Source organism: Arvicanthis niloticus, unplaced genomic scaffold (assembly GCF_011762505.2).
Source record: "Arvicanthis niloticus isolate mArvNil1 unplaced genomic scaffold, mArvNil1.pat.X pat_scaffold_505_arrow_ctg1, whole genome shotgun sequence".
NCBI lineage: Eukaryota > Metazoa > Chordata > Mammalia > Rodentia > Muridae > Arvicanthis > Arvicanthis niloticus.
This window is the reverse complement of record NW_023046137.1, coordinates 2993-72575: the sequence shown is the minus strand read 5'-3', so window position 1 is coordinate 72575 and position 69583 is coordinate 2993. Positions and strand designations below refer to the sequence as shown.

The following is a 69583-nucleotide window of genomic DNA, read 5'->3' as shown; positions in this document are numbered from 1 at the left end:
GAGCACATTCCAAAGACTCAAACAAACTTCCAGGAAAAAAAGACCCAAGATAGGAGTTATGGGCCATACACAGTAACCTGGATAAACAGAAGCTACTTAAACTGACCTTTTTTGTTGTAAAAAGATAGGGTTGATGAAAATTTGGAGTTACTTAGAAACACAGGCCTGGGGAACAGAAACCATGCCGGGATGCTGTTCGGAGTTGGGCCTTTATGGTTATTGTTTCGGAATAAATTGAAAACTACCCTCATAAATTTTGCAAAATAGTATGTAAGCTGCCCTTAGCTTTAATTGGGGTCTTCTTGCATGCCTGCAAGAGAACCCTAGTATACTGGTTGTCATTTCTGGTCATCTGACATTAATAAATAAACCTCATATTATTGCAGAAATTCCTGTCCTGGAGTGCTCTGGGGGAGCGTGTTCCTGGTTTTGCATCTTAGAGTCCAAACAGATGGATCGTTGAGCAGAAGCTCAAAAGGTCTATGATTTGTTGAAATGTTTTCTGTGCCATTGAAACTTGTACTCTTCAACCCTTCTATTCTGTTTTTCTAAATTTTGATCTTTTTCATTGTGTCCTGAATTTTCTGAACTTTGGGTTCAGGTATTTTACACTTCCGTATTTCTTTGACTGACTTGTCAATATCATCTGTGGTATCTCCTATTACCTGAGATTCTCTTGGCTCTCTCTTGTATTTCTGTGGTGTTGGCTTGCATCTTTAGCTTCTGGATCTCTTTTGTACTTGTCCATCTCAGGTTGCCCCATTTGTGATTTGTCTAAGGTTCTTTTGCCTTGTGTTTCTGTTTTTATTATTACATTTCAAATGTAAATAAACCCCTTCGTAGTTTCCCCTCCATAACACCTTTTTTCCTCCAACTCCCTCTGCTTTATGCAGGTTGCTGCCTCCACCACACCACCCATTCCTGCCTCAGCCCTAGGCCAATTCCCTACTGCACCATGGAGCTTCCACCTGGTACCAACCTCAGCATGCTCTTTTTAGAGAAGAGTACCTCTGAGATCTGGAGATACTCGTGGTTACAACCAAGAGTACCAATCACAACACCCAAAGTATGAATCCCATTACATAATGCCATGAAAGGCCAGCACATTTAATGAATAATACACAATTGTCCACATGTGTGAAAATACACTTAAGGAAATCATGCTAATTCCCCACCACTACAAGCCAGTCTATCCTTCCCAGATAAGAGACCAAATTCTTCCACTTCCTCTTCATCCCAAGGTCAAACCTATATAAGTACCCTTAGAAAAACACTATGTCCCTCTCTTATAGATGACGTGATTGATTTGGAATTGAGCCTCAACTCCTAAATCTGTAACCTTTTTATTAATGGATATATGGTCGTTTTGAATAAGAGTGGACACCATAGGCTCATATGCTTGAATGATTAGTCAATAGAGAGTGGCAGTTTTGAAAAGGATTATGGAGGTGTGGCCTTTTAGAAGATGGCTTTCCTTTTGAGGTTCAAAAGCTCGTGCTAGGTCCAGTTCTATAACTGCCTCTATGCATACAGTCACAAGTAGCTCTCTACTAAGTACAGTGTTTTTTTTTCTTCTGACAGCATACTGCATACTATCCACCAAGAGGATATGTCCTAACCCCTGAAACTGTAATCGAGGCCCTCAGTGAAATGCTTTCTTTCACAAGAGTTGCCTTGGCTAGCACTAGCACTCGAATATTATCTAGGACAGGACAAATTAGAAACATAAACAATGTAAGATGGGGTCTTTACAAGGGTCAGATGGATCTGTGCTTAGTCACTATTTTCGTTTTTGAAACCAAATTCCTGACAAAAAGCAAGTTAGGACAAGTATTATTTGGTTCACTATTGGGTCATCATGGTGTGGAAGATGTGATGACAGGCATGTAAAGTCTGCTTGCTCATTTCTTAGCCAATTAGGAGAAGGGGTAAATGGAATTCCAGCACCAAAGCTAACTTTCTAGCTTTCTCCCTGTCTCCTCTTGAATGTGTTTTAATTAAAATATATCTATAACATTCCCTCCTCTTCACTTCAACTACACCTGTGTGTCCTACTCACTATCAAATACACGCCTTTTTTAAAAATACGCTGTTATACACACTAGAATAAATATATAAATGTTAGCCTGATAAGTCCATGTATTGTTGTCTACTTGTTGATTTTGTTATTCTATTAAAGATGTCTTTGTGTAATAGATAACCAGTAAGAGGGCTCGTCCTGGGGAACACTAATTCTACCTCTCTCAGCTGCTGTTAATGCGCCACAGCTCTTTATTTAGACCTGGAGCCATGTGAGACTACTCCATCCATGTTGGCATGTCAGCAGATGTTATCATTGTTCAGGTCTCATTTGAGCAGACATATTGTGAGATATCATGGATGTGGCTTCCCTGTGATATCAAGAAGACAAAGTCTCACAGCAGACTTGCTAGTCCTCAGACTCTTACAACCTTTCTGCCCCCACTTCTGAGATGGTCCCCACAGCCTAATGTATAGGGATTGTGTTGTAATGTATCAAATGGTGCTGGGCAGGCCTACAGTCAGTGGTTACCTGCATTTTGATGAGTATGGTCTTTGTCTGCTGCAATAAGAAAGCTTCCTTAATAAAGGGTGAGAGCCTTACTTATCCGTGGATAGAAGGATAAGTACTCAGAATACAGTTGGGATTTGTGCTGGTTTAGGAAAGCGGCAGTAGCATGTTCCCCAAGACCCATGTCCTGACTACTCACAAACAGTTGCTAGGTTGACAGTTGTCATTTCCCTCCTGTTGAGCACTCCTTGAGTCCAATTAGACAGTTGTTGGTTACCCCAAGATATAAGTACCACTTTACATCTTTGGAGAGAACTTGCCATGTTGTGGTTCCACTGGCTTTGTAGGTAGAAGTATTGACTGCTTTCCTGTCTTTACAGCTTGCATTTCACCTCTGGTAGTGTGAAAACTACTCAGAGTGGAAGCTCTGGGTCAGAACTTGCTTGAATTCTTTAAGTCTTATGTTAAAATCTGTAGTATGTTCAGCAATGGGGACTTACCTTCAGATCCTGGGAGGCAACCAACGACAACATCTGCTATTCAGTTTTGACTACCTACCCATAGTGTCCTGATCAGCCTACAACTGATCGTAATTAGTGGATCTAGAGATGAGAAGCAAGGTGGATGGAAAGAACAAAAGAGATGTCAGGCTGCATTGAGAGTGTTTAAAACAGACTCTAGGGGGGCAGCTTCAGTGAGACAGTGCATTAAGGGGAGATCAAAGCTTATTTAAACCTTTGGAGGGTGAGTAAAAGCTTTCAGGTGTTGAGTGTATATCATTGGCTGGGGCCAGTGTGCTGAAGATGCCTCACTAGCACAAGGAGGAATTCCAGGTGGTGTGGACATGACCTTATAATGTAAAGGAAGTTTACCCTGTCTATTAGCTATATGATCTCCTATGGTGGGCAAATGTGAGGGCATGGATCTACATGCACTGGACAATTAGGCTTGGTCATTTTCACAATATTAATCTTACCAGTCTGTGGTTCTGTGAGATCTTTACCCTCTAGTGTCATCTTCAATTTCTTCAGTGTTTTAGACTTTAGATGTCTTTTATGTACTTGGTTAGGTTTACTCCAAAATATCATTTGCTTTTGTAGGCTGTGTGAATCCAATTGTTTCCTTGATTCTTTCTCAGGGTATATTTATCATTGTTAATTATGCTGGCTAGTTTATGATCAACTTGACATTAGCTAGAATCAATCGGAAAAAGAGAGACCTCAACTGAGAAAATGCCTCCATAAAGGTGGCCTATATGCAACTTTTGGACAATTCCTGATTAATTATTGTTAGGAGTGGGTCCAGCCACTGGGTGTTGCCACCTGAAGGCCTGGTTCTGAATATTATAAGAAAGTAGGTTCCATAAGGAGTAAGCCAGTGAGCAATGTTTCTCCACGGGTCTATTAGTTTCTGCTCCATGTTTCTGCCTATGTTTAGACCATAGTCTTCCTAGTGACTCCAGGCAAATGAGTGTTGTTATAGAAGCAGAACTAAACATAACAAGTGGATCATGAAACCACCTGAGACAAAACATGGTTGCAAGGTGAGGCATCATGACAAAGTGGTCATCAACACAGAGGTGTTGGTGATTTTCTTAGAATAAACAAAGGCATTTTTGCCATTCTGAAACAGCTAGTACAGAACCATTTGAGTTAAGGTTATTGGTTGAGCATAGCCCAATCCTTGAGATATATTTAATCCTAACCAGCAATGAAAAAAATTTTCCTTCACTATAAAATGGTTTTCAAGACTAAGATGGAGGCAGGCTGGGTGATCAATATTATCTAAACGGCTATTTGTGTCTAGGAGAGATTGAAAATGTGTGAATTCCAATAGGAGTGGGAGAGAGGATCTTAAAAGAGTTGCAGGAGAGAAAACCATATCTGAATGTATTGTATTAAAAACATTTTCAATAAAAAACATTTAGAAAAAGAAAGAAAAATATGTCTGCATTCTACTTTCAATTTTAAGTTTATAAATAAAGCTAAATTCAAAACTAAAAGATGGCAGATGAAATTTCCAGACCACATGAAAAATATCCTGGCAACATCTACCATCCCTCTCCATTGCTAGTCTTGAACTGAAATACTCACCACCACAGTCCTGTGTCCTCTGCTGCAGGCTCCATCCCCGGGTTGTATGGAGCTTACTCTAAAACACTGTTTTGATGGTACTTCAACATTATTTATTTACCACCTTTAGGAGAGTTCTCAATTCTGCAGTTCATCTGATAAACCCAATCTGCATTGTCAAGCAGGAAGTGAGACATGAGAGATCAACTCCAACCCTAACAATAAGATATCCAGAGGCATGATCAGGAAGCCACTCTAATGCCCTACATGGAGGCCTCAAAGTTTAAACACTGAGCATGCCTACCCCAGGAATGTGACTCTACAGGTCTCAAGAATCTTCTCTCTTTGGTTGGGTGTGATCCAGTGCAGATAATACACCACTCAAGGAAGGACAAAAGTCCAGGCAGTGGTTTGACAGATGGCTTATCCACTTGAGAATTTGTTTCTCAGAGAACCTAAAAGAGCAATGATTAACAATCCTCTGTCACTTCAGTTCCAGGTGGAATCCACTGACCTCTTCTGGCCTGGCCTCTGGGACTTGCAAGCATGTAGTGCACAAACCTACAGCAGGAAAAACACCCATACATATAAAAGAAATAACTCAAAAACAGAAACAATGCCTCCAAATTTTTTTATAAAAAACCAATTTTTATAAAAGCATCAAATACATTGTCCAGACCAAGAGCAAAAAGAAAAAGAAACCATCATTATCATTAGAACAACAATTAAAAAAAAAAAAAAACAAAGGTTAAAAAAAATCAAACCTGAAAAAAAAAAACCAACATCTCCAAAAGGGTCTTGAAATTCATTATCTCTGTTGGGAATTCATAAGTGATGCTATATTTCAAGAAAACAAGAGGCATACAGCTCCATGATTACTGATTTCTTTTATACTCCTTTATTGAATATTTTTATTCTTGGGATGTATTAGAGAAATACACTTGTGTTTCTAATTTATTCAACTTAATCATCCACATAGTAGTACATTTTAAATAGCTAAATTTATAACAACAAAGATACAGCATGGATACATTTTCATCATGAAGTGGGATCCACAGATTTTGACACACTACCATATCAAAAAGCACAATTTTCTGTGTAGCTGTGACTGGCTGGGAACTAATAATGAAGCCTAAGCCCACATGCTATTGAAGATGTCCATTCCTACCTGATACTTCCAGTGTTAGAAGACAGTGAACCACATGTGAATACAGAAGGTCTCATGAGGAAAAAATTAGTGATTACGTTTTATCCAAAAATACATTAAATTTATTCAATACAACTTAAAGTGGGGGAGTCAATATATATAGTATATAAAATTAGTAAAACAACAAATTAATAACATAACAAAAAATAAATAAAACCAAAACTTCAAATGAAACAAAGAAACCATATACTCAAAGCAATCAAAATTCTAAACCAAATCCAAAACATTATAATTAAACTAAGAAGCATTCTTTAGCTGCAGATTTTACAGCACAGACCTACAGCCTGTTACTGGCCTTGGACATATTGTCCAAAGTCTGCCAACGATGGTAATAATCTCTTAACATGTTGCACTCCGTGTGAAGAGTGTGTCTGAGGGGAAATCTTGACCGGGTCTGCCTGTTTGAGCTTCAGGAGGAGTATTTCAGACCTAGGGGAGGAAAAGACAAAGGCCTGTTGGGGACCTGCCATGTCAGCTATCCAGCAAACACCAGCTTTATTGAACAGGACAATCCAGTATGACCTTTCAGCTAAGGATGAATTCCCTGTGACAGCTTGAAGTGAACAGTAAAACTACACACTGTGCTGGAGTTAAAATAAAACACACATTTCTCCAATGGTCCATATATATTATACTGAAAAATAAAACTGTGTAGCAATGTCTGAATCAAACACAATACAGAGGCCTTCTGGGAACCTAGCCACCATTGAAGTGAAGGCTCTTATTATATCTGGAGTGCAGGAACTGCCTGGTTCTACTTGTGAACCCCTCCATCTGTGAATCCCAGAGAAACAATCTCACAGGAAAATCCATGCTCACTGAAGAGATACTATAATCAGCAAGAGTGTGCTGCATGCAAATCTTCCCAAGGAAAGCCTTGAACTTTAAAAACAAATATCATGAAGGAAAAAGGATACCCCTGCTATATTTATAGGTACTGTAGTATTATTTGTGGGGTGACTTAAGGACAACAGCTCAGGTCATACCAGAGAGCTCAGAAGGGAAGAAAGAGTACACAATCGACACAAACTCTGTGGATCACAAGAATGATCATGGACATGATTTCTTTTAAACTAGATCAGAACAATATTCTGAGCTGCTCCTAGGTGACTGAGGCAGAGAATCATGTGGAAGGCCCTGAGACCCAAAAAATACAGTATACAGGTATAGGAAATCTTCTTGGCTCCTGCTATCCCATCCTAGTACCTCATATCTCAGAGACAGCAAAATGATCCTGCATTGTTTGAGCCCAGCAATGGACACACACACATACACACACACACACACACACACACACACACACACACTAACACATAACATACACACACACAATCACACCCAAAGACAGACACACACATTCCTGAACACACAACAAGCACATGTTCATACATACAGTTGCAGGAACATTTTGACTTTCCTGTTCATGTTAATATAAGAGATCATCAAGGACACTATAAAGCCATAAGAAATTAAACCTTGAATTGAAAAATCCTGGAGAGAGATCTCAGCAATTAGGAGCACTGATTTGTCTTTTGGAAGTCCTCAGTTCAATTTCCCCAAAACCGCAAGGTAGGCTACAAACCATCTTAGTAAAATCAGATGCCCTCTTTGGTGTGTCTGATGAGAGAGACAGTGTACTCACAAACATAATCTGAGTAATTTAAAAAAAAGAAAAAAAAAAAAAAAAACCTTGAATGGGACAGAAACAGTAGGCATAGCCTATAGACAGCTCAATAAAAATAAATGCTTTTCCCTAATAAACAAAGGATGGAAATATGGAGTTTTGGCCTGGGTATGCAAGCCGCTTAGGAAGTTCCCAAGGCTGTGCACAGTCAGCTTGGTTCCCAGCAAAGGCACATGGGATCAGGGTGGACAAGCCAGTTCCTGCATCTTGATCACTGTTTCTCCAGGGACTCTAAAGTTAGCAGCATCTTCCCATAGGCCCTCCATTTTCCACAGCCTGTGTGGCTTTGTAACCAAAGCTATGAGCCCAGACAACTAGGAAATCTCTGTAACCAGGATGCAAAGTGAGACGTTTTTTCACATAAGGAGATTCTGTCGGGATATTTTGTGGAAAATAAGTCTGACTAGTTCAAGACCAAAATGGTGGTATGTATGATCACCCTAGGCAATAGTCCATGGAAGGGCTGGACTACAGTATACTTGTTCACTCCTTGACTGAAGAACATCGGATAGTTTCTACTTCAGGGCAGCTCTGTGGAGTACCACTACAACCATGATTTGCCCTAATTTCTCTGTGGACACCTACTTCTTGTTCTGGAGTCAGTGGGTCAATGGGGGACTACAGAAAACTATACAGTTTCTGAAGAGTTGGACATGGCTTCTCACAGGGCTTGCCCCATTTATATATCAGCCATGTCTGAAGTTCCTCTTTTCTTCCAGCCCTCCTTGAGGATGATTTTAACTCAAAGCAAATCACTTTTGAATGACAGCCTTTACAGAGTGCTACAGACAGAACACAGGGTGAGTGCTTTAGACTACCAGGAGCCAGGGGCTGTCTGAGGCAGCCCTGTTCTAGCACCTCATCATAAGTATGGGCCTTCTGCTTGATGCAGATGCAACACCAAGCAACTCAGTGTTTCACAGAGTTATACCCAGGACAAACTCCAAGGCCAAAGATAACTGAGTCAAGCTTAGGCAAAGTTGGAAAAAATGGTAGGATGTAATGAGGAAAACAAAACTAGGATGCTGAGAAGATGCAATGAGCCACCTGACCTTCCAGCAGGCAGTCACTATCCACCAAGAGCAGAGAGGTGGACACAGACCTTAGCCAGCCTTGTTGACTCTCAGGCCAGGATTTGACACAGCAGCCTCCTACTCACCTCATGTACTAAAGTGTTTGTTTTTTCTTACAATGATTTCAATATGGGTAAATAGATTTCCCTTATATAACCAGTTTCAATAGTGATAAATAGATTTCCCACTACCAATGGTGACAATCTGACTTTACACCATATTTGTATCCTTTGTTCTATTGAGCTAGGTGTAGCAGCATGATGACCTGCTGCTCTGTTTCAGTTTCCTTGATGCAAAGTGAACTGACACTGACACTGTGGTGAGCCCCACACTCCCTCTTAGAACAAGAGGCTGGTGTTAGGTCCATAAGTTTCCTTGAATAGGACCACCTTGGGGCCACCTTTTGTCTCATGTGTGCAGCCAGCTGTTGCTGAGCACCCCTTTGTGCCCATATCCTGCTGTGGGTTACAGGAGTACATGTCTGCTTTGTGTTGTTCCTCACATGGGTAGGCCTCCAAACCACGGGCTAGGAAATTGTAATGAATGAAGGAAGGACTGGGAAGTAGAAACTGAAGTCACATGGTAAGATTTCAGAAGGGGGGCTAGGCTAAATGTGAAATTATTGACTTTAAGTGTTGGCAACATGGGTTCTGTTGTTTGATAAAGGGTTGATTACTCAACTGTGGGTTATGTGGAGCCTTTGTGTCTTGGGTAAGACCCATCCTGGCAAAAAAAACGCCCTCCTCCTTTCCCTGCTGATTTCAACTGAATGACAAGATAGCTCATAAGAAAGCACAGTGGGCCAAGTTGTGCGTCTGACACGTGGAGCAGACAGCATTAGCTTCTTCCATGTTAAGAAATTGTTTTCTTACAACAGCAACAAGAAAACTCAAAACAATGAAACATATAAACATGTTCTTCCTCTCTGTGAGAGTATGAAACTTGTAGCAGTTACTTGAGACAAAGCAATTCGAGGAGCTCTGCCTGGGAGGTGACAGAAGATTCAAAGATGATGGTCAGACAGCTTAACCAAAACAGATAGAGTGATCAAAACCACATGTAATTAACTGGCCTCTCAACAGGCACATCTATATACATATTGTCACAGACATGCATATGACTCCCCCACACACACACACATACCAGAAATCATAAGTGAGCAGGAAACAGTAAGGAGACCAAAATGCTGGAGGAACCACTGAATGTAGACTGTGAATATCTGATGTTTCATGTGAGACCCAGGACTCTGTAATCCATCCCGTGGGGATAAAAAAACTTAGTAACTTCTGCAGACTAGGTTGAGAGAGTTTGAGAAATCTTTTTCTTGAAGCCTCACATCTCTCACCCAACCCTCAGCCTGAGAGAAGTCTTTCAAACATCTGTTCATCCAGTCAGCCTGAATACAAGCTACAGGAAAGAACTCTAGCAACAATGACAGAAACAAGGACTGATGATGAGCTCTGTCAGGCTCTGTCAGTATGAACCAAGGTCTAGGCTCAGTTAGGAGACCATGTTGCAATGCAGGGTTGAGGAAGAGAAAAGACACAAGACCTCTACCCCCCACCTTTTTTCTTAAATAATTTTGTTAGATATTTTATTACATTTCAGACGTTATCCCATTCTCTTATCTTCCCCACCCAGAAAAACCCCCCTCATCCTATCCCACATGCCCTCCTCCCTTCACCAGAGGAATGTACCACCACTGAACACCCGAGATCACCTGTTCCTACAGCAGCCACATAGAACCCTCTAGTACAAGCAATGTAGGTGTGTAATGTGTGTTCACCCCATCTATCTTAATGAAATTCAGCTTGTAGTGATCAGGAGGGTGTGCTTGCCAATCATCCAGTTTTTGAGAGAGCCTAACTCCACAGAAAGTCTTGTAAATGATCACAGAACAACTGGATAAGAATTAGGAGAGTGCCTGGACAAGGTGGAGGATGGTTATCTGGGCTTGACATTGTTTATGGTTAGACATGAGGGCAACCTGCTCCTAAGCATCCTCCATGCATCTACCTGTTGGATATGCTTGGAAAATTTGTCATAGATCTTCATGCTGGCCTCCACACATAGCCTCCTTGTTTCCTAGAACACACTTCCAGTGTAATCTGCTCCTTAAGCAGCTGCCTGTTTTCATTCCAGAGCATTTTTACTTCACTCTTCATATGAAGAGATTCTGTCAGGAGGTGACAGTTCCTGATGCTGAACCACAAAGAAGAAATGGTGATTATTCCCAGGCACCATCCATCTTCCTCCCACTTCCAAGTACCATCCCTTCTCATCATGGGCCTGATCCCCAGACAGCCCAGACTACAGACCAGAGTAGCCATGGGACCTCACATATAGGAAAGTTCAAATCCAGAAGAAAGCAACATTCCAAAGACTCAAGGTACTTCTGAAATCCCTGACACCAACAGGGACTCATGTATCTCCCAGAAGAGGACATGGGACCCATGATTGCATATATGTCTTTGGTATTAGAGAACCACCTCTAGGTAGAGACAAGGCAAAGCTTCTCTAGGAGAAGAGAGGAGACCAACAGGTACACATCATTCTATGTGTCTCATGCAAACCAGATCTGTAAATGTGTTTTCAGGCCCAGAGATCAAGGTTGATTGATGTCTCCATCAAGGTGCACACCTTTTCTATTTAGAGGATACTGACTTGGGAAGGACAATGATTGGAGGGGCTCACAGACTCATCACACTTGATCAAAATGATTTCAAAAGATCACAATCCTAGAGCCTTTCTTTGAGGGAGGAAGCTTCTGTTGAGAGGCAAACAGTATAGAACCAGAGTCCTCACTTTGTTTTAAAGAAATGATGGGCAGACACATTCTGTGCCTAGTGCTGGGGAAAAAACAGTGTTAGTCACTCACCTGTAAAGTGATTATTTTTAGTCAACTCCTGGCACTTATACAAGGCCTCACTGATCTGCTGCGGAATGTTTTTGAGATCGCGAGTCACCTGGTCATGTTGCATCTCCAGCATGATCGTCTCAAAGTTGAACCTGTGGAAGGGTGTGGCCCAAGGAGCAAATAATCCCTGAACTAAGGATTCAAGGATTACATCAATTCAAGTTGAATCGTGAACTACCCCAGCCCATATATGCCACAACCTAATGCCTTTGTACTGGGTCCTCTTGTTGCTTATTAAACTTGTTACACTTGATCTGGGCACAGTAGAGCTAGGGAACTAAAAAATGGGAGCTGACCTGCTTTGGCTCCATGAGTGGTCTTGAAGGAATAGATTAGGTCTCCAAGAACTTTCCAGGAGCCTGTGCCACAGTCCTGGTCCAAATTAAACCTGTGATGACACTTTTTCACCTTGTAGACAAGGTTTTCTCAATCCTTGGTTCTATCACTACATAATTCCCACACTTCAGTATTTACAGGGAAAAGGGTTTACTGCCTATATCCGGATTTTCTAATGCCCATCAGAGTGCGCACAGAGATCATGTGCTGTGATGCTACAAGTGACCCTCCATGGCCTCATCACTATCATTACCTAAAAAGTCAGTCAGGTAAAGTCTCCAGCCCCATCACACTACACAGACTCCCTGGATCTTAAGTGGAATACACACACACAGACTACATACACACATACATACAACACACACACACACACACACACACACACAACACACATACACTATCACAATGCCAAATACATACAGTGATGTGACATTATCTCAGTGTAAACTGAACAGAATTTGAAAAAAGCAGTGATGACTTGCGAGAAATCCACTCACTCACACTGAGGGGCAGCATATAGAACCAGGTCCTCCAAGTTGTTGACAGGACTAAATGGACCCAAAGCAGCTCCAGAAAATTACAAAAATGATTCACAATAAACACACAGCAGCTAGCATCTCCCACAAAGCAATACCAGTCCAGGCATCTTAAAAATGCATGATAAGAGCTCACACACTAATACTGCTATTTCCTGAATGATTCATGCCACAGGCTATAGTTTTCTTTTGGAGGAATCAAAAGAGCTTGTGACCCCATCTCACTCCTGTCTGAACTTCAATTTCTGTGTCGAATATCCAATCAGCAAAATGCATTTGGACATGAGGACAGCCTGGAGTTGTAGCCTCCTGTGATATGTGGAAATCTAGGGTCAACAGAGAGGGCCCAAGATAGTCAACTGAGAACTGGGCATAATGATTACCTGTTGTTCAAATCCTTGACATTATAATGTGCCAGGATTCCCCAGAGTTCATCTCTCTCATTAATGATTCTTTCGAGGTCCCTTTTGAGCTTCTCCAACCTCTTCATTCTCTGCTCCTGCTCACTGATGGTGTAGGCTTGGGAGGACTCTTTCCCAACAGACCCTTCAGGTAGAGAAACACAAGGAAACTTGTAGGGAAAATATGACAGGAAAAGGAGAAACCATACTTACTCCCACAGAGAAGCCTGAGGAAAAGGGAATTCTAGAGACACAGTGAATTCCTGAAAGAGCAGGAAAGCTATCTTCAAGCTGGACTCCTCACCTATGTCCCTGCTCCCAACCACCATCACTAACATATGGCTCAGTCCCTACTGCAGTCCCACTAACCCTGAAGTGCTTAAGCTTACCCAGTCAAGAAGAAATTGAGGGCATTGTCAGTTTATATCTGAAGATGCAGTCTGTACTGCTTAGCACAAAAAAACTGACCATAAACACCAACACGAAACAGCTCCCACAAGCCAAAACATAACCTTGCTTCTTAAATGCATGATGAGAAACCACACACTACTACACTTACTCCCAGACTGTAATTCAGCCCACATCATGTGTGTTCAGACCAAAGTCTTTGAGACCTTGATACTTGACAAGGGGATTATCCCTCTCTTCTCTTGGCATCACATATTCATGTAACCTTCAGGAATCTATTGAGGATGAAATGCTTCAGCACTCTATCCTGAGAGCAAGGCTTTGTTATTCTCACAGAACTCTCTCCTGGCATCCTTTGCCACTCAGCAGGAAATTCAGATCTCTCAGCAAAGCAACTGAAGGCTTGTCAGTTCCTGGATCTCTGCCAAAATAATCATCAGAAATTCTGGACTCTGGGTCTGCCATTGAGAAATGTTGAGGCTCCAGATGCTAAGCCCTTCTCCTGTAAGGACCTTCTCAAGTGCCCCTCCTCCAGGAAGCTTCCCCATGCACTGCCCAGGACTCACTGTGTCTTCCCCAGGGCCATCTCCTTCTTCCTGCTTTACAGAATGCCTTCTGCCTAGGTCTGGTCTCTGGTTGTATTGTATTGTCCCTACGAAACAGCCTGAGCAGCATGGACAACATGACTGCTTGTGAACCCAGACGATCTGAAGGAATACCCCACAGGCAGTTGATGTCACCACAACACTGGTGACATCACACAAGCTTCTAGGGTTCTCCTGGATACAAGAGATTGTCCAGGGAAGTGACTACTGATGATGTCACTGGAAACTGCCATGGCCTACCTGCTGACCAGCTTGCCCCACATTGACCAGTTTCTGAGGTGCCCTTTCCTGGCGTCTCTATTGACTCAGGGGATATACCTTGGCAACATTTCCTTCAAAGCTAGAGATTTCTCTCTGCTTCATTACAAGGCAAGCACTTTGGACGGGAGAGTTGGTTAGGGCCTTGGCATGGGCAGCTCATCTTTGTTAGTACCTAAAGGTCTAGGGTCCTTGCTTGAGGGAGATTCTTCTCCATGATAAATCTACCCTTAGGCACCATTCATGTACCACAGTCCAGTTCCCCAGGGTATCCTGTTTCCCAGAGGCAACAATGGTTCTCCTGCACCTTTAATCTTATGCAAATTGGATTATATCTTCTTATTGTGCACATGCCTTGAGGGGAGACATTGCTTTAATATATTCAGACATGTGTTTCCACAATCCCATTTTTGCAATGTAAACTCCCTTGTTCATGGCAATATAGGAAGGAGTTCAGGTCCAAGGAAATATCCAATTGTAAAGTTTATGTCTCTTCTTCAGAAGATAAAACCCCACTTTCTGCTTTTCTCCATTACAACCAGACATAGTAGGCATCTTGAGCAAAGGTCAACAGGGACATTGGATTGCTGCTCTGTAGTTCCATTAGACATCACTTCTCCAATATCTACCTTTCTGAGTTCCAGTGAGAACTCAAGAGTTCACTGAGATCCAGTGAAACCTCCATTTAAATGTGTCCAGTAGTTCAGGAAGGACTGTGTTTGGCACTGTCATCTGTGGCTTCTGCCTTCTGAATCTATGGTACAATGTGACCTAACCTCTCAGGTGTAAGAGTGAAAAAATCATGTAAGTCCTTTCCAAATTGTTTGTGTTGTCCTGGGCTACTTCCTTCAGCAGGTAGTATCACTATGACAATGATGAAGGTGGCAATTCTGCAGAGAAACAGCAGGAGATTTATTAGGTAAAATGAAAAGGATTTGGAATATTAGTCAATCCTAGTATAGAAATGAATTTCATTATGTGCTTGTGGTTTTATGAGAACAGCAGGAATAGCAGGGTGATTTAAATCAATGAAAGTATGAATTTCATTATATAGTCTTAATCTTTGCATATATATAAATATATATATAATTTAATTTTGCAAAGACAAGTTTATTAAGACCAAAAATAAAACAATAAAACAGGGAAAAACATCCAGGACAGAAATAAACATGAAGTCTTCTGCTGGGTGTGGCTGCTCCTCTCTAATCTCAGCCTTGGCTCCATACTGAATTCCAGACCAGCACTTGCTAAACTCAAGCCAATTAAACAAAAGCCATCAGTTACACACAAAATGACAACCATTTTCTGGAGTTAATTATCATTACAAGGTTAATTACCATTACTTAGTGTGATTCCAATATATCACTTAAAGCAATTCACTGGGCAAACGCACAACCTGAACCAACATCAAAAAGCACTATACTTTTAGTATGAATAGTGAGTGGCAAAGTTTTTCTAATACAAGGGTTTTTTTTTTATTTTTTATTATTTATTTATTTATTTATTTATTTATTTATTTATTTTTGTTTTTTTTTTTCTGAGAAAGGGTTTCTCTGTGTAGCCCTGGCTGTCCTGGAACTCACTCTGTAGACCAGGCTGACCTGGAACTCAGAAATCAGCCTGCCTCTGCCTCCCAGTGCTGGGATTAAAGGCATGGGCTACCACCGCCCAGGGAGGGGTCTTTTTATAACCATTGTAACTACTTTGTTTTTCTCAAGCACACTCCGTACTGGTACCCAGGTTACTGACTTCACATACAACCCCTACCAACAGTAAAAGTTAAAAGCAACATCAGGTTAAAGCATACCTTTACAATACTTGTAAATCACAGGTGGACATAATTTTCCCCCATCCTCCTTTGCTTTGATAAATATATAAGGTTTGTTACAAAAATAATACAAAAATGTTGAAACCAATCTACTATAACTCAGAAATCTGATCAACTCTTACTCAGTATCCAAAGTCAAGATAAAAAAGGCAGGCCTTAACTTACTCCTGGTTCTGACCATATCATTTCTATAATTCTCACATTCCAAAATACACTAACTTCCAGTCAGCGTCTCCATTAGTTCGTAGTCCAGCACTGACTCTCTTGGGGAGGCAAACCTGTCACTTCAATGTCAATCTCACTGAGGACAGCAGCCACCTCCTGAGCCAGCCTGCAGCATGCACAACTTAACCTTTAGTACAGTCCTAGCTTTTCAGAACAGGTCCAGAGGGAAGAACACTACTTCCTCCTCTTCCCATCTTGGGGGGGCACTCCTGTCTTCTTGCCCCCTGACTCAGGTGGCCTGGAATGCTTCTTGCCTCCCAGGCCTCCTTTCCTTTTCTCTCCCTGACCCAGTAGGCAGGCTGCCCTTTCTCTTGCAGGAAGGTCCCGGCCGGCCCCCTTTTCTCTTGACTTTCTGGCTCATCTTCCTCCTCTTGGCAGGCTCCTCTTGGACCTCTTCCCTCATCTGCTTGTTGGTGGCCCTTGTCACTTCCAGCTGAGGTTTATTACTGTTCATGATTTGAAGTAGCTCCCACTGGTTCTTTTTCTTGGCTGGGGGCTGAAACTTCCTCTTCTTGCCAGAAGGTTGGGGTGCTTTCTCCTTGGAGAGGCGCTCCTGGAAGCTTCCCAACGAAGCTCCTCCTTACTCTGGTGTCCCTTAGGGTGCAGCCCAGCTGAGCTGGGCATCTGCATCTTGTGCTCGCGGGCCAGGTTCCACAGAAGGTTCATCTCTTTCTTGGCCATGCGTTCTTTCTTGGCCTGAATCCTCTTGGTGAACTGGTCTTCCATGAGGTTGGCGCTCCCAGGCACCTTGATGAGCCATTCCTTAGTGTCATCCTGTGCGCGCTTGTAGCCCCAAGGCACTGCCACTGGCCACTCACCTTGTCCCACAGGATGTTAGTCTTCTTTTGGGGATGGATGGGATGCCCTTAAGGCCAGCGGACAGGGGCCAGGGCAGCAGGTTCTCGCAGGGCAGGCGTGTGGCATGCTCCAGCAAGCGCACTACCACCGCCTCCTCCATGTACTCCATGGTCTGCAGCTGCCAGTAGCTGGTTGATGAGAAGCTGCATGTTGTCAGTAGACAGGGCCCGCAGCTCAGCATCCAGTGAGGGTCCGGCCTGGTGCAGCACTGTCTGGGGATTGTGGTCCTAAGCCAGCAAGTTGCCCAGGTCGAATTACAGCTCTAGCTCCTTGTGCACCTTGATGAGCTGCAGCTTCTCCATCTTCTCTTGCTCTGCCTTGGCCAGCAGCTCCTCCACTCTCTTGCCATCCATGGCTCTTGATGCACACCTGTGTTCCCTCACTTTGGGGCAACAGCAGAATGTGTCCCTACTACATCAACACTCTTGTTTTATATTTCTAAAAGAGATGAATTAATGATCAGAAAGTTTAGAAAAAGCTATTTAACTATCTAGTGAACTCCTGCAGACACAATCTGCTTTCCAACAAATTATACTTCTCTGTCCACTGTGTTTTGTGCCAGTCAGCAATTCAAAAATAAAAGTGTGTTTACCAATTTGTTGTTTCCACAGGGAATAACGAGAAATAAAAATTTTAAAGACTCAAATGAAGACCACAGATTTTTTCCTATCATGTTGTTTTTGAACCGCTTGCTTATTTAAGTCTTTTCTCATAGCTCCAAGTGTGCTGGAGGAGAAGCTTCCACTGCTGTCAGATGTTCAGGCTCTCCTCCTCATTTCACACAGAATCATCCCCACAGTACCCACAGTTGCCAGTGTCTAAGGATGAGTTCTCTTGTCACCTGACATAAATCATTCTTCTATCCAATATCTTTCTAATCACGCCACCCAGAAAAAAAATGGCTCTGTAATTCCTGCATTTTAAAATAGCCTGAGTGAACCAGCAAGAAGAGTTTTCTGGCTAAACATTACATTACGGCAAGTAAGAGAGCTAAATGGAAAAATGAAAATAATTTTGTTTTATGGCGTATATGCTTGTGACTTTTAGAATTGCACATTGACTATTTTCAAATGGCAACTGTTTGGCACCAAAAATTCCTGCCACCTTTTAAATGATGTAGCAAGAAACATTGCTACTGATCTAAAGTGAGAGAACTGATTCTTTACACAAAACAGTTTATTTGGTTTAAGCAGTCAGTCACTGATTACATGGTGAACTCTCTAGTAATCTACCTATAAAATGCTTACAAAACTACTATTATACAGGCCATCATGACTTTTGTTTTGAAACTCAGAAGCACAGGTGTTAGAAAGGACCCAAAGGCTCTGGGGATGATCTGGTCCACTTGATTCATAGAAATGCAGGACCCAGGGTTTTCAGGACCCATGGAGGTTATACAGCTAAGCACTGATAATTGGTCAAGTCACTTCAATTGTACTATACAGCTTCAGCTACAGGCACCTGAGCACAGAGATCAGCAGATTAGAAAGGAGTGCCCTTCCCAACACTAGGAGATTCAGAATACACTTGAAGTATATAGATTTTATTTATTACCTTTTAAAGGCATTATTTTACAAAGTAACTGTCATCTTCCATGTTCTGCTGAGGCATCATTTTTCACAATTGTTCTGGGTTTGTAATATCTTTACTGACCCCCATGAATGCTATAAAATAGTGTGGCCTCAGCCACCTAAAGAAAGAAAATGGAAGTCTGTTCCCATTATGATACTATTGTTTTGTTGTTGGTTTGTATTTGAGACAGGGCTTCTCTTCTCTGTGTATCCCTGGCTGTCCTGGATCTTGCTCTGTAGACCAGGCTGGCTTCAGCTTCAGAGATATGTCTGTGTCTCTCTCTCAAGTGCTGGGACTAAAGGCATACACCACCATTGTCCAAAAACAATACTTTTGTTTGATGGAACAATGTAAAATACTTACTCAGTTGAGAACTAGAATAGAACAACACAATTAAAATTCAAATAGTAAATAAGCTACACATTTAACTAGCCTTCAACCAGTTCACTAATGTCAATTATTCATTCAATGAGTGACCTGTTACTTATAGGAAACATATAGGATTGCCTGTTTCTCTTTTCTACAGGAAGATTTTACTCCAAGTTCTCAATTAGACAAAAGCCTGTTCCCCTTAAAGATAAATGGAATTAGGAATGCATTTTTCAGTTTTGGCATTGATTCTATTATCAAGGCTTGAGGAAGTTGATAGAGAACTTCAGGAAGATAATGTTTCCTAGGCTTCCACGTTAATGATGGAATCTGTAACAAAAACGATCTGCTTTGTATGCTGAAACATTCCTGAAGGTAGGAAAGAGAAAAGATACAGTCATGAAGCTGAATCCCAATAGTTACTTCAAGGCAAAAAAGGCTGCACTGCCAGAGTGTCCTTTGGACAAGCCCTGTTGGTAAAAGTGGCTGCTCATCTATTTCTGATGGGTAATAAGTTGTGTTCAGTCACTGACAAGCCCACTTTCTCAGTCAACCCTGTGGAGAGAAGCTTGTTAAAATTTTCCCAAACCAAGAAAATTATTCCTTAAGAGCTTCATGAAGCCTGATCCAGTCTTGGCTTTGCACATCTTATGCATGACAAACAGGACATAATAGTCTCCATCATTTTTAATGAGCTGTAATTCACTTCTAGAAGGTTATACCTCCAATCTGTACCTTGGCCAATGAAAGAAAAACAAGTTAAGCACACAATAGGTAGGTTGTTGGAAAATATTCCAAATACTTTGGGATTTTGGACCACCTGTGAGGCCTTATTGAGTGGAAAGTTATTTTCAGGAGTAGATTATAATACTTATAATGCTTCCAAGTTCTAAAGGTCAGCTTTTTCCCTGAGAGCAGTTTCGTGTCTTTTCTTACTAAGGTGCTCTGGGAATTCCAGAGTTCCCTATCTTGGAACATTCTGGAGGAGACTATAGGTTGAGCATCCATCATATGAAAACTCACAGTGTTGAAATGCTCCAAAGTGCAAAACGGGAGTCTCTTCATGGAAACACAAGTGGACCTCACATGAGGGTTTGCACAGAAATTTCAGGCATAATAAATATATTCTAATTGTACATTTCTATAGTAGCTTCCCAGTATATAGTCCTTGCTGACTTGGAACTTTCTAGGGATAGCAGACCTCCAACTCAGAGATCCACTTGTCTCTGCCTTCCAAGTGCTAGGATTAAAAGAGTGTACCACCACATCTGACAGTAAGTCATAATATGTATATTAAATTATCTTCAGGCTAAGCATATTTATATAAAGTGTAAGCAAAGCTTGTATGAGCTTCCTGTTTAACCTTTTATCTTATCTGCAAGGTCTCTTATTTTGATTATATAAATTATTACATTTGTATGTTACATATTAAAATCCACAGATTTTAAAAAGCCCTACCACACAAAATATTTGTGGTTCTAAGTGCTGATTTGGAATGTTAGATACACAAATCTGTTTTGATTGTCCCATGTAACAGCCATCCTCTGGTTATAGAAACAAGCAAATGACACAGGCCTGGCCATCAAGAGTTAACTCCTGTGATCACACTGAGTTGCTTAGGGATGGCAGCCAAATCTAGTTGGTAAGTTACAGTCCTCTTCTGATATCATCCCCAGTGGAAGAGAATAAAGTGATACCCTTAACATGTTTGCTAAGTTAGAATGCTACCCATGTAAGACAAAAGATGTCTTCACGTGAACACAAGAAAGCAAACACAGAAAAGCCAAACAAGAAATAAAGAAGGGCAGTGAGAAATCTTGCTGGCAATAGTTTAAGCACTGGAAGCCAGGTTACTTCTCACTCAGTTACATAGTTAATACCTTCCTCTTTTTTATTTGACTGCTTGTGTTGAGTTGTGTATTGACCATTTCCACTGAAAGACTTCTGGGTAAAATCTATGCCATTCAACAAGTTCTTAGAAGGCTGATTATTACATAGGCATTAAAGAGGAGAAAGAGAATGAGAGTTCAAGCCTGCCTGTGAGATGCTTACAGTCTGTCTTCAGGATATATTACTCCATGCCATTTGCTGACTTTAACCAATATTATAAAGTGAGTGGTTTGGCATGAGGTACCTAGGAATAGAGTAGCATGCATTGTACTAAAGTATAAGAAACAGTTTACACTAAGTTTAGAGTGTATTTTAAGTCTGGTGGTTCAAGCTGGCAGACAGTGATGCATAAATATATAGGTGTTCACTGTTAATTCCTTAACCAAACTGAACAATGATGGGAGACACAGCAAATACAAAGTCAAATGATATGTCTGTTCTCAAAAACCTTTTGGTGCAGGACAGGCAAACAGTCCAGCAAGAACTGTGTGGTAATGCCATGCATCTTAAAGGATGACACTTTATAGACAGTTGGTGACCTGCAGCGACTTGTTGGTGCTTGCTGACAGACAGCCACTGCCTAGAGATTGTGGGTGGAAGGCCAGAGTGGCCCAGAAGAGATGCCCAGCCATATGTTTGCATGGTACCATGCTGAGGGACATCACTAGGGAAAAGAACCCATGTCAGTAAGGGTGATTGTTGACTGTGCGCCCCCAACTGAGAAACCAAAGTACCAGTTAAATAAAACATGCCTTCTTTCACCAGACATTAGCTAAACCTATCATTGAACTTCTACAGGAGAGAAGGTTTCATCAGTCTACACAGCATACCCAGCAGGAAACATGATAGTGTAGAGATGTCAAGAATTCCCAGAGTTGAACCAACACGCACCAGCCTCCTTCCAAGTTAAACAGTGAATTCTGATTTGCTGGAATAGGATGACTGGCTTGCTGTTGCTACTAAATGTTGACACAGCCCCACAGACTCATGTGTATGGCCAGGAGTTTAGATTCTAAGAAACCCAATGACTGGAATACATAGTGGTTTGCAGCACATGTCTCATGAGTATTTCAAATGTATTTTTGCTTTGTCACAATTAAGTATTGGAAGATGGGAAGCTGTTCACAGAAGTGCTGTTTCTTAAAGCGTTAATTCCCCATGTGTTTAATGTTAATATTAAATATATTGCCTTGATTTAATATCGAGATGTGGATGCATGCCCCACCCCAAGGGAACAGCATAACCACATTTGAAGTGGACTTAAATTCCACCACTACAAATGCCTGTTAGTTGCTTTCACCAGAGTGCCTTCTGTAAAAGTATTAACTATTTTGGAGAAACCCTGAATCCTTCCCAGATCCCGAAAGAGTAGGACTGGTGTTCCAAGGACTTAAAATGAAAGCAAATCCACAATTTAGGAAACCAACCCAAATGGCACAATGAGGTACCAGTCATTCATCCATCTAGGCAAACGTTTGGAAACTGCCAAGTTGGCAAACTTTAGTGGTGGAAACCAGTTTGACTGCAATGTTGACCAGCACCCTATGCTCTAGCACCAGGAGCAAGAGACCTGCTCCCTGAGGGGCTTGTCTAGTGCCGGGAGGAGTTGAAGGGGCGATCAGACCTGGGCTGCCTGGAGTACCACTGCCTGGTTGACTACTCCTGAGACCTGCCTCACCCCTCCTGGGCCCGGAGCAGATTCCCAAGGCCTGCGGATGAGAGGAGCAAGGTGCCTGCAAAGGAGACCCGGGACTCACCCTCTTGACCATGGGATCTGATGGCAAGGTGCTCGCTGATTGTACTACCAGTGATGTCAGCTTCCACTGACAGAGGATCTGTTTTTTTCCTCTAAAATACACCAGACTTGTGTCTTTGCTCTTTGTATAAGGGCTTTTAAATTTTTTTTAAAAGATGAACACCCCTGAAGAGGGCCAGATACAAAATTTCTAATCCTGCCCTTTCCTCCCTAGACTAACTATCTCAAAGTACTGATGACCTCTTATTAGCTTGCACCAAAACTGTATTTCTTGGTATTAGAGAATACTGCTCTAATGAGGGAGAAGGTAATATTGTGGCTTACAGCAATGCCTGAGCATTAGAATGACCATTAAAGTTTTGTTGAAGACACCTATGCCTCAGTCACATTCTTGGAGTTTTGAGTCAATGAATGTAGAATATAGGGGTGAGCCTTTAGTATAAAGACACCTGCAGAGGTCAGCATGCATAACCAGGGTTGGCAATAAGTGGAGATCAAGGGCAAGATACTTTGTCTTTTGCTAGCTGGCATAAAAGAGATCGAACTGGAGATGACCCCATTGCAGGTTTTATTCTAGACTACCTTCCTTTGATTATTGACACAAAATAAGAGGAAACCTTCAATAAATCTCAGTAGGACTTCCAACTTTAAGGAGATGACAGGACAATTGCTGTGCAGCATTGGAGAAAATCATGATGACACTGAGCAGCAGATGTGGCTGCTGGGAAAGAAAATAGCATGGCAAGCAGATCAGGAATGCTTTGTACAGCCTTGGGGTTCAGCCAGGACCAAAGCCTGTCACTAATAACTGAATGCCTTATACATTTCTAACTTCTGGTTGTAGTTACAGATCAATATACTCTCAAGAATAGAAGGTCATGGTGGGTATGTGATACCCTAATCTTTTTGAGATAAAGTATTTTTTTTTAAATTGTGTGGGTGTGTGTTTGTGTTAGCCTCAGATTTAAGGGAATCTAAGTGTGTGTTTGTGTTAGCCTCAGATTTAAGGGAATCTAAGAGGGGCCTGATAGCACAGTCACTACCCAGAGTAAAGGCAGTAGGTAGAGCAAAGATACAGGCAACATCTACCATCCCTCTCCCTGCTAGCCTTGAACTGAAATATTTACCATCACAGACTTGTATCCTCTGCTGCAGGTTCCATCCCCCTGGGCTTGTCTGAAGCTTAATCTAAACACTGTTTTGATTGTACTTCAACATGATTTATTTACCACCTCCACCTTTAGGAGAGTTTTCAATTCTGCAATTCATCTAATAAAGCCTAATCTGCATTGTCATGCAGGATGAGACAGGAGAGATCTGCTCCAACCCTGACAAAAAGAGATCCTGAGGCATGATCAGGAACCCACTCTAATGACCTACATGCAGGCCTCAGAGTTTAAACACTGAGCATGCCTACCCCAAGTATGTGACCCTAGAGGTCTCAAGAATCTTCTGTCTTTGGATGGGTGAGATCCAGTGCAGCTGATACACCACACAAGGAAAGACAAAAGTCCAGGCAGGTGCTGGATAGATGGCTTATCCATTTGAGACTTTGTTTCTTAGAAGATCTAAAGAGTGGCATTAAGAATCCTCCATCTCGGGTGCTGGAGAGATAGCTCAGCAGGTAAGAGCACTGACTGTTCTTCCAGAGGACCCAGGTTCAATTCCCAGCATCCACATGTCAACTTACAACCATCTATAACTACATGATCTGGCACTTTCACAGACATACATGCAGGCAAAACACCAATGCACATAAGATAAAAATTAAAAAAAAATCCTCCATCACTTCTGCTCCTGGTGTAATCCATTGACCTCTTCTGGCCTCGGGAGAATTGCATGCATGTAGTGTACAGACATACAGCAGGAAAAACACATACACATAAATGAAATAATGCAAAAACAGAAACAACGCCATAACCAAATTAAAAATTATCATCAAATACATTGTCCAGGCCAAGAGAACAAAATTCATCATCAGTAGAACAACACCACCACCAAAACAAAACAAACAAACAAACAAACCAAAATCCTAACATCTGCCAAATGATCTTGGAATTCATGATCTCTGCTTTGCAGTTATAAGTGATGCTACCATTCAAGGAAATAAAAGGCATACAGCTCTGTGGTTACTAATTTCTTTGATATTCCCTTAGTGAATTTTATTTCTTGGATGTATTAGAGAAACACTCTTGTGTTTCTCCTCTGTTTGTTCATCATGAGTATCCACGGAGTAGTGCATTTTAACATAGCTGAATTTATGACCACAAAGATACTGCATGGATATGTTTTTCATCATGAAGTTAGGTCCACAGATTTTAACACACTAACCACAACAAAAGCACAATTCTCTGTGTAGCTGTGACTTTTTGGGAACGAATAATGAACACTAAGCCACATTACACTTGAAGAGGTCTATTCCTACCTGATACTTCTAGTGTTACAAGACTGTGAACCACACATGAATACAGAAGTTTCATATGAGATAAAAATTAGAGATTATGTTTTTATTCATAAGAATACATTAATTTTATTCAATACAAGCTTAAAGTAGGAGAGTCAAAGTATGTAGTACATAGCCTTAACAAAACAGGAAATTAATTATAGTAACAAAAACAAATAAATGACAAAACTTCAAATGAAAAGAAAGAAAATCATATACTCAAGGAAATCAAAAGTAACCAAAACCAAAACACAGTTCTTAAGCTAAGCAGCATTCTCTTGCTGTATATTTTGCAACAGAGACCTACAGTCTGTTGATGGCCTTAGAAATATAGTGCAAAGGCTGTGACTAATGTTAATAATGTCTTCAAGATGAATGTAGCTATGCCCCAATTGGGTGGGGTGCTGTTGGACAAGTCCTTGCAAGGCAAAGAAGGAGTCATGTTACAGACAATACCTCAAAGTCATTAAACTTCGCTTGACTTATCTCCATGAAATTGTTCAGGATGACCCATGAGGACAAGCAAAATTTGCATTCTCAGGCCCCTCCAGGATGACCAGCAGATCTTAATGACCCTCAGCACATCTCTGAAGCCTTCCAAACATGCACTCTTGCAGAACCAGAGGCTAGACAAAATAAAGGCCTTTATGATATATAGTTACCCAAAGAAAGGAAGAAAATTCAGCCCAAGATTTCCATGGTTATAGGGATGAGATGCAATGGTGGTTCACTTGCTTTGCACAATCAGTGCTCCTGGTGAAGAATTGTGTCTGTGGGATACTTTGACCTATTCTGTGCCCTGTTTGAGTTTCTGTTGGATTATTTCAGATATAGGGGAGCAAGACATAAAGGCCTGGTGAGGACCTGTCATGTCAGCTATCCAGCAAACACCAGGCTTATTCAGCAGGACAATCCAGTATGACCTTTGAGCTAAGGTCTTTCCTTGTATCCCCAAAGAAGCAGTGCCACAGAGCATCTGGGCCTAAATTTTTTCTCAGATTTAATAAACAGCTTACAAGTTAATTGTGAACTACACACTGTGCTGGAGCTAAAATAAAACAACACATTTCTCCAATAGTCCATATATATTATATTGAAAAATAACTGCATAACAATGTCTGAATAGACCACTTTACAGAGGTCTTCTAGGGAGCCTAGCAACCATTCAAGTGAAGGCTGTTATTATATCTAGAGTGCAGGAACCTGCCTGGGTTCCTCTTGTGAACCCCTCCATCTGCAAATCCCCAGAGAATCCCTCTCCCAGAATCCATGCTCACTGAAGAGATACTATAATCAGCAAGAATGTGCGGTATACAAATCTTCCCAAGGGAAAGCATTGAACTGTAAAAGGGATATTAATGAAGAAAGACGTGGTACCACAGCTAATAGAGAAGAGCAGAGATGGGACACGGACACTTAGCCAGCCTTGTTGACTCTCAGGCTCATAGATATGACATGGCAGCCTCCTACTCACCTCCATGTACCACAGTCTTTTATTTTCCTACAAATGATTTCAATACAGATAAATAGATTTGCTCTACAACCCCTTTCAATAGTGATGAATAGTTTTTCCCTACCAACTGTTGAATATCTGACTTTACACCATTATCTGTCTCCTTTTGTTCTATTGAGTGAGGTGGAGAGGCATGATGACCTGCTACTGTATTTGATGTTTCTGTGATGCAAAGTGAACTGATAGAGTACTTTCTCATTAAAGCTGGACTGTATTATCATTTAAGATGTTTGCTGACCAAGTGTATATATGTAGAGATACATATGAATATGTACATATATGTTCAGAAACAAACCAGTTCATGCCTTCGTACATGCACACACACACATGCACACACAGAGACATACCTAAATACACACTTGTATATACAAGTAACCATACTACAAACACCTAAAAAAAGCACCTACCAATACAGAAATACACAACATAAAACTGCTAACACACACATGGACAAAAGCACACAGACACACACACAGACACACACACACAGAGACACACACATCAATCCAAAGATTGCTTTGTTTCAGCAGATTTCCTGACACTTGAGAAGGGAGTTGGACCTAAGATGTGTAGTAGGGTCTTAGACAAACCCAGGCTCTGCTGGTCAGGCCTGTAATTATTTCTGTTTCAGGAACTTTTCCCATGCAGATACTTGCTGATCCTACAAGAATTAATAAGCTCTATACAGATAGGCTGGTCCACACAATTCAAGATACTAAGAAAGAGGGTTTTAAGAACATCCTCCAGGAAGCTTCAAGTAGAAACATATTCTGCTCTCTAAACCTATCTTGGCTCCCTCTCAGAAGACCCTGGTAGCACCATTAAAAAGACAGTTAGTCATGTTTATTATCCATGAACTTTACAACACATTACAGTTCATGTGATATTAAAACATCCCTAATGGCGTTCAAAGCAAACTAGGGAATTAGCATGCAATTATTTCTCTGAAATACAGCACTCTACAAAACTGTGAGGGGGAAGTGTCCTGAAGCAAAGTCATGTCCATGAAATACTCAGCAAAACAATGTCAGCAGAGGGATGCACTGTAGGATTTCATGAATCCTCTTGGTGAAGCCAATAAGACACACCATGAATTTCCAGGGTGTTATCTCAGTACAAGATAGGCAAAGAAGTCTAACTTTTTATTTTTATAATAAGTATATTTTAAAACTTATTATAAAAGACTCTAATTACAAAACAATAAATGGGGTGCCTTTCTTTCTGTCCTGGGAGAAGGCTGGACCAGAGCCTCTCTGAGTGAGGCACCATAGAGCAGGAGGGATGATCTGGGTCCTAGATAATTCTGGAAGTGGCATCCTTAGACACCTCTTCATTCCATACAGCTGGGAAAGGTGGTGGTCACAGGACCAGGAGCTCCTCTGCCTAGAGTGATAGGGTAGCATTGACAGCCTGGGAGGTAGAGCAGAGGGAGAGGCCCTTGCAGAAACAGCCAGGAAGGTCACTTCCAGCCGGGGCGCCTGTCCCCATGACCTGAGTGTTGGAGATGCAGATGCTCCTCTTGCTGCCACCATATGGTAGGCATTGAGAGGAAGAGTGCTGTGTGAAAGTCCCTGGGTCATGGAAGGACCCAGACTTGGAGATTCTGGAACAAGCTTGGTATCTGGGGCCACTGGATTCTGAAGACCAACAGATGGCCAGTTATAAGAACCCAGGTGAGATGGCCTCAGTGGTCAGTCAACCAAACCCACTGCTTTTCCACCAGACTAGGCAACCATCCTATGTGCCACTGGGGTCCCTGGCCTCTTGCCCTCTTCCCTCTAAGAGCCTCATACTCCCTTTTGAGAATGAGAGGCTGGTGTTCAGGTTCCAAAGGGTCATTTAAATAGGACCACAAAATCCTTGGAAACAACTTTTGTCTCATATGTGCAGCTGTTGTTGAGCACCCCTTTGTGCCCTACATCCTGTTCTGGTTCCATGAGTACCATGTTTGCTCCCTGGTTGTTCCGCAAATGGGTGGGCCAAACAACCCAGGGATAGGAACTTGTAATGAATGAGGGAAGGGCTGGAAAAGGGAATCTGAGGTCACATGGTAAGATTTGGGAAGGGTGGGCTGGGCTTAAAATGAAATTATTCACTTTTAAGTTTTGGCAATATGGGTTCTGTTTGTTTGATAAGTATTATTGTGTTGGAAAACTCACCTGTGCTTTACGTGGAGCCTAGGTTTGTAGGATAAGACCCATCCTGGGTCACCAACATCCTCCTCCCTCTCCCTAGGGATTTAAGCCTAATGACAAGAAATTCATGAGAAAGCACAGTGGCCCAAATTGTGTGTCTGAACCTGGAACAGACAGCATTGGCTTCCTTCACGTTAATAAAGTGGTTTTTTACATCAATAACAACAAACAGAAAACAATAAAATCTGTAAAAATGTGGAGAGAGCTCCCAAGTTCTTCCTCTCTATGACTAGCTTACCCTTGTAGCAGTGACTTGAGACCAAATAATACCAGGAGCTCTGCTGGGAGGTGACAGATGATTCAAAGATGCTTGTCAGATAGCTTAACCAAAGCAGGAAGTTTCAGATTCACTGAGAGATCTGGGCTTATTTTGCAGAAAGACTGCAAAACCACATGTAATTAACTGGCCTCTCAGCATACCCACCAATATACATATTGGCACAGACATGCATATCTCCCTCCCCCAGACACACCAGAGATCATAAGTGAGCAGGAAACAGTAAGCAGTCCTCAATGCAGGAGGATCCATTGAATGTAAAAAAGCGAAAGTTTCAAGTGAGACCCAGGACTGTGCTATCCATCCCTTAGGGACTAAAAACGCTTAGTGAGCAGCTTCTCCTGCAGACTAGGTTGAGAGATTTGTAGAAATTTTTTTCTTGAAGCCTAACATCTTTCACCCTAACCCTCAGCCAGACATCCCTCACACATCCCTGTTCATCTAGTCAGCTCCTGAATAGAAGCTCCAGGAAAGAACCCTAGCAACACTGACATGAAACAGGACTGACAAGCTGCTTCTCAGGCTCTGTCACTGTGAACCAAGGTCTAGACTGGGTTAAGAGACCATTTTGCAATGCAGGGAAAAGGGAAAGAAAACATACAAATCCCTTGCCCTGTGCCCACCCCCGAAAAAAAAAAAAAAAAAAAAAGATAATGAGAACCACTCATTTTGCAATTCCGGTGGGCACTAAAACTTGCAAATTTCTTCCTACCTGTGACATCATATGAAACCTACAAAGCAAATGAGCTACAGTCCCTGACTATATAACTCAAAGCTCTGTGCTCCTGTCAAGTAGGCACCCAAATAAAACCCCTCTAGCATAATGGCCTGTAGGTGTGTAATGTGTGTTTAGCTTATCTATCTTAATGAACTGCAGTTTGTAATTGAGTAGGAGGGGTTGCTTGCCAATCATGCAGTTTCTTGAAAGAGGCTAACTCCATAAAAGTCTTGTAAATTATCACAGAACAACTGGATAAGACATAGGAGAGTGCCTAGATAAGGTGGAGGATGGTTCCATGGGCTTGACTTTGTTTATTAGTAATGAGGGCAACCTGCCCCTGATGCTTCATGCATCGTACCTATTGCTGCTTGGTACATAGGCCATAGATCTTCACACAGCACCCTTCCATGTTACCTCTGGCCCTGAAGGAGTCATTAAGTCTATGTCCTCAGCATTGAAAGCAAGAAACTCATAAAGGAAGGCAAATAGTTTGGAGGAGAGCCAAGAATCCCTCTTTGTTATTAATGTCCTTCCCAACAGCTGTGATAAGCCCTCTTTCCTATAGATCATAACATCCACATATGCAGTAACTAAAGCATAGTGGCGTCCTGATACTTGATAACAGGTCTTCTTTTTCACCATATATTTGGGCTATAAGTCTTAGGTCCAAATCGTTTCTGTTGTAATAAATGCTGAAGCCCCTGTGTACCTGGTTTCATGTTTAATGAAGCTTTCCCACCCATCCTGAGTGATGCATCAGACTCTTACATGAAATCTGGGGGTTGCCATGAGTTCTAAACCGATCTCTTTCATCATGTTTGTTTCCTCTTACAGTTACTGATGAGCATCTATGGGTCATCATCTGGTAAGATTGATGCCAGCAGGGTTTTTAAACCAGACTCCAGGATGGTTCTGAAATAGGACTTGCTACTGTTTCACACATGCATTAAACAGCCGGGGTTTTGGTGTTCCTTTGAGAAGAGTCTAAACTGCATGGGGTGAATGTAAGTATAAGATGCTAACCCAGAGTTAACTTCTCTGCTTCTTTCACTAGAATCCTTGTAGCCACCACAGCTCTTAAACAAGTAGACCAACCTGACTATACAGGGTCCAATAGCTTGGACAAGTCTAGTACACTGTGATTCCATGGGCCTACAATGTGTGGTTCCACACCCTTTGCAGTAACTTTTGTTTCATGGGCCTACAGCTGAAAATGTTTGGAAGTATCCTAAAGTGCTATGGTTAGAACCAAAATCACCTGTCTTCAAAGCCTCAAAGATGATTTGTGCAGACTCATTCCAGATTAGAGAACCAATTTGTCCTGGGAATTTGTGCTGGGAATTTTTCATTGGGGGGTTTTTAATGATTCTTTCTACTCCTATAGGGGACATGGGATTGTTTAGATAGTTTACCTTATCTTGATTTGATTTGGGTATGTGGTATCTGTGTATAAAATCATCCATTTCATCTAGATTTTCCAGATTTGTTGAGTATAAGCTTTTCTAGTAAGACATGATGAATTTTAAATTTCCTGTTTTTGTTATGTCTTCATTTTCATTTCAGATTTTGTTAGCTTGGGTACTGTCTCAGTGCTGTTCACTTAGTGTGGCTAAAGGTTAATCTATCCTCTTGATTTTCTCAAAGAACCAGCTCTTCTCTTGTTGACACTTTGTATCTAGCTCTTTGTTTCTATTTGGTTGTTTTCAGCCCAGAGTTTGTGTATTCCCTGCTATCTACTCCTCTTAGGTAGGTTTGCCTCTTTTTGTCCTAGAGACCTCAGGTGTGTTGTTAAGTTGCTGGGCTGAGATAACCTCAGATTCCTTATGAAAGCACTCTGCACTGTGATTTTTACCCTTAACACTGCTTTTCTTGTGTCCCAAAAGTTTGTGTATGCTGCATCTTTGTTTTCATTGAATTATAGAAAGACTTTCTTTGTTTCTTGCCTGTGACTCTGGTTATAACAATCCTGTGGGTGTATGGGTATGATAAGACCCTAGGAAGTACTCTACAAAAGGAGCAGGATGCTCTTATGACCCCTGTGTGACCTCAGCTTTGTCATGATTGTGGGCTTCTGTAGTGGTGCTATGAGCCCAGCTGGTAAGTCCTGGAATAAGTCCCTAGGGTCCCATTCTCTTTTTCTCTTTCAGGATACTAATGAGGGTAGATTTGATGAAAGTATAGTCTTAATCCAAATAAGTATCCTAGTAATTCTTGTGGACCATCTGGATGAAGCACCAAGTTCCCGGATAGTTCTGCATGAACTTCCCAAAGCCAGCAAACTGGAGCCAGAAGAAATCCAAGCAGAAGGCATCCATAACCAGCACTGTCAGCACTTCCCCAAGCACAGAGTAATGTGGCATGAGTGGAAGAAGAGATGTGTTCAAGACAGCTGGCACTCCAGTACCTATCATGTGTAGACCAGCACAAAAAAGAGCATGAAGGAAGAGGCTTCACATAAATGATTGCCTGGGTCAGGCAGCAGTTCCTGTAGACTTTGGGTTTGCTGCTAGGCAGCCAGCACCTCTGGACTGACTGACACTTGTCCAGCGTCTTGTTTACTGCCATGCCACACAGTCACACTTAGAGCACAAATATGAGTGATGCAGGGGTGAAGGACCATAGGACCAAGACACTTAGTGCACCTGCAGCACCAGCAAGATCACATTGACCATCAGCCATGCAGAAAAGAGCACACTGCCCATAATCAGAAAGGACCTAAGTTTCACTTAAGTGGATGGTCAGAAACAATAGGACTCATTCAAGGTCCCTGCTCCATTAAACTGGAGGGGAAGCTACAGTCCAGCCAGATGTGGTGGAGACCTAAGATCTTCCTTTTGTAGCTAGGCATAGAGTTGGTTCAGCAGAGAATGTCTGCAGGAGGCAGGGGGTTGATCACAGTTATATCCCCTATCTTAGCATCAATAATAGTGTCTGGGTTGGGTAACTGTATGTGGGATGAATCTCCAGGTGGGGCAGTCTCTGCATGGCCTTTTCTTCAGTCTCTGTTCCACAGTTTTTCTCTGTATCTCCTCCCATGGTTATTTTGTCCCCTTTTCTAAGAAGGACCAAAGTATCCACATTTTGGTCTTCCTTCTTCTTGAACTTCATCTTGTATGCAAATTAAATCTTGGGTATTTCCAGCTTTGGGGATAATATCCATTGATCAGTGAGTGAATACCACATGTGATTCTTTGTGATTGGGTTACATCTCTCAGGATGACATTTTCTAGTTCCATCCATTTGCCTAAGAATTTCATGAAGTCATTGTTTTTAATAGCTGAGTAGTACTCCATTGTGTAAATGTACCACATTGTCTGTATCCATTAATCTATTGAAAGGAATCTGGGTTCTTTCCAGATTCTGGCTTTTATAAATAAGGCTGCTATGAACATAGTAGAGCCTGTGTCTTTCTTATATGTTGGAGCATCTTTTGTGTATATGCCCAGTAGTGGATGTTGAACATTTCTTTAGGTGCTTCTCAGCCATCTGGTATTCCTCAGTTGAGAATTCTTTCTTTAACTCTGTATCCCATTTATTAATGTGCTTATTTGATTTTCAATTCCATCTTCTTGAGTTCTTTGTATATATTGTATTATTAGCCCTCTTTCAAATGCAGAGTTAGTAAAGATGTTTTCCCAATCTGTTGGTTGCGATTTTTTCCTATTATCAGTCTCTTTTGGCTTACAGAAGTTTTGCAATTTTATGAGGTCTTATTTTTCAATTCTTGATCTTAGTGCATTACCAGTGGTGTTCATGTGGGTATATGAGTATAGATGGGAGCCTCTCTCTATGTGTTTTTGTGAATGTGTGTATCTCTGTGTGCACATATGGCCATGTGTGAAGGTCTTTGTACAATATTGTATGTGTGTATGAGCACACATGCATTCACATATATGTTCTTTCCCAGGTATGGGTGAGCATCTGTGTCCTCATGTTGAGTATATGTGTAGGTGTGGATGCCTGTATGAGCTTTTGTGGTTGTGGTTGCTTCTGTATGTTTGAATGTGTGTGTATGTGTCTGTCTGTCTGTCTGTCTGTCTGTCTGTCTGTGTTTCTATGTATTTTCTCATACACATGTTTGTGGCTTTCTGCACATGTTTATGTTCACTTGCTCATGGAAGGAACATCTTTAACAATGATTGTACCCACCTTAGGTGAGAAAGTACTATGGCCACTCAGGTTTTTACCACTCTGTATCAAACATTTCATGAAGCCACCCAACTTTTTACATATCCACCCAGGAACAAACAAAACCTGTATTTGTAAATATAAAAGTTCTCAGGATTTGTAGAGGCCAAAACTATTCATTTACAATAAAATCATTTGGAGGAAACCAAAGGAATGGGGTACACAAAGGTTAGGAGGAGGCTGCTGTGGCAAATCAAGGTCCTGGGGAGGCAAAAAGGGTAGCTGGGAAGTTGTGTCTCTTCTCTATCCTGGGTAAATGGTAACAGCTCACTGGATGGTCAGGGGTTCACTGTTTCTCCCCTACAGCCTGTTTTCTTCTCATCCTCAATGCCAGCTAGCATTTTCTTTCCACCTTTGCCTAATCAGTAATCCTTGTCTTTAGAACTTGGCCTGGATTTTGTTCTTTGAGAGATTAGAGTAGCTGTGTGCTTGCAGGTGATTCCAACACAAGCGGAATTCACATAGCCATGGTGAGGTGTGAGAACAGGTCTGTCTCAGTGCAGTGCAGCCCACTTAGGCTCCTGATACACTACAGCTCTGTGTCTGCAGCACTCAGTAGCTCCTTTTATCCCAAACATGTTTACACTGTGTTAAAATTGACTTCCTGGAAATTTGGGGGAGATGAGGACCCTTCAGATATTGCTGTTGGCAGTGCATGATAGAGCCCTGCCAGAAGTCATGTACCATTCTTCAGAAAGTTGAACTGCAGTCTCCAGGTGACCCAGTGATTCCAGAATGAGAAGTGGGTGTCCACAGAGAAACTAGTGGACATTTGGGTTTTAGCAGTATTCCTTAGAGCAGCCCCAAATTGAGATTATCTAAATGTTCATCAGTCAAAGAATGAAAATGTACAGTGTGGTCCAGCCCTTCCATGAAATATATTTTGGTATGAAATCATACATCATTTGGCCATGAGATCATCAGCCTTCTGTTAGCCAGTTAAATCCCTGATAAAATCACCTTACAGGGATTAAAATTTTACTTTGCCTCCTGTTTATGAAGATTTTCTAGTTTCCTGACCTCATTGCTCTGTGGTTAAGAGAGCTCATTTTGGAGAAACATGTTTATCTTGAAGCAACAGGGAAGCAGTGTGTGAGAGCAAGGGGCTGGGTCTTTCTGGGGAACCAAGCCTTTCTTATACAGCCTGGAGAAGATACTAAGTGGGCTTTGCTACAAGGACAAAGACTTCCAACGTCACCTTGTCTGTGCACTTTGCCAGAGTTCGTTATCTCTCTGCACACTGTGATCTTTCTGCATCCGACAAAAGTTAACTTACTTTTCTACAGTAGTACAGGTTATAGCTACTTGCATTAGCATTAATGGGAACTGAACACATGATGGTAATGCACTGTGCTTTTATGTGTTCATACATGTAGTTGTGTATGTCCACAAGTGTACATGTATCTGTGCAATCACACTGTAACACACACACACACACACACACACACACACGTGCTTATAATCCTCCATCAAATCACAATTATCTACTGAACAAGAGCATAACAGACTGGAGGAAAGAGTGCAGTACCTGCTGAAGCAGAAGGAGTTGGCCACCCATTGGCAGTAAAACTGCAGCATCACTTGGTGTCCTCCAAAAGAACTTAAGAGCTCAGGCTGGGAGGAGGGGGTAAAACCAAGTGGATCCCCTATATCTTTTAACATTTAACAGCAAATTGCTGCCTTCCAGTAAGAGAAACTAGCTGAGAAACTTACCTTTCTTTCTTATACTTTGTTAATCTATAATAAGTTGCTTGGTTATGAATGTACATAGGTATTTAAAGAATAATTTGGTTTTTTACCTTAATATGTAAAGTTATTTCCTTTAATGTTAATGATGTATCAACACACTGCTTTTTCATAATCATTTACCAGAAGGAAACTGAAACATAATCACATTGTAATTGTATACTGCTTGAAATAGTTTGCCAGGATCTTTAAACCATGGATGATAGAATAAAGCATGGTGTGGTGTGGCTGGAGAATTGTGTCTTCCATCCATGGACTATGTGTGTACATGTAAATGTTGTGTTAAAGGGGGTTAGAACATTGTTCCTACTATCCATGAGTTGTGTTTACAACTCATGTATGTATCATGTGTGGAATATGTATCATGTGTGGAATACGTGAAGCTTGCTTTTGGAGCTTTGCTCTAACGTTTCAGTGTGTGAATATGGATATGTCTATCTGTAGGTCTGTATATATGTATGTGTGTGTGTGTCTGTATACGTGCATGTATGTTTGTATGTATGAGCTAATTGGATTCTGCCATTTGCTTCATTCATTCATTCAGGGTGCGTGTGTGTGTATTTGTGTGTACATGTGAATTTTCTCTATTTCCTTTTTTTCACTTGTTCAAAGGAGGTAAAAAATTTCATAGCTTATGCACTGGCCACGGGGTGTTATTCCCAGTAGATTAGATTTTGTTACCTTAGGAAAAAAGTCTATTGAGTAACTTGTTTAATCGCTGGCTGCCTTTGGCAGCAGACCCTGTTGGTACCTGAAGATACCCCAGTCAGCAGCTCTGTCATTGACAACCAATGGCTACCTGTTTCTATGTACCCATTACTTGGATGCCCAAGCTAGAGTCATTGGCATTCACTGGTCCTGAAAAGGATTTAGAGAGGACTTCTGAGTCACAGTTGACCTCTTTGGACAGAAGGTAATCCTATGGAATTTTTTGATCTTGAATTAGCACACAGGCATGAAAGAATTGGCTGAAAGAATCACACGGTGGTCAACATATTACCGGAATAGCCTGCTGTAGACTTAATTCTTCTTCACAGAGCAGTGAGCAAATGCTTTATATAGTATGCCAAAAGAGAGTAATAAATTATCAAAAAGCAACCCTTAGGTTAATAAAGTGTATTGAATGAATTACCACACAAAGTTAAACCCTGTAGGAACTAACAATTATTTGGCTGGGAAATTTCAGGTAACTCCCTGACACTCAAGAACTTATGTTTAGTATTGTGAGATAATGTGTAATCACCTTAAAGGCATGTGCACAGAAGGCACCATTCTTAAAGTATCCAGAGGCAGCATGATGTAGTACATTCAGGGCAAAGTTGTTGCCTCCCAGACCCAGAAATTCTGATGAGATCCAGCTACGAATAAAAAAAAAATCGTACAGAGGATCATATAAAGGATTCGCCTGTGAATCCTGTGACATTACAACTGGATAACAACAACAAACATGACCTTCAGGGAGAACGACCTGAGCTTTCAACCAGTGTTGTACCTGCAGCTGATGAGGTTCATACATGAGCCTCAGATGGCCAAAATATCAATGTGAAAGACAAATTCAACTTCTCAGATTAATCAATATTGCTGAATCTTGGTGGAAAACAGAACCTAGGGACACTACAAATTATTTACCATGCAGTCATGAATCCCACCAGACAGAATAATGATTGATAATATGTGGTTAATCTGAACCACAAGGATGTGTGCAAATGGTCTAAGTTGGGGGTGATGTGGTGTGCTAATAAAGTGTATAACAGAGGAGGTTATGCTCTCTTTCAAGATGGGTGCTCCTAAACTTATGGAGCATGACATACTGTGGACTCTTCTACATACTTGCTGTCCATTGTGTGTGGCATGAAGGATGTGTCCAGGATATGAAGTGCATCATCCACAATTAAGTTAAACCCAGTGTCACAGACAGAACTTAGGATTCCTGCTCCACTCTTAAAACGCCTTTGATAAATGATGACATATTAGAGTTTCAGAGGGATCATCTGAAAAGTGTAACTGTAAAACTTTCTGTGAAATAGCATTTCAGAGAATTCTACTGCTGCAACTGTTTAACTGCCATTATTCATTTCTCAATGTTATAGGTCAGGACCAAGACATTATTAGACATACCTGTTTGGGGACAGTAAGAGCTGCTATCATACTTCAAGCCGAGAACCTAAGAAAATTCAATATTTCTAACTAATGTAAAAAGTGCCTACTTGGGAATGAACAAAGCTGTAATTCATTAGGTTCAGCAGCCATTTCACAGCCAAGGAAGAAATATCATATCCAAGTCAGTGCTGCTGTGTGCAATATGTGTCAGAAAAACAGGAGGGGAGCTACGGGTAAGCAGGACAAAGCATGAAGAATACTTAGGATGCTAGAAATTATAGTCTATGTTATATCGTGTATATTATATTATACAATGTGTTACAAAATTATTGCTGTACATCAAGAAGATGTTCATCTTCTTAGGAGTAGAAATATTTGAGCAGAGGTTCCAGATTGGCAGGGCAAGTGTGTTTCTACACAGAGGTGTGCAGGACACCCCTCTTGCTGTGCTTGCAGCAGGCAGGGTTTCAGACAGAGCAGAAGCACATCCATAGCTGCTCAGCATTCAGGAGAAAAAGTTGAAGAGTAAAAATTAATACTAGTTTTGATCTGTCTGCGATAATCTTTAAAGGAGATGAGTTAAGTAAGGTTAAAAGTCTTTGAGCAAAAGCCTATAATAAGTTTCATCCTTAGCCTTGGGAAGGCTTCACCTAAAAAGCCCCTAAAGAGACATAGCAACGAAAGTCTCCATAGCCTATTACATCTGAAACTGCCTTTATACCCTGCCTTCAAGGCTGGCCACATGGTTTAGTTCACCACTGTGAAACTGCAGCAAGAGAACACTGCTCATAGTGATTTGTGTTTATTTGCTTGTTTGTTTGATTTTGGTTTGGGTTTTGTTTGGTTTGAGGTTTAGGCTTTTTGTTCCACTGGTTTGAGGTTTTGATATATTTTTGTTGTTCTGGTCATTATTTTGGTATTTTGCTGTGGCTATATGCATTGGCTATATTGATTTAGCTGATTAGAGAAATGGCTGCATTTTTGTGAATTAGAAAACATCATTTTCAAAGCCTTCACACTTTGACAGCTCTTGTCACCACCTGTGTTGACACTGCTGTATCCCCAGAATTCACAGACAGAGGTGGATCTCTATGAGTTTCAGGCTACATTGTGAATTCCCAGCCAGCTAGCCAGTTCTACACAGTAGTTTTTAGGGGGCATGGACATCATGGTCTACTCTGTGAACACCCACTTATTGATGAAAACTGTATCCACACCGTACCCTTTAGGTCATATGTTTAGATACCCCTAAAATATGGTGCAGGCATTCACATGGTCCTGAAACAGTGATGCAAACAAAATTAATGAGAGCCACCACTGTATTGTTCTAAAGCCTCTTAGGAAAGGAGTATTCATTCAGAGTGTTTAAAAAAGAGAAATACAGACCTATTTGCCTCTCATTTCCTTGAAGTACAGCCTCGGGGATAACTATAAAGTTGAAATAACGATTTCCCAGATAAAGACGTCCCAAATTTCCATGTTGAGAATTCCCACACATGTTGAGATGTGGCTTTATTTTTAGGTAATATTCGTGTGGCGACACATTTGGAGCTTTTGTGGTGTTGCTTTGTTTTGGAGGGTTGTTGTTTGTTTTCTTTTATTTATATGTATCTTTCCCTGGTGGATGTCTGTGTACCACATGCATGCAATTCCTCCCGAGGCCTGTAGGGCCTGAAGGAGCGTTTAGAGCTGGGCTGCACTGAGCACCTCTGCATGCTTGCCCAGTCCTGAGACCAACCTCACCCCTCCTAGGACCGAAGCAGATTTCCAAGGCCTATAAAGGCAGGTTGCATGGGGCCTGCGAAAGAGACTTGGGACTCACCCACTTCTCCGTGGGATCCCAAGGCAAGGCACTTGGTGCCCTGACTAACAGTCCCATGTGGAGCCTGATTCTCACTGCAGAGCATAGACTGCTCCACAAACCACGCCCCTCGGCCTCCATGTGCACAGTGCCAACTGCTGGCAACTGCCAGCAGGGGTCCCCAGTAGTGATCCATCTCAAGGCAGGGCGATCCAGAATTAACTGGAGGGATCCCTGGAAACCTACTGACTCCTGGGATACATTCCATTCCAGGATCAGGTCTGGAAGAAATCTACAGTTGTGCATTTTGCAGGTCGCCAGGTGATACTGCACTAATCCTAGATCACACTTGGAGACCAACTGCTCTGCAGCTAACATGTGCTTGGTGTCCAGACATGTAGCAGTTTCCCAGAGAACTTTTAGCACAGTCAAAGAATGAATCTGAGTTAGTGAGTGACTTTTACACCAGATTTACTCCTTCCCACCTCACCTTCCAATCTCTTCTATTAAGGACAGCTTCCCAGAGCACTCAAGTATTACGAACCAAAAAAAAAAAAAAAAAAAAAAAAAAAAAAAAAAAAAAAAGTTTCTGTCAATAAGGTGAAAATTTCAGAAGGAGGAAGTAGAGAAAGTGTCAGAGGGTAATCTACTCCTCTGAAATGAAGCTGTCCTCAGAAATTACTACTGAGATCTCAATAACAGCATCTCAGGAATTTCATGCACAGTATTCCCAGACTAGGCTGATTAGGAAATGTAAAGAAAAGTAAATGCCTGTCATCATTTTCCATGATTATCCTTGTTTTTCCACACAGTGCCAAATGGTTTTTTTTAACTATTTAATTTTATATCATTTTTTTTTGAGACAGTGTCATCATGAGCTTTGATTAGCTTAGATCTCGCTATTTATTTATTTATTTATTTATTTATTTATTTATTTATTGTAGGTATATGAAAGAATATTATGGTACCCACGTGGTGGTCAGATGGTAACTCAGTGTGGCGGTCACAAGAAGCAAGGTGGAGAGGATTTCAAAATAAACCTGTAGCTCTGACTTCACGGACCCTTTTACAGAGTTCTGAAGATTCAACTCAGATTCAACACTGTAACTCCCAAGGTAGGTCTGGGTCTTGTTTTTAATTTGACCCTGGTTCCCAAACTTCTCCTCTTTCTGATATCAGTCTGCTTCTGCCTCCTGAGTGCTGGGATCAAACAGATTTTTTGCACTCCACTGTTCTGCATATTTTAATGCTTCTTATATAATTTTTGAATTCCCTGACTTTCATCAGAGTGTAAAAGGTCTTTGATGATTATGTTACCCTGAGCTGACACCTTGTTGTCAGACTCTTGCAGCCTCTGTTTCTAAGGATGGAAGAAAAATCATTAAAAGGAGGGTTAGAGAAACTGCTAGTGAGTGGGATAAGCCACACAACCACAGGGAAAAGGGTCCAGTTCTGAGCACCCAGCTTGTCCTTCAGTGTCCCGGTCGCTGGCTAGAATCTTTATAATAAAGTTGATACACCAGAAGGTTAAATAAATTAGCTCCTACAACTAAGTCTGTATACCTAAACTGCACTCAAATACTTTTATCACATTTATTTACTTATTGTAGGCATGTGGATGAATGACACTGTACTCATGTGGAGGTCTGATGATCACTCTGTGTGGTCGTCACAAGAAGCAAGGGTTGAGAGGACCTCAAAATAAACCTGTAGCTCCAACTCCAGAGACTTCTCCTCTCACCAGGAAGTTCTGCAGATTCAACTCAGACTCCAGAAACTGTAACTCCTACCAAAGGTGGTAGGAAACATTTGCAATTCACCATCTGAGTTGTGTCTCCAACCCGAGTATTGTTTTCTATGTGGTTCTAGGTCAAGCTTCCCAACTTGATGAATCTATGTGCATTTGAAGAATAATGTCTGGACTCCTATAGAGTGTGGGATGCCATTTTAGAGGTGAATGGAGTAACGTGGTATGAAAGAAAAAGGAGAGAAGACACTACTGAGATTGATTGTAATGGGAGGGCCCAGATAAAGAGAGGCTGAATGTGATTATTACATTTTGTATCACAGGCTGAATATCACATGGAGCCCATTGAAATATATTCCGCGCCCAGTCCGAGTCCCCTTCGCCTGCGAAAGTGACACGTGAGGCAGTGTTCGGGTAGTTACTACAGCAAGGATTTATTCTTGTTTCAGCAGAAGCAGAAGACACCAAGCCTGGAAAAGGCACTGCTTATATGCACCCTAGAGTGGTGTGTTCACTTCTGATTGGTTGTTCACTCATCACCCCATATTATGCCCCAGTATGGGCAGTGGCTTGGTGCGCTTTTGCCTCTTGCGCCTGCCCAGTTTAGTTGTTTACTTGTGGGAGCACCAGATGCCTACGCCATCTTGTAATGGCGAATGTTGTCACCGCTCGCCGCGACTCCTAACAGAAATATGTTACTATGGCTAAAGAATTAAAATTAAAAGAAGCTAGTTGGGGTACTGCTTAGCTCCAACACAGGTCTCCAAACCCTGACACAATCTGATTTTGTTTTTAATCACAGAGAAGTAGTTAAATGCTTTACCATAACTGAAAAACCACCCTAGCTGTAATAACACATCTCTTCCTCCCCAATCTCCCCTTCTTTCATCTCTCCCCCTCTTTCTTTCCCCTCTTTTCCTTTCTTTCTGTTCTTTTTCTGGGGATGTGAGCCCAAGACTTCATGAGGAACTACTGATACAGAACATGCAGGCACTAAGGAGTCTGATAAGGATCTGCTTTCTCTCATTGCTGATAACGTCCTGGCAGTAGTCATGTTTGGCCTTCATTCTACTTTTTGTAGCATCTGTTCATTTCCATGCATTTCTGCTTGCTCAGGGCCTTCACATTCCTAAGAGAGGATCGATCGCTTACACACAGCAACACAGACCTCTTCTCAGCAGCTTTTCTGAGTTCTCATAGCACCTTAGCTCCCTATTTCTTGTTTTATTTTAAACACAAAACTACCTAAGTGCTAATATGCATATTTTTAAGGGTTTGCTCAGGTGCAATTGAAATGCTAAGTTCTGAACCCCAAGACCTGGTTGCTCCAAGATAAAAGGATCTTCATGTACACCAGCCTTTGTTGTGTAAACCTAGCTCCCCAATTTAAAGCTATTGGTTAAATAAAACTGGCAAAAGCCAATTACTGGGTGGAAAAAGAGTGAGGTAAAGTGTGAGTTACCAGGCTGTATGGGTGGGGTGTGAGTCACATGTAGGAACAACAAGGAGAAGAGAGAATTGAGATAGGAGGAGATAGTATAAAGATACAGATAGAAAAAGGCAGGGTAGGAAGAGGAGAAGGAGGAGACAAAGAAAACAGGAGGCCTCCTTTAGTCCTGATGGACCAGCAGCAGGTGTTAGACTGTGAACGCATCTCCAGGATGCCAGACTGCTGCAGCATTAAGAACCCAGAAAATTTTCAACATCAAGTATTTGGAGAATACAGTGGGGTAGTAGCCAGATCTTGGGGGTCAGTATTTACCATTTGAATACATAGCAGTACCGGATCAACCCCCTATATATTCCTTCAGTCTACTAATAAGTACTTACTAAGAACACTGTGTTACAAGAAAACCTACAGAATCAACGAATGTGGGTTCATAGAAGCTCACAGAGACTGAACTGACAACCAGGGAGCCAGCATGGACCTGCCCTAGGCAATTATGCATATGGTATGGTTGTGTTTACTTTGATCTTCTTGTGGTAATCCTAAGAGCAGGAGAGGAGGATGTCTCTATCTCTTTCTTTTGCCTCTTTAAGGACACTTTGACTCCTACTGGGTTGTGTAGTTCCAGCCTTGATATGAGGGGAGGTGCCTAATCTTGGTGCAACTTGATGTCCCATATTTGCTTGATATGCTGAGAGGCTTCCCTTATTCTAAAGGGAAATGAAGGAGGAGTAGATGCACTAGGGCAGAGATAAGGAAAGGATCAGGAAGGAGAGGAAGGAGGGGCAACTGTAGTCAGGATCTCATAATCTATGAGAGAACAAATAGTAAAAGAACACTGTGTTATATGCAGTGTTGTGTTAAAACATGTAAATTCATCCCCATTACTTAGAGTCCTGCAAAGACATTGTACTTGGAAGACAAATATCTGTGATCAAAGTGCAAAAAAACAGAAAGAAGGAAATAGGGAAGCTATGTTTAATTTCACTCCAAGTTTGAACTTTCTATCAGCTTCATTTTGCTGCTTTGAACGCGTTTGAAATGTGGGTATATATTCAGGATACTGATGCAAATATTTCTACATCCCTTAGGGACAGTAGCCAATGACTGTCTGTGTGTACGTGTCTATAAACTTATGGGGAAATAAATGCATGACTTGGAACTATGGTTAAACACAGGACAGACTTTTGTTAGAGAGAAAAGGAAATGGAGACAAATCTGCTTCTCCATCTTTTCTTCCCTTACCTTGATGGAAAGCCCTGCTGAGACTTTGCACTGAGGAAGAACTGGGGAAAGGACAGAGGGAGTCTTCACCATGTTCTTCCAGTAATCTAAAATGGTTTGGGAAAGAGAAAGGAGGTAGTTGGGGCAGCAGTGAACTAACAGACTCAAGGATGGGAACACAATGAGAGAGGCATTCAAGATGAAAGGAAAAGTGAACAAGCAAGGCAGGTAGTGAAGAAAAGTGAGGTAAAGCCTTGCACAACACAAGGATGTGTAAGAATGTAATTTCAGGTCTCAGCTTGAACTTAAAATTAAAAGATTCTTAAGTTTGAGTCAAATATTAGCTGCCCCAGAGGCACATCCCAGGAAAAACACATTCCAAAGACTCAAACAAACATTCCAGGAAAAAAGACCCAAGATAGGAGTCTATGAGCCATTAACAAGTAAACCTTGGTAAACAGAAGCTACTTAAGCTGACCTTCTTTGTTGTAAAAAGATAAGGTGTAAATTTGAGTTACTTAGAAACCAGGCCTGGGAACAGAAACCAGGCCTGGGAATGGCTGTTGGAGTTTGGCCTTTATGGTTATTGTTAAGAAGTAACTGTATTACTGCCCTCATAAATTTTGTAAAAATAGTATATAAGCTGCCCTTAGCTTTAATTTGGGGTTCTTCTTGCCTGCATACAAGAGAACCTTAGTATCCTGGTTGTCATCTAGTCATCTCATGATTAATAAACCTCATGTTATTGTAAGGAATACTGTCCTTGAGTGTCTCTGGGGAGCAAGTTCCCTGGTTTTGTATCTTTAGAGTCCAACAGATGGTCTTTGAGCAGAAACCCAAAATTCTATGATTTTGTTGAATATGTTTTCTGTGCCATTAAACTGGTATTCTTCACCCTCTTTTATTTCTGTTACTCTAATATTTTTGATCTTTTCATTGTGTCCTGAATTTCCTGAATCTTTTGGGTTACAGGTATTTTACACTTTGTATTTTCTTTGACTGAGTTGTCAATATCATCTGTGGTATCTCCTATGCCTGAGATTCTCTTTTCTATCTCTTGTATTCTGTTGGTGATGCTTGCATCTTTAGCTCCTGATCTCTGCGGTAGGTTGTCCTTCTCCAGGGTTGCCTACATCTATGATTTGTCTAAGGTTCTTTTGCTCTTGTGTTTTCTTGTTTTTTTATTTATTTATTTACATTTCAAATGTTATCTCCCTGCATATTTTCTCCTTCACAACACACTTTTATACCACCTCCCCATGCCTTTATGCAGGTGCTGCCTCACCCACCCACCAATTCCTGACTCAGCCCCTAGCATTTCCCTACCCTGCACATGGAGCTTCCACTGGACCAACCTCAGCTGCTCCTTTCCTAAAAAGGGTCTCTCAGGGCCTGGAAATCCTGTGGTTTACAACCAAGGGTATAGATCACAACACCCAAAGAATGATCCCATTATATAATTGCCATGATGGCAAACACTTAATGAAAATACACATATGGTCACAACTTATTTTTGATGACCCTTATTGTACTTCATCTTACCTTAGCTTCTGTAAGTACTTTTTATTAACTCATTAAACAGAGAAATTATCCTCTCATTAGTCATGATACATTTGTCCTACTCTGACATTTGATACTGGGTCTGAAGAACACAGTGAATTACTTTTACCAGTTTTGAAAAAACACAAGATTTCTGGGAGCATTTAAAAAAATTATTATTTAGATTGCACCTCAAGGGAAAAGAACTCCAATGCCTGAAGCAATCATGCTAATTCCCCACACTACACAGCAATCTATTCTTCCCAGATAAATCCAGTTCTTCCTCTTCCTCTTCATCCCAGGGTCAAACCTATATAAATACCCTTAGAAAACACTATGGCCCCCTTATAGGTTGATTTGATTGATTCAAAAATTGAAGCCTCGGTCTCCTAAATCTGTGACCTTGTTTAGTAATAGACTGTATGGTGGTTTGAATAAGAATGGACACCATAGGCTCATATGCTTGAATGATTAGTCACTGGAGAGTGGCAGTATTTGAAAAGGATTAGGAGGTGTGGCTTTCTAGAAGATGGACTTTGAGGTTTCAAAAGCTCATGCTAGGCCCAGTTCTATACCTGCCTCTATGCCTACAGGTCACAATGTAGCTCTCTACCAGTGCTCCAGTGTCTGACAGCATATTGACATACTATCCACCATGATGATAATGTCCTAAACTCCTGAAACTGTAATTGAGCCCTCCATGAAATGCTTTCTTTCACAAGAGCTGCCTTGTCTATGCATAGCACTCGAATATTATCTAGGACAGACAAATTAGAGGCATAACAATGTAAGATGGGGTCTTACAAGGTTCAGATGGATCTGTGCCTTAGTTACTATTTTAGTTTTTGAAACCAAGTTCCTGACAAAAAGCAAGTTAGGAAAAGTCTTATTTTGGTTCACTATTGGGTCATCATGGTGTGGAAGATGTGATGACAGGCATGTAAAGCTGCTTGCTCATTTCTTAGCCAATTAGGAGAAGGGGTAAATGGAATTCCAGCACACAGCTAACTTTCTAGCTTTCTCCCTGTGTCCTTCTGAATTGGGTTTTTAATTAAAATATATCTATAACATTCCCTTGTCAATATTATCTAAATGGCTCATCAATATTATCTAAATGGCTATTTGTTGTCTAGGAAAAATTCGAAAATGTGTGAATTCCAATAGAACTAGTGGGAGAGAGGATCTTAAAAGAGTTGCAGGAGAGGAAGCCATAATCTGAATGTATTGTATTAAAAATCGTTTTCAATAAAAAACATAGAAAAAGAAAGAAGAATATGTCTGCATTCTACTTTCAATTTTTAATTATAAATAAAGCTAAATTCAAAACTGAAAGATGGTAGATGAATTTTCCAGACCACATGAAAAATATACTGGCTGTGGGGACCTGGTCCTGCGGATGTCCCATGGCGGTCTCACGTGGCAGGGCGTGAGTGGGGAGGGGGGTATTGCCTGCCCCGGCCGCTGGCGTCCACCGGCTAATCTTCTTCAGGTGTTGCCCTGCTACTCCGTGCTAAACTGGTCCAGGCTCGGGCCAGGTCGATAAGGAGCCAGTCTAGCTGACGGAAAGGCAGCCGGGCGCTCCAGGCAGGCTCCAGAGAGAGCCTGCGGTCACAAGCGGTACAGCTCTTTGTTTAGCCGGGGAATGCGGCTAGACAGCAGAAGAGCCTAGTGTTAGGCTCTGAAGTGTTACAGCTCTTAAGCCAGGGTGCCCGCTAGGTAGGAGCCCAGCGGGCTCTAAAGGGTTGCAGCTCTCAAGCCGGGAAGTGCCGGCCAGGTAATAGAGAAGGGCTGCGGCGGCAGCGGCGGCGGCGGCGGCGGCGGCGGCGGTGGCGGCGGCGGGTCAACGATGAAAGGAAGTTCATGGACGCCTGGATGGTTCTTGTGTGTGTTTTACTTGTCAATTAGGCTCAATATATACAGTTTGGGGTGGGTGAAGGTTTTAGCAACAGGTAACCTCATTGGCTTGGTCTAGGTTTTGGGGATGCCTCATATGCATGTGAGGAGAGCCTGGGGCACCATTCCTATGTGACCCGATGGTCGTAGACCTCAACCTCTCTGAGGGAGGGGCTGTGAAGCGGTAAAGGGCAGAAGCTGAGAGCACCAGGGGACCAGGAACAGAGCCAAACAGCCTACCATCCCTCAAAAGGGTCACCGGGGTTTGAAACTCGTTCAACCAGACACGTGGTTGTCTCTCAGCTCAGTGCCCTACAACTGGCAACATCTACCATCCCTCTCCCTTGCTAGTCTTGAACTGAAATACTCACCACCACACTCCTGTGTCCTCTGCTGCAGGCTCCATCCTCTGGGTTTGTATGAAGCTTACTCTAAACACTGTTTTGATGGTACTTCAGCATTATTTATTTACCACCTTTAGGAGAGTTCTCAATTCTGCAGTTCATCTGATAAACCCAATCTGCATTGTCATGCAGGAAGAGACATGAGAGATCAACTCCAACCCTAACAATAAGATATCCAGAGGCATGATCAGAAAGCCACTCTAATGCCCTACATGGAGGCCTCAAAGTTTAAACACTGAGCATGCCTACCCCAGGAATGTGACCCTACAGGTCTCAAGAATCTTTTCTCTTTGGTTGGGTGTGATCCAGTGCAGATAATACACCACTCAAGGAAGGACAAAAGTCCAGGCAGTGGTTTGACAGATGGTTTATCCACTTGAGAATTTGTTTCTCAGAGGACCTAAAGAGCAATGATTAACAATCCTCTGTCACTTCAGTTCCAGGTGGAATCCACTGACCTCTTCTGGCCTGGCCTCTGGGGACTTGCAAGCATGTAGTGCAAAAACCTACAGCAGGAAAAACACCCATACATATAAAAGAAATAACTCAAAAACAGAAACAATGCCCCCAAAATTTTTTATAAAAAACAAATTTTTATAAAAGCATCAAATATATTGTCCAGACCAAGAGCAAAAAGAAAAGGAAACCATCATTATTATTAGGACAACAATAAAAAAAAGGATAAAAAATCAATACTAAAAAAATAACCAACATCTCCAAAACGGTCTTGAAATTCATTATCTCTGTTGGGAATTCATAAGTGATGCTATATTTCAAGAAAGCAAGAGGCATACAGCTCCATGTTTACTGATTTCTTTTATACTCCTTTATTGAATATTTTTATTTCTTGTGATGTATTAGAGAAATACACTTGTGTTTCTACTTTATTCAACTTAATCATCTACATAGTGGTACATTTTTAAATAGCAAAATTTATAACAACAAAGTTACAGCATGGATACATTTTTCATCATGAAGTTGGGATCCACAGATTTTGACACACTATCCATATCAAAAGCACAATTTTCTGTGTAGCTGTGACTGGCTGGGAACTAATAATGAGGCCTAAGCCACATGCTACTTGAAGAGGTCCACTCCCGCCTGATACTTGCAGTGTTAGAAGACAGAGAACCACACATGAATACAGAAGGTCTCATGAGGGTGATTACATTTTTATCCATGAAAATACATTAAATTTATTCAATACCAACTTAAAGTGGGGGAGTCAATATATATAGTATATAAAATTAGTAAAACAACAAATTAATAACATAACAAAAAATAAATAAACAGCAAAACATCAAATGAAACAAAGAAACCATATACTCAAAGCAATCAAAATTCTAACCAAATCCAAAACATTATAATTAAACTAAGAAGCATTCTTTAGCTGCAGATTTTACAGCACAGACCTACAGCCTGTTACTGGCCTTGTAAATATTGTCCAAAGGCTGCCAACAATGGTAATAATCTCTTCAACATGTGTTCTCCTTGTGAAGAGTTGTGTCTGAGGGAAATCTTGACCTGGTCTGCCTGTTTGAGCTTCAGGAGGAGTATTTCAGACCTAGGGGAGGAAGAGACAAAGGCCTGTTGGGGACCTGCCATGTCAGCTATCCAGCAAACACCAGCTTTATTGAGCAGGACAATCCAGTATGACCTTTCAGCCTAAGATCATTCCCAGTATCCCCAAAGGAGAAGAGCCACAGAGCACCTGGGCCTGAGACTTTTTCTCAGATTTAAAAAATGGCTTGAAAGTGAACAGTGAACTACACACTGTGCTGGAGTTAAAATAAAACACCACATTTCTCCAATGTTCCATATATATTATACTGAAAAATAACTGTGTAGCAATTCTGAATCAAACACTATACAGAGGCCTTCTAGGGAACCTAGCTACCATTGAAGTGAAGGCTCTTATTATATCTGGAGTGCAGGAACCTGCCTGGTTCAGGTTCCTGAACCCCTGCATCTGTGACTCCCCAGAGAAACCATCTCACAGGAAATCCATGCTCACAGAAGAGATACTATAATCAGCAAGAGTGTGCTGCGTGCAAATCTTCCCAAGGGAAAGCCTTGAACTTTAAAACAAATATTCAGGAAGGAAAAAGGATACCCCTGCTATGTTTATAGTTACTGTGGTATTATTTGTGGGGTGACTTAAGGGACAATAGGCTCAGGTCATACCAGAGAGCTCAGAAGTGAAGAAAGAGTACACAATGGACACAAACTCTGTGGATCACAAGAATGATCATGGACAGGATTTCTTTTAAACTAGATCAGAACAGTATTCTGAGCTGCTCCTAGGTGACTGAGGCAGAGAATCATGTGGAAGGCCTGAGACCCAAAAATACAGTTATACAGGTATAGGAAATCTTCTTGGCTCCTGCTATCCCATCCTAGTACCTCATATCTCAGAGACAGCAAAATGATCCTACATTGTTTGAGCCCAGCAATGGACACACACACACACACACACACACACACACACACTAACACATACATAGACACACACACAATCACACCCAAAGACAGACACACACATTCCTGAACACACAAAAGCACATGTTCATACATACAGTTTCAGGAACATTTTGGCTTTCCTTTTCATGTTAATATAAGACATCATCCAGGACACTATAAAGCCATAAGAAATAAACACTTGAATTGACAAAATCCTGGAGAGATATCTCCACAATTAGGAGCACTGATTTGTCTTTTGGAAGTCCTCAGGTCAATTCCCCAAGACCGCAAGGTAGCCTACAAACCATCTTAGTAAAATCAGATGCCCTCTTCTGGTGTCTGATGAGAGAGACAGTGTACCCACAAACATAATCTGATTAATTAAAAAAAAAAGAAAAAAGAAAATAAAAACCTTGAATGGGACACGAACATGGTAGTCATAGCCTATAGACAGCTCAATAAAATAAATGCTTTTCCCTAATAAACAAAGGATGGAAATATGGAGTTTTGCCCTGGTATGCAAGCCTGCTTAGGAAGCTCCCAAGGCTGTGCACAGTCGGCTTGGTTCCCAGCAAAGGCACATGGAATCAGGGTAGACAAGCCAGTCCCTGCATCTTGCTCACTGTTTTCCAGGGACTCTAAAGTTAGCAGCATCTTCCAATAGGCCCTCCATTTTCCACAGCCTGTGTGGCTTTGTAACCAAAGCTATGAGCACAGACAACTAGAAAATCTCTGTAACTAGGATGCAAAGTGAGACTTTTCTTCACATAAGGAGATCCTGTCCGGGATAATTTGTGGAAAATATGTCTAACTAGTTCAAGACCAAATGGTGGTTTGTATGATCACCCTAGGCAATAGTCCATAGAAGGGCTGGACTACAGTATACTTGTTCACTCCTTGACTGAAGAACTTCTGGATAGTTTCTACTTCAGGGCAACTCTGTGAAGTACCACTACAACCATGATTTGCCCTGATTTCTCTGTGGACACCTACTTCTGGTTCTGAAGTCACTGGGTCAATGGGGACTACAGAAACTGTACAGTTTCTGAAGAGTTGGACGTGGCTTCTCACAGGGCTGCCCCATTTTATATCATCAGCCATGTCTGAAGTTCCTCTTTTCTTCCAGCCCTACTTGAGGATGATTTTAACTCAAACCAAATCATTTTTGAATGACAGTCTTTACAGAGTGCTACAGACGGAACACAGGGTGAGTGCTTTAGACTACCAGGAGCCTAAGGTGCTGTCTGAGGCAGCCCTGTTCTAGCACCTCACCATAGGTATGGGCCTTCTGCTTGATGCAGATGCAACACCAAGCAACTCAGTGTTTCACAGAGTTATACCCAGGACAAACTCCAAGGCCAAAGATAACTGAGTCAAGCTTAGGCAAAGTTGGGAAAAAATGGTAGGAGGTAATGAGGAAAACAAACTAGGATGCTGAGAAGATGCAATGAGCCACCTGACCTTCCAGCAGGCAGTCACTATCCACCAAGAGCAGAGAGGTGGACACAGACCCTTAAGCAGCCTTGTTGACTCTCAGGCCCATGGATTTGACACAGCAGCCTCCTACTCACCTCCATGTACTAAAGTGTTTGGTTTTCTTACAAGTGATTTCAATATGGGTAAATAGATTTCCCTCTATAACCAGTTTCAATAGTGATAAATAGATTTCCCACTACCAATGGTTGACAATCTGACTTTACACCACTATTTGTCTCCTTTTGTTCTAATGAGCTAGGTGTAGCAGCATGATGACCTGCTGCTCTGTTTCATGTTTCCCTGATGCAAAGTGAACTGACACTGACACTGTGGTGAGCCCCACACTCCCATCTTAGAACAAGAGGCTGGTGTTCAGGTCCATTAGTTTCCTTTGAATAGGAACACCTTGGGGCCACCTTTTGTCTCATGTGTGCAGCCAGCTGTTGCTGGGCACCCCTTTGTGCCTCATATCCTGCTGTGGTTACAAGAGTTATATGTCTGCTTTTTGGTTGTTCCTCACATGGGTGGGCCCCCAAACCCCAGGCTAGGAAATTGTAATGAATGAAGGAAGGACTGGGAAGGGGAAACTGAAGTCATATGTTAAGATTTCAGAAGGGTGGGCTGGGCTAAATGTGAAATTATTGACTTTTAAGTGTTGGCAACATGGGTTCTGTTTGTTTGATAAAAGGTTGAATAACTCAACTGTGGGTTATGTGGAGCCTAGGTGTCTTGGGTAAGACCCATTCTGGCAAACAAACACCCTCCTCCTTTCCCTGCTGATTTCAACTGAATGACAAGAAAGCTCATAAGCAGGCACAGTTGGCAAAGTTGTGTATCTGACACGTGGAGCAGACAGCATTAGCTTCTTCTAAGTTAAGAAATTGTTTTCTTACAACAGCAACAAGAAAAATAAAAACAATGAAACCTGTAAACATGTTCTTCCTCTCTGTGAGTTATGAAACCTTGTAGCAGTTACTTGAGACAAAGCAATTCGAGGAGCTCTGCCTGGGAGGTGACAGAAGATTCAAAGATGCTGGTCAGACAGCTTAACCAAAACAGAAAGACTAAGCAAAACCACATGTAATTAACTGGCCTCTCAACACACACATATATATACATATTGTCACAGACATGCATATGACTCTCCCCTTTCCACACACACATTTCAGAAATCATAAATGAGCGGGAAACAGTAAGGAGACAAAAATGCAGGAGGAACCACTGAATGTAGACTGTGAATATCTGATGTTTCATGTGAGACCCAGGACTCTGTAATCCATCCCGTGTGGACTAAAAAAAATTAGTAACTTCTGCAGACTAGGTTGAGAGAGTTTGAGAAATCTTTTTCTTGAAGCCTCACATCTCTCACCCCAACCCTCAGCCTGAGAGAAGTCTTTCAAACATCCCTGTTCATCCAGTCAGCTCGTGAATACAAGCTACAGGAAAGAACTCTAGCAACAATGACAGAAACCAGGACTGATGGATGAGCTATCTGTCAGGCTCTGTCAGTATGAACCAAGGTCTAGGCTCAGTTAGGAGACATGTTGCAATGCAGGGTTGAGGAAGAGAAAAGACACAAGACCTCTCCCCCCACCTTTTTTTCTTAAATAATTTTTGTTAGAAAATTTATTACATTTCATACGTTATCCCCTTTCTTCATCTTCACCAGCCAGAAACCCCCTATCCCATCCCCCTCCTCCTCTTTCAATGAGGATGTACCACCACTGACCCCCCCATACACATACATGCCCTTGAATTCTCCCACACTGGGACATCTAGCCTTCATGGGACCAAGCACCTCCTCTCCCACCTATGTCTGAAAAGGCCACGCTCCCCTACATATGCAGCTGGAGCCATGGGTCCAAAGCAAACTAGCTACAGGCCCTGACTTCATCACTCAATGTTCTGTGCTGCTGCAAAGGAGGCAGCCACATAGAACCCCTCTAGTACAATGGCATGTAGGTGTGTAATGTGTGTTCACCCCATCTATCTTAATGAAATTCAGCTTGTAGTTGATCAGGAGGGTGTGCTTGCCAATCATCCAGTTTTTGAGACAGCCTAACTCCACAGGAAGTCTTGTAAATGATCACAGAACAACTGGATAAGAATTAGGAGAGTGCCTGGACAAGGTGGAGGATGGTTATCTGGGCTTGACATTGTTTATGGTTAGACATGAGGACAACCTGCTCCTAAGCATCCTCCATGCATCTTACCTGTTGGATATGCTTGGAAAATTTGTCATAGATCTTCATGCTGGCCTCCACACATAGCCTCCTTGTTTCCTTAAAACACACGTCCAGTGTAATCTGCTCCTTAAGCAGCTGCCTGTTTTCATTCCAGAGCATTTTTACTTCATTCTTCATATGAAGAGATTCTGTCAGGAGGTGACAGTTCCTGATGCTGAACCACAAAGAAGAAATGGTGATTATTCCCAGGCACCATCCATCTTCCTCCCACTTCTCCAAGTACCATTCCTTCTCATCATGGGCCCTGATCCCCAGACAGCAACAGACTACAGACCAGAGTAGCCATGGGACCTCACATATAGGAAAGTCAAATCCAGAAGAAAGCAACATTCCAGAAGACTCAAGGTACTTCTGAAAACCATGACACCAACAGGGACTCATGTATCTCCCAGAAGAGGACATGGGACCCATGATTGCATATATGTCTTTGGAATTAGAGAACCACCTCTAGGTAGAGACAGGTCAAAGCTTCTCTAGGAGAAGAGAGGAGACCCAACAGGTACACATCATTCTATGTGTCTCATGCAAACCAGATCTGTAAATGTGTTTTCAGTGCCCCAGAGACTCAAGGTTGATTGATGTCTCCATCAAGGTGCACACCTTTTCTATTTAGAGGATACTGACTTGGGAAGGACAATGATTGGAGGGGCTCACAGACTCATCACACTTGATCAAAATGATTTCAACAGATCACAATCCTAGAGCCTTTCTTTGAGGGAGGAAGCTTCCTGTTGAGAGGCAAAAGTATAGAACCAGAGTCCTCACTTTGTTTTAAAGTCAATGATGGGCAGACACATTCTGTGCCTAGTGCTGGGGAAACAACAGTGTGAGTCACTCACCTGTAAAGTTGATTATTTTTAGTCAACTCCTGGCACATATACAAGGCCTCACTGATCTGCTGCGGAATGTTTTTGAGCTCGCTCATCACCTGGTCGTGTTGCATCTCCAGCATCATGGTCTCAAAGTTGAACCTGTGGAAGGAGCAAATAATCCCTGAACTAAGGACTCAAGGATTACATTAATTCAAGTTGAATCGTGAACTACCCCAGCCCATATATGCCACAACCTAATGCGTTGTATTGGGTCCTCTTGGTGCTTATTAAACTTGTTACAATTGATCTGGGCACAGTAGAGCTAGGGAACTAAAAAATGGGAGCTGACCTGCTTTGGCTTCATGAGGGGTCTTGAAGGAATAGATTAGGTCTTCAAGAACTTTCCAGGAGCCTGTGCCACAGTCCTGGGTCCAACTTAAACCTGTGATGACACTTTTTCACCTTGTAGACAAGGTTTTCTCAATCCTTGGTTCTGTCACTACATGAATTCCCAAACTTCAGTATTTACAAGGAAAAGGGCTTACTGCCTATATCAGGATTTTCTAATGCCCATCAGTGGTGCGCACAGAGATCATGTGCTGTGATGCTACAAGTGACCCTCCATGGCCTCATCACTCTCATTACCAAAAAAGTCAGTCAGGTAAATTCTCTAGCCCCATCACACTACACAGACTCCCTGGATCTTAAGTGGAATACACACACAGAGACAAACATACACACACATACACACACATACACACACACACACACACACAAACACACACACATACACCATCACAATGCCAAATGTATACAGTGATGTGACATTATCTCAGTGTAAACTGAACAGAATTTGAAAAAAGCAGTGATGACTTACCAGAAATCCACTCACATTGAGGGGCAGCAAATAGAATCAGGTCCTCCCAGTTGTTGACAGGACTAAATGGACCCAAAGCAGCTCCAGAAAATTACAAAAATGATTCACTGTAAACTCACAGCAGCTAGCATCTCCCACAAAGCAATACCAGTCCAGGCATCTTAAAAATGCATGATAAGAGCTCACACACTAATACTGCTATTTCCTGAATGATTCATGCCACAGGCTATAGTTTTCTTTTAGAAGAATCAAAAGAGCTTGTGACCCCATCTCACTCCTATCTGAACTTCAAGTTCTGTGTTGAATATCCAATCAGCAAAATGCATTTGGACATGAGGACAGCCTGGAGTTGTAGCCTCCTGTGATATGTGGAAATCTAGGGTCAACAGAGAGGGCCCAAGATAGTCAGCTGAGAACTGGGCATAATGATTACCTCTTGTTCAAATCCTTGTTAATATAATGTGCCAGGATTCCCCGGAGTTCGTCTCTCTCATTACTCATTCTTTCGAGGTCCCTTTTGAGCTTCTCCAACCTCTTCACTCTCTGCTCCTCCTCACTGATGGTGTAGGCTTGGGAGGACTCTTTCCCAACAGACCCTTCAGGTAGAGAAACACAAGGAAACTTGTAGGGAAAATACGACAGGAAAAGGAGAAACCATACTTACTCCCACAGAGAAGCCTGAGGAAGAGGGAATTCTAGAGACACAGTGAATTCCTGAAAGAGCAGGAAAGCTATCTTCAAGCTGGACTCCTCACCTATGTCCCTGCTCCCAACCAACATCACTAAACATATGGCTCAGTCCCTACTGCAGTCCCACTAACCCTGAAGTGCTTAAGCTTTCCCAGTCAAGAAGAAATTGAGGGCATTGTCAGTTTATATCTGAAGATGTAGTCTGTACTGCTTAGCACAAAAAACATTGACCATAAACACCAGCACGAAACATCTCCCACAAGCCAACACCTATCCTTGCTTCTTAAATGCATGATGAGATACCACACACTACTACACTTATCCCAGACTGTAATTCAGCCCACATCATGTGTGTTCCAGACCAAAGTCTCTGAGACCTTGATACTTGACAAGGGGATTATCCCTCTCTGTTCTTGGCATCACATATTCATGTAACCTACAGGAATCTATTGAGGATGAAATGCTTCAGCACTCTATCCTGAGAGCAAGGCTTTGTTATTCTCACAGAACTTTCTCCTGGCATCCTTTGCCACTCAGCAGGAAATTCAGATCTCTCAGCAAAGCAACTGAAGGCTTGTCAATTCCTGGATCTCTGCGAAAGTAATCATCAGAAATTCTGAACTCTGGGTCTGCCATTAAGAAATTTTGAGGCTCCAGATGCTAAGCCCTTCTCCTGTAAGGACCTGCTCAAGAGCCCTTCCTCCAGGAAGCTTCCCCATGCACTGCCCAGGACTCACTGTGTCTTCCCCAGGGCCATCTCCTTCTTCCTGCTTTATAGAATGCCTTCTGCCTAGGTCTGGTCTCTGGTTGTATTGTATTATCCCTACAAAACAGCCTGAGCAGCATGGACAACATGACTGCTTGTGAACCCAGAGGCTCTGAAGGAATACCCCACAGGCAGTTGGTGTCACCACAACACTGGTGACATCACAGAAGATTCTACGGTTCTCCTGGATACAAGAGATTGTCCAGGGAAGTGACGACTGATGATGTCTCTGGAAACTGCCATGGCCTACCTGCTGACCAGCTTGCCCCACATTGACCAGTTTCTGAGGTGCCCTTTCCTGGAGTCTCTCTTTGGACTCAGGGGATACCCCTTGGAAACTTTTCCTTTTAAAGCTAGAGATTTCTCTCTGCTTCATTACAAGTCAAGCACTTTGGATGGGAGAGTTGGTTCCGGCCTTGGCATGGGCAGCTCATCTTTGTTAGTACCTTAAGGTCTAGGGTTCTTGCTTGAGGGAGATTCTTCTCCATGATAAATCTACCCTTAGGTTCCATTCATGTCCACTTCCCCAGGGTGTCCTGTTTCCCAGAGGCAACAATGGTTCTCCTGCACCTTTAATCTTATGCAAATTGGATTATATCTTCTTATTGTGCACATGCCTTGAGGGGAAACATTGCTTTAATATATTCAGACATGTGTTTCCACAATCCCATTTTTGCAATGTAAACTCCCTTGTTCATGGCAATATAGGAAGGAGTTCAGGTCCAAGGGAATATCCAATTGTAAAGTTTATGTCTCTTCTTCAAAAGAGAAAACCCCACTTTCTCCCTTTCTCCATTACAACCAGACATAGTAGGCATCTTGAGCAAAGGTCAACAGGGACATTGGATTGCTGCTCTGTAGTTCCATTAGCCATCACTTCTCCAATATCTACCTTTCTGAGTTCCAGTGAGAACTCAAGAGTTCACTGAGATCCAGTGAAACCTCCATTTAAATGTGTCCAGTAGTTCAGGAAGGACTGTGTTTGGCACTGTCATCTGTGGCTTCTGCCTTCTGAATCTATGGTACAATGTGACCTAACCTCTCAGGTGTAAGAGTGAAAAAATCATGTAAGTCCTTTCCAAATTGTTTGTGTTGTCCTGGGCTACTTCCTTCAGCCAGGTAGTATCACTATGACAATGATCAAAGGTGGCAATTCTGCAGAGAAACAGCAGGGGATTTATTAGGTAAAATGAAAAGGATTTGGAATAATAGTCAATCCTAGTATAGAAATGAATTTCATTATGTGCTTGTGGTTTTATGAGAACAGCAGGAATAGCAGGGTGATTTCGATCAATGAAAGTATGAATTTCATTGTATAGTCTTACTCTTTGCATATATATATATATACATATATATATATTTAAATTAATTTTGCAAAAATAGGTTTATTATGACCAAAATAAAACAATGAAACAGGGAAAAACATCCAGGACAGAAATATACATGAATTCTCCTGCTGGGTGTGGCTGCTCCTCTCTAACCTCAGCCTTGGCTCCATACTGAATCCAGACCAGGACTTGCTAAACTCAAGCCAATTAAACAAAAGCCATCAGTTACAAATCAAATGACAACCATTTTCTGGAGTTAATTACCATTACAAGGTTAATTACCATTACTTAGTGTGGTTCCAATATATCACTTAAAGCAATTCACTGGCCAAATGCACAACCTGAACCAACATAAAAAAGCACTATAATTTTAATATTAATAGTTAGTGGCAAAGTTTCCCTAATACAAGGGGTCTTTTTATTATTTATTTATTTATTATTTATTTATTTATTTATTTATTTATTTATTTATTTGGTTTTTTTCTGAGAAAGGGTTTCTCTGTGTAGCCCGGGCTGTCCTGGAATTCACTCTGTAGACCAGGCTGGCCTCGAACTCAGAAATCAGCCTGCCTCTGCCTCCCAGTGCTGGGATTAAAGGCATGGGCTACCACCGCCCAGGGAGGGGTCTTTTTATAAGCATTGTAACTACTTTGTTTTTCTCAAGCACACTCCGTACTGGTACCCAGGTTACTGACTTCACATACAACCCCTACCAAGAGTAAAAGTTAAAAGCAACATCAGGTTAAAGCATACCTTTACAATACTTGTAAATCACAGGTGGACGTAATTTTCCCCCATCCTCCTTTGCTTTGATAAATATATAAGGTTTGTTACAAAAATAATGCAAAAATGTTGAAACCAATCTACTATAGCTAAGAAATTTGATCAACTCTTACCCAGTATCCAAAGTCAAGATAAAAAAGGCAGACCTTAACTTACTCCTGGTTCTGACCATATCATTTCTATAATTCTCATGTTCCAAAATACACTAACTTCCAGTCAGCGTCTCCATTAGTTCATAGTCCAGCACTGACTCTCTTGGAGAGGCAAACCTGTCACTTCAATGTCAATCTCACTGAGGACAGCAGCCACCTCCTGAGCCAGCCTGCAGCATGCACAACTTAACCTTTAGTACAGTCCTAGCTTTTCAGAACAGGTCCAGATGGGAGATACTTCCTCCTCTTCCCACCTTGGCGCGGCACTCCTGTCTTCTTGCACCCTGACTCAGGTGGCCTGGAATGCTTCTTGCCTCCCAGGCCTCCTTTCCTTTTCTCTCCCTGATCCAGCAGGCAGGCTGCCCTTTCTCTTGCAGGAAGGTCCTGGCCGGCCCCCTTTTCTCTTGCCTTTCTGGCTCATCTTCCTCCTCTTGGCAGGCTCCTCTTGGACCTCTTCCCTCATCTGCTTGTTGGTGGCCCTTGTCACGTCCAGCTGAGGTTTATTACTGTTCATGATTTGAAGTAGCTCCCACTGGTTCTTTTTCTTGGCTGGGAAGTCCCCAAAGGGGGGCTGAAACTTCCTCTTCTTGCCAGAACTTTGGGGCGCGTTCTCCTTGGGGACGCGCTCCTGGAAGCTTCCCACCGAAGCTCCTCCTTACTCTGGTGTTCCTTAGGGTGCAGCCCAGCTGAGCTGGGCATCTGCATCTTGTGCTCGCAGGCCAGGTTCTACAGAAGGTTCATCTCTTTCTTGGCCACGTGTTCTTTGTTGGCCTGAATCCTCTTGGTGAACTGGTCTTCCATGGGGTTGGCACTCCTGGGCACCTTGATGAGCCATTCCTTAGTGTCATCCTGTGCGCGCTTGTAGCCCAAGACACCCCCACTGCCCACTCACCTCATCCCACATGAGGTTGGTCTTCTTTTGGGGACTGATGGGATGCCCTTAAGGCCAGTGGGTGAGGGGCAGTGGCCAGGGCAGCAACTTCTCGCAGGGCAGGCATGTGGCAGGCTCCAGCAAGCGCAGTACCACCGCCTCCTCCATGTGCTCCATGGTCTGCAGCTGCCAGTAGCTGGTTGATGAAAAGCTGCATGTTGTCACGCGCCAGGGCCCGCAGCTCAGCCTCCAGCGAGGGCCTGGCCTGGCGCAGCACTGTCGGGGGATTGTGGTCCTAAGCCAACAAGTTGCCCAGGTCGAATTCCAGCTCTAGCTCCTTGTGCACCTTGATGAGCTGCAGCTTCTCTGCCTCCTCTTGCTCTGCCTTGGCCAGCAGCTCCTCCACTCTCTTGCCATCCATGGCTCTTGATGCACACCTCTGTTCCCTCACTTTGGGGCAACAGCAGAATATGTCCCTACTACAGCAATACTCTGTTTTATATTTCTAAAAGAGATGAATTAATGATCAGAAAGTTTAGAAAAAGCTATTTAACTATCTAGTGAACTCCTGCAGACACGATCTGCTTTCCAACAAATTATACTTCTCTGTCCACCGTGTTTTGTGCCAATGAGCAATTCAAAAAAAATTTGTGTTGAACAATTTGTTGTTTCCACAGGGAATAACAAGAAATAAAAAATTTAAAGACTCAAATGAAGACCACAGAGTGTTTCCTATCATGTTCTTTTTGAACTGCTTGCTTATTTAAGTCTTTTTTTTTTCATAGCTCCAAGTGTGCTGGAGGAGAAGCTTCCACTGCTGTCAGATGTTCGGGTTCTCCTTCTCATTGCACACAGAATCATCCCCACAGTACCCACAGTTGCCAGTGTCTAAGGATGAGTTCTCTTGTCACCTGACATAAATCATTCTTCTATCCAATATCTTTCTAAGCACTCCACCCAGAAAGGAAATGGCTCTGTAATTTCTGCATTTTAAAACAGCCTGAGTGAACCAGCAAGAACAGTTTTCTGGCTAAACATTACGTTACAGCAAGTAAGAGAGCTAAATGGAAGAATGAAAATAATTTTGTTTTATGGTATATATGCTTGTGACTTTTAGAATTGCACATTGAATATTTTCAAACGGTAACTGTTTGGCACCAAAAATTCCTGCCACCTTTTAAAGGATGTAGCAAGAAACATTGCTATTGATCTAAAGTGACACAACTGATTCTTTACACAAAACAGTTTATTTGGTTTAAACAGTCAGTCACTGATTACATGGTGAACTCTCTAGTAATCTACCTATAAAAATGCTTACAAAACTACTATTATACAGGCCCTCATGACTTTTGCTTTGAAACTCAGAAGCACAGGTGTTAGAAAGGACCCAAAGGCTCTGGGGATGATCTGGTCCAGTTGATTCATAGAAATGCAAGACCCAGGGTTTTCAGGGAACAATGGAGGTTATACAGCTAAGCACTGATAATTGGTCAAGTCACATCAATTGTACTATACAGCTTCAGCTACAGGCACCTGATCACAGAGATCAGCAGATTAGAAAGGAGTGCCCTTCCCAACACTAGGAGATTCAGAATACACTTGAAGTATATAGATTTCATTTATTACTTTTATAGGCATTATTTTACCAAGTAACTGTCATCTTCCAGGTTCTCCTGAGGCTTCATTTTCCACAGTTGTTCTGGCTTTGTAATATTTTTACTGATCACCTTGAATGCTGTAAAATAGTGTGGCCTTAGCCACCTAAAGAAAGAAAATGGAAGTCTGTTCCCATTATGATACTATTGTTTTGTTGTTGGTTTGTATTTGAGACAGGGCTTCTCTTCTCTGTGTATCCCTGGCTGTCCTGGACCTTGCTCTGTAGACCAGGCTGGCTTCAGTTTTAGAGATATGTCTGTGTCTCTCTCTCAAGTGCTGGGACTAAAGGCATACACCACCATTGTCCAAAAACAATACTTTTTTTGATGGAACAATGTAAAGTACTTATTCAGTTGAGAACTAGAATAGAAAAACATAATTAAAATTCGAATAGTGAATAAGCTACACATTTAACTAGCCTTCAACCAGTTCACTAATGTCAATTATTCATTCAATGAGTGACCTGTTACTTATAGGAAACATATAGGATTGCCTGTTTCTCTTTTCTACAGGAAGATTTTACTCCAAGTTCTCAATTAGACAAAAACCTGTTCCCCTTAAAGATAAATGGAATTAGGAATGCATTTTTGAGTTTTCGCATTAATTCTATCATCAAGGCTTGAAGAAGTTGATAGAGAACTTCAGGAAGATAATGTTTCCTAGGCTTCCACGTTAATGATGGAATCTGTAACAAAAATGATCTGCTTTGTATGCTGAAACATTCCTGAAGGTAGGAAGGAGAAAAGATACAGTCAAGAAGCTGAATCCCAATAGTTACTTCAAGCACAAAAGGCTGCACTGCCAGAGTGTCCTTTGGACAAGCCCTGTTGGTAAAAGTGGCTACTCACCTATTTCTGATGGGTATTAAGTTGTGTTCAGTCACTGACAAGTCCACTTTCTCAGCCAACCCTGTGGAGAGGAACTTGTTAAAAAATTTTCCTAAACCAAGAAAATTGTTCCTTAAGAACTTCATGGAGCCTGATCCAGTCTTGGCTTTGCATATCTTATGCATGACAAACAGGACATAATAGTCTCCATCATTTTTAATGAGCTGTAATTCACTTCTAGAAGGTTATACCTCCAATCTGTACCTTGTCCAATGAAAGAAAAACAAGTTAGGCACAAAACAGGTAGGTTGTTGGAAAATATTCCAAATACTTTGGGATTTTGGACCACCTGTGAGGCCTTATTGATTGGAAAGTTATTTTCAGGAGTAGATTATAATACTTAGAATGTATCCAAGTTCTAAAGGTCAGCTTTTTCCATGACAGCAGTATTGTGTATTTTCTTACTAAGGTGCTCTGGTAATTCCAGAGTTCCCTATCTTGGAACATTCTGGAGGAGACTATAGGTTGAGCATCCATCATATGAAAACTCACAGTGTTGAAATGCTCCAAAGTGCAAAACGGGAGTCTCTTCATGGAAACACAAGTGGACCTCACATGAGGGTTTGCACAGAAATGTCAGGCATAGTAAATATATTCTAATTGTACATTTCTATAGTAGCTTCTCAGTATATAGTCCTTGCTGACTTGGAACTTTCTAGGGATAGCAGACCTCCAACTCACAGATCCACTTGTCTCTGCCTCGCAAGTGCTGGAATTAAAAGCGAGTACCACCATATCTGACAGTAAGTCATAATATGTATATTAAATTATCTTCAGGCTAAGCATATTTATATAAAGTGTAAGCAAAGCCTGTATGAGCTTCCTGTTTAAACTTTTATCTTATCTGCAAGGTCTCTTATTTTGATTATATAAATTATTACATTTGTATGTTACATATTAAAATCCACAGATTTTAAAAAGCCCTACCACACAAAATATTTGTGGTTCTAAGTGCTGATTTGGAATGTTAGATACACAAATCTGTTTTGATTGTCCCATGTAACAGCCATCCTCTGGTTATAGAAACAAGCAACTGACACAGGCCTGGCCATCAAGAGTTAACTCCTGTGATCACACTGAGTTGCTTAGGGATGGCAGCCAAATCTAGTTGATAAGTTACAGTCCTCTTATGATATCATCCCCAGTGGAAGAGAATAAAGTGATACCATTAACATGTTTGCTAAGTTAGAACGCTACCCATGTAAGACAAAAGATGTCTTCCAGTGAACACAAGAAAGCAAACACAGAAAAGCCAAACAAGAAACAAAGAAGGGCAGTGAGAAATCCTGCTTACAATAGCTTAAGCACTGGAAGCCAGGTGACTTCTCACTCAGTTACATAGTTAATACCTTCCTCTTTTTTGTTTGACTGATTGCTTGTGTTGAGTTGTGTATTGACCATTGCCATTGAAAGACTTCTGGGTAAAATCTATGCCATTCAACAAGTTCTTAGAAGGCTGATTATTACATAGGCATTAAAGAGGAGAAAGAGAATGAGAGTTCAAGCCTGCCTGTGAGATGCTTACAGTCTGTCTTCAGGATATATTACTCCATGCCATTTGCTGACTTTAACCAATATTATAAAGTGAGTGGTTTGGCATGAGGTACCTAGGAATAGAGAAACATGCATTGTACTAAAGTATAAGAAACAGTTTACTCTAAGTTTAGAGTGTATTTTAAGTCTGGTGGCTCAAGCTGGCAGACAGTGATGCATAAATATATAGGTGTTCACTGTTAATTTCTTAACGAAACTGAACAATGATGGGAGACACAGCAAATACAAAGTCAAATGCTATGTCTGTTCTCAAAAAACCTTTTGGTGCAGGACAGGCAAACAGTCCAGCAAGAACTCTGTGGTAATGCCATGTATCTTAAAGGTTAACACTTTATAGACAGGTGGTGACCTGCAGCGAGTTGTGGTGCTTGCTGACAGACAGCCACTGCCTAGAGATTGTGGGTGGAAGGCCAGAGTGGCCCAGAAGACATGCCCAGCCATATGTCTGCATGGTACCATGCTGAGGGACATCACTAAGGAAAAGAACCCATGTCAGTAAGGGTGATTGTTGACTGTGTGCCCACAACCGAGAAGCCAAAGTACCAGTTAAATAAAACATGCCTTCTTTCACCGGACATTAGCTAAACCTATCATTGAACTTCTACAGGAGAGAAGGTTTCATCAGTCTGCACAGCAAACCCAGCAGGAAACATCATAGTGCAGAGATGTCAAGAATTCCCAGAGTTGAACCAACACGCACCAGCCTCCTTCCAAGTTAAACAGTGAATTCTGTTTTGCTGGAATAGGATGGCTGGATTGCTGCTGCTACTAAATGTTGACACAGCCCCACAGACTTGTGTGTATGGCCATGAGTTTAGATTCTAAGAAACCCAATGACTGGAATACATAGTGGCTTTCACCACATGCCTCATGAGTGTTTCAAATGTATTTTTGCTTTGTCACAATTAAGTATTGGAAGATGGGAAGCTGTTCACAGAAGTGCTGTTTCTTAAAGCATTACTTCCCCATGTGCTTACTGTTAATATTAAATACATTGCCTTGATTTAATATCGAGATGTGGATGCATGCCCCACCCCAAGGGAACAGCATAACCAAATTTGAAGTGGACTTAAATTCCACCACTACAAATGCCTGTTAGTTGCTTTCACCAGAGTGCCTTCTTTAAAAGTATTGACTATTTTGGAGAAACCCTGAATCCTACCCAGATCCTGAAAGAGTAGGACCTGTGTTTCAAGTACATAAATGAAAGAAAATCCACAATTTAGGAGACCAGCCCAAATGGCACAATGAGGTACCAGTCATTCATCCATCTATGCAAACTTTTGGAAACTGCCAAGTTGGCAAACTTTAGTGGTGGAACCCAGTTTGACTGCAAAGTTGACCAGCACCCTATGCTCTAGCACCAGGACCAAGAGACCTGCTCCCTGAGGGGCTTGCCTAGAGCCGGGAGGGGTTGAAGGGGCTATCAGACCTGGGCTGCCTAGAATACCATTGCCAGATTGCCTACTCCTGAGACCGGCCTCACCCCTCCTCAGCCCAGAGCAGATTCCCAAGGCCTGCGGATGAGAGGAGCAAGTTGCCTGCAAAGGAGACCCGGGACTCACCTCCTTGACCATGGGATCCGATGGTGAGGTGCTCGCTGACCATACTACCAGTGATGTCAGCTTCCACTGACAGAGGATCTGGTTTTTTTCCTCTAAAATACACCAGACTTGTGTCTTTGCTCTTTGTATAAGGGCTTTTAAATTTCTGAAAAGATGAACACCCCTGAAGAGGGCCAGATGCAAAATTGCTAATCTTGCCTTTCCTCCCTAGACCAACTGTCTCAAAGTCCTGATGACCTCTTATTAGTTTGCACCAAAACTGTATTTCTTGGTATTAGAGAATACTGCTCTAATGAGGGAGAAGGTAATATTGTGGCTTACAGCAATGCCTGAGCATTAGAATGACCATTAGAGTTTTGTTGAAGACACCTATGCTTCAGTCACATTCTTGGAGTTTTGAGTCAATGAATGTAGAATATAGGGGTGAGCCTTTAGTATAAAGACTCCTGCAGAGGTCAGCATGCATAACCAGGGTTGGCAATAAGTGAAGATCAAGGGCAAGACACTTTGTCTTTTGCTAGCTGGCATAAAAGAGATCTAACTGGAGATGACCCCATTGCAGGTTTTATTCTAGACTACCTTCCTTTGATTATTGACACAAAATAAGAGGAAACCTTCAATAAATCTCAGTAGGACTTCCGACTTTAAGGAGACGACAGGACAATTGCTGTGCAGCATTGGAGAAAATCATGATGACACTGAGCAGCAGATGTGGCTGCTGGGAAAGAAAATAGCATGGCAAGCAGATCAGGAATGCTTTATACAGCCTTGGGGTTCAGCCAGGACCAAAGCCTGTCACTAATCACTGAATGCCTTATACATTTCTAAATTCTGGTTGTACTTACAGATCAATATACTCTCAAGAATAGAAGGTCATGGTGGGTATGTGATGCCCTAATCTTTTCAATATAAAGTATTTTTGTAAAATTGTGTGGGTGTGTGTTTGTGTTTGTGTTAGCATAAGATTTGAGGGAAGCAAGGAGGGGCCTGGTAGCACAGTCACTACCCAGAGTAAAGGCAGTAGGTAGAGCAAAGATACAGGCAACATCTACCATCCCTCTCCCTGCTAGCCTTGAACAGAAATATTTACCATCACAGACTTGTATCCTCTGCTGCAGGTTCCATCCTCCTGGGCTTGTCTGAAGCTTAATCTAAACACTCTTTTGATTGTACTTCAACATGATTTATTTACCACCTCCACCTTTAGGAGAGTTTTCAATTATGCAATTCATCTAATAAAGCCTAATGTGCATTGTCATGCAGGATGAGACAGGAGAGATCTGCTCCAACCCTGACAAAAAGAGATCCTGAGGCATGATCAGGAACCCATTCTAATGCCCTACATGCAGGCCTCAGAGTTTAAACACTGAGCATGCCTACCCCAAGTATGTGACCCTAGAGGTCTCAAGAATCTTCTGTCTTTGGATGGGTGAGATCCAGTGCAGCTGATACACCACACAAGGAAAGACAAAAGTCCAGGCATGTTCTGGATAGATGGCTTATCCATTTGAGACTTGGTTTCTTAGAAGATCTAAAGAGTCACATTAAGAATCCTCCATCTCGGGTGCTGGAGAGAGAGATAGCTCTGCAGGTAAGAGCACTGACTGTTCTTCCAGAGGACCCAGGTTCAATTCCCAGCATCCACATGCCAACTTACAACCATCTATAACTACATGATCTGGCACTTTCACAGACATACATGCAGGCAAAACACCAATGCACATAAGATAAAAATTTAAAAAAATCCTTCATCACTTCTGCTCCAGGTGTAATCCACTGACCTCTTCTGGCCTCGGGAGAATTGTATGCATGTACTGTACAGACATACAGCAGGAAAAACACCCATACACATAAATGAAATAATGCAAAAACAGAAACAACGCCTTAACCAAATTTAAAAAATATCATCAAATACATTTTCCAGGCCAAGAGAACAAAATTCATCATCAGTAGAACAACACCACCACCAAAACAAAACAAAAAAACAAAAATCCTAACATCTGCCAAATGATCTTGGAATTCATGATCTCTGCTTTGCAGTTATAAGTGATGCTACCATTCAAGGAAATAAAAGGCATACAGCTCTGTGGTTACTAATTTCTTTGATATTCCCTTAGTGAATTTATTTCTTGGGATGTATTAGAAACACTCTTGTGTTTCTCCTCTGTTTGTTCATCATGAGAATCCATGGAGTAGTGCATTTTAACATAGCTGAATTTATGACCACAAAGATACAGCATGGATATGTTTTTCATCATGAAGTTAGGTCCACAGATTTTGACACACTATCCACACCAAAAGCACAATTCTCTGTGCAGCTGTGACTGTTTGGGAATGAATAATGAAGACTAAGCCACATTACACTTGAAGAGGTCCATTCCTACCTCATACTTCTAGTGTTACAAGACTGTGAACCACACATGAATACAGAAGGTTTTTATGAGATAAAAATTAGAGATTATGTTTTTATTCATAAGAATACATTAATTTTATTCAATACAAGCTTAAAGTAGGAGAGTCAAAGTATGTAGTACATAGCCTTAACAAAACTACAAATTAATTATAGTAACAAAAACAAATGAATGACAAAACTTCAAATGAAAAGAAAGAAAATCCTATACTCAAGGAAATCAAAAGTAACCAAAACCAAACACAGTTCTTAAGCTAAGCAGCATTCTCTTGCTGTAGATTTTGCAACAGAGACCTACAGTCTGTTGATGGCCTTAGAAATATAGTGCAAAGGCTGTGACTAATGGTAATAATGTCTTCAAGATGAATGTAGCTATGCCCCAATTTGGGTGGGGTGCTGTTGGACAAGTCCTTGCAAGCAAAGCAGGAGTCATGTTACAGACAATACCTCAAAGTCTTAAAATTCGCTTGACTTATCTCCATGAAATTATTCAGGATGACCATGAGGACAAGCAAAAATTGCATTCTCAGGCCCCTCCGGATGACCAGCAGATCTTAATGACCCTCAGGCACTTCTCTGAAGCCTTCCAAACATGCACTCTTGCTGAACTAGAGGCTACACAAAATAAAGGCCTTTATGATATATACTTACCCAAAGAAAGGAAGAAAATTCAGCCCAAGATTTCCATGGTTGTAGGGATGAGATGCAATGGTGGTTCACTTGCTTTGCACAATCAGTGCTCCTGGTGAAGAATTGTGTCTGTGGGATACCTTGACCTATTCTGTGCCCTGTTTGAGTTTCTGTTGGAGTATTCAGACATAGGGGAGCAAGACATAAAGGCCTGGTGAGGACCTGTCATGTCAGCTATCCAGCAAACACCAGGCTTATTCAGCAGGACAATCCAGTATGACCTTTGAGCTAAGGTCTTTCCTTGTATCCCCAAAGAAGCAGTGCCACAGAGCATCTGGGCCTAAAATTTTTCTCAGATTTAATAAACAGCTTACAAGTTAATTGTGAACTACACACTGTGCTGGAGCTAAAATAAAACACCACATTTCTCCAATAGTCCATATATATTATATTGAAAAATAACTGCATAACAATGTCTGAATAGAGCACTGTACAGAGGTCTTCTAGGGAGCCTAGCAACCATTCAAGTGAAGGCTGTTATTATATCTAGAGTGCAGGAACCTGCCTGGGTTCCTCTTGTGAACCCCTCCATCTGTGAATCCCCAGAGAATCCATCTCCCAGAATCCATGCTCACTGAAGAGACACTATAATCAGCA

General features: G+C 41.8%; 1 protein-coding gene and 2 pseudogenes across 1 annotated transcript; all 3 read right to left on the bottom strand.

The window, feature by feature from the left end:
• Positions 1 to 16254: 16254 nt before the first annotated feature.
• Positions 16255 to 17291, bottom strand: LOC143433929 (ribosome biogenesis regulatory protein homolog; annotated as a pseudogene).
• Positions 17292 to 22443: 5152 nt separating this feature from the next.
• LOC117702137 (disks large homolog 5-like) lies at positions 22444 to 59430 on the bottom strand. Its single transcript, XM_076706386.2, has 5 exons — positions 59412 to 59430; positions 56068 to 56230; positions 54785 to 54916; positions 53913 to 54099; positions 22444 to 22617 (listed from the first exon to the last, which is right to left on the bottom strand). Exons 1-5 carry the CDS (start codon positions 59428 to 59430, stop codon positions 22444 to 22446), a joined length of 675 nt encoding a protein of 224 aa, XP_076562501.2.
• A 127-nt stretch (positions 59431 to 59557) lies between these two features.
• Positions 59558 to 60645, bottom strand: LOC117702136 (ribosome biogenesis regulatory protein homolog; annotated as a pseudogene).
• Between the last annotated feature and the right edge of the window lie 8938 nt (positions 60646 to 69583).

Bases quoted from the DNA above. Each gene is read 5' to 3' on its own strand.
- LOC117702137 (XM_076706386.2), bottom strand. The intron at 54,917-56,067 runs GTAATCATTATG...CTCCTTCCACAG, and splicing joins AACAAGGATTTGAACAAGAG to GTTCAACTTTGAGACCATGA. The intron at 22,618-53,912 runs GTAAGATGCATG...GGTGTATTTTAG, and splicing joins TTTCCAAGCATATCCAACAG to AGGAAAAAAACAGATCCTCT.